At 38.9% G+C, this 72,089-nt stretch overlaps 1 protein-coding gene across 1 annotated transcript; it reads left to right on the forward strand.

Annotated features, from left to right (window-relative positions):
• Nucleotides 1-13,078: 13,078 nt before the first annotated feature.
• NAMPT (nicotinamide phosphoribosyltransferase) lies at nucleotides 13,079-48,549 on the forward strand (the record flags this gene model as incomplete). Its single annotated transcript, XM_080700859.1, has 11 exons — nucleotides 13,079-13,135; nucleotides 23,111-23,267; nucleotides 25,092-25,195; nucleotides 27,396-27,524; nucleotides 33,324-33,482; nucleotides 34,552-34,688; nucleotides 38,009-38,234; nucleotides 40,323-40,442; nucleotides 44,369-44,509; nucleotides 46,279-46,413; nucleotides 48,439-48,549. 11 exons carry the CDS (start codon nucleotides 13,079-13,081, stop codon nucleotides 48,547-48,549), a joined length of 1,476 nt encoding a protein of 491 aa, XP_080556985.1.
• Nucleotides 48,550-72,089: the final 23,540 nt, after the last annotated feature.

Here is a 72,089-nt window from a genome sequence, read left to right on the forward strand (position 1 = left end):
AAGAAGACAGAATATGCATGGATTTCTGAACCCTTATACTAACTATCCTGTGCTGCTTATTCTCAGAGAAAGAAGCAAACTTAAATTTTATTTAAGCCATTGTTTGGAAGGAGGGTTGCATCCTAACCCACGCTTTGTGAGAGGTGATGTGATCTGAGAGAGGTCTGTTTCAGGTTCCGCTGCCTCCTCTGGAGGCTCTTGTGGCTGTGGCACTTCTCAACAGAGCGGAGTAGGGCCTGTGCATTTAGCCTGCTAGGAAAAGCAAAGTGAGGAGCGGCTCAAGGTGGGATTTCAGCAGAGCGGGGCTGAGGTATACAACTCCTGAGGGGACACGAGCTGTCCTTCTAAGGAGGGAAACTGATTCTCAGGAAATATGTGTATGTTTTCCCCGGAAGACTAATTTGCCTCTAGAAGGCGGAGATTCTAACCCATCGATCCTTATAGACCCAGTAGTGTTCTGGAGCAAGATAGGTCAGTCAACTGTCTACTACTGTAACAAACAAACCTGAAATAATCAACGTAAAAAGAGGAAAAGTTAGGCCGGGCGTGGTGGCGCACGCTTGTAATCCCAGCCCTTGGGAAGCTGAGACAGGAGGATCGCACAGCCTCGATCTACTTAGTTCGAAGCCAGCCTCAGCTACTTCGTGAGGCTCTCAGCATCTTAGTGAGACTCTGTTTCCAAATAAATCATAAAACAGAGCTTGGGGGTATAGCCTGGAGGTAGAAAGCCCCTGGGTTCTACTCCCAAGTACCACAAAAAAGAGGAAAAGTTTGTTTGGGCCCATATTTTGGGGGGTTTCAATCCATGGTAGGTTAGTTTGTGGCCTTTCAGCCTGTGGTGAGTCATCATGGTGGGAATGCATAGTAAGAAAGCCCTCATCTCATGGCTGTAGGTGAAACAGACACAGTGCTGGGGTCCTCCTATCCCTTTCAATTGTATGTCCCAAAGGTTCCCACAAGGCCCCACTTCTTAAAGTTCCACTGACTCCCAATAGTGCACAGGCTGGGAACCAGGCCTGTAACATAGGGGCTTTGACAGGCACTTACCCAAACCATAGGACCAGGTTAAGTGTTAATGGAATTGAATTAAGCCATTCTGAGACAGTAGCCATCCCTTTGAGTCCAGCCTGAGCTTGACATCCCTCTTCATCAATGATAATTATGAATATTTTATTTAATCAATTACTGCCCAAACATTTAATATTAAATCTCTAGGCAAAATGCACTGAGCCGTTTTATTTATACATCAGCCAGAACAGTATTACATTAAGTGCCTAGTAAATCAGATGGTAGTGATAACAATTTATTAAACAGAAGCTCACATTAATTTTTAAGGTTGAAGTATAAGTCATTAAAAATATCTAGATTATATCTAAGAATTGTTATTGAAAATATGAGAGCCAATACTGTCCTTGATTCATAGAATGATATCATGGGCACATTGACATAAAGTTATAAAGAAATGAGATTAGCTCGTCAAGTGTATATAAGAATAAGTCATTGTTTTATGATTACTCATCAAAAATACTAACAATCACTGGAGAAAAGTACAAACGCTTTTGTTAACCTATCTGTGCATAAAATATAAACATGGCTCTACTGCTTTAAAGTAGCAAAAGTGAGCCAGGCGTGGTGGCGCACGTTTGTAATCCCAGTGCTTGGGAGACTGAGACAGGAGGATCACACAGGTTCAAAGCCAGCCTCGGGTACTGAGTGAGGCTCTCAGCAACTTAGTGAGACCCTGTTTTCAAATAAAGTATAAAACAGGTATAAAACTGAGAGTATAAAACTGGGAGTATAGCCTGGAGGTAGAAAAGCCCCTGGGTTCCACCACCAGTACCACTAAATAAATAAATAAATAAATAAATAATAAATAAAGTAGCAAAAGTGTATGGGGAATGGAAAGGAATGAGATGTTCACCTCCATCTCCCATTTCGGTTGATTCTGAAGCACCAAGAGGGCCGCTAGGAGTTCTGTTTGCCTTAGGACAGCCTTGGGATGTTGGAAGAAATTCTTAAGAGGTCTTTGGAAATGATGGAGCTATCTGGAATGGTGAGATTATCAGTCCCTAACAAAGGAGAGAGAGTAGGCAAAATCCAGGGGCAGGTTCCTTCATGTAGATAAAGACTTCACTCAGAGACAACTGGGTGTCCCCCAGACTTCGTGTGGTAGACAAGGCAGCCATGTTTTATTTTGAAACAAGGTCTCACTGAGTTGCAAAGGGCCTAAGTGGCAGCTGAGGCTATCTGCGAACCGTGATCCTCTTGTCTCAGCCTCCCAAATGCTGAGATTACAAGCGTGAGCTACCACACCTGGCTGTTAGGGGCTTCTTGGAAAGGTCATTACATCTACTAATGATTTGAAAGAGTTAGAGGTGCACAAAACAAAACCCCACTTTCCTTCTGCTTCTGTGTGGTTTTGTGTGAGGTCGTTGTACTTAGAGCAGTGGCATGTAGCTTATGACAACACATGGCAAATCTTCACAGAACACTGAGGATAACTGGGAGCACAGGTAGGAAACGCCAGGAACCTTGATATTTTGAGTTACTGAACACACCCAAGAAAAGCCTACCTTGGGACTTTCTGTCACAGATGAAATTCAAACCCTGTTCCTTAAGCCACCTTTAATTAGGCTATTGAATTACTTATCACTAAAGGTATCATGAGAAAGGTGAGAAGAGAATTTCAAATAGGATGGTAGCTGGGCATGGTGATGCATGCCTGCAACCCCAGTACTTGGGGCTGTGACTCTTAGCAACCTAGTGAGACCCTGTTTCAAAATAAAAAATAAAAAAGGGCTGGGGGTGTAGCTCAGACGTTGAATTCCCCTGGGTTCAATCCTTAGTACTACAAAAAAAAATTTTAAATTAAAAAAAGCAAAAGCAAGATGATGCAGTCCATTCAGATGTCATTTAGGGAGCCCAGCGTGGTGGCACACGCTTGTAATCCCAGCATTTGGGAGGCTGAGACAGGAGGATAGTGGTTTGAGGACAGCCTCAACTAATACTTAGGCACTTTGCAACTCAGTGAGACCCTATAAAATAAAGAATAAAAGACCCTATAAAATAAAGAATAAAAAAATAGGGCTGGGGGTGTAGTTCAGAGGTTCCATTCCCAGTACTACACTACACTACACTACACACACACACACACACACACACACACACTATATATATATATATATTTTTTAGGCAAACCCTTAGTAAGCTGTCTTAAGTATAAGAGAAAACTATGGAAGCTAGAATTTTTTAGAAGCTCTGTTAAGAGTTAAAACCATGGAGAGAGCCGGGCGTGGTGGCACACGCTTGTAATTCCCGTGCTTGGGAGGCGGAGACAGGAGGATCACGCTGGTTCAAAGCCAGCCTTGCTGGCTTAAGAGACTCTGTTTCCAAATAAAAAATTATATAAAATAGGTCTGGGAGTGTAGCCCGGAGGTAGAAGGGTTTCCAGGAACCCCAGTACCACCAAAAATAAAAATAAAAAATGAAACCACTGAGAGGCCAAGAGCCTTACCCAGCACTATAATTTACCAAGCACAAAGCTACCAAAGTAGTACAGACATAGGATGTGTGGCTGAAGATGCCAGGCAGGCCAGAAAACGCCCCATGTATCACAGCAAAAAGAGGTGGGATTACCCCAAAACCCAAGAGTAGCCCGAAGTGTTGAAATTAGTCTCCTGAAGATAATTTTAGAGGAGTTGGAATAATTTGAAAAAGGGAGAGAGGACTCTAAGGCTTAGACCATTTTGTTTCAGGTTTTTGTTTTCCTTTTCTTTTCTTTCTTTCTTTCTTTCTTTCTTTCTTTTTTTTTTTTTTTTTTTTTTTTTTTTTTTTTTTTTTTTTGCTACTTACAAAGTTGGTATGACCTGGAGAAATAAAAGAAGATCTAGAGTGATGATTCATGATGGGAGTGTCTAAAATATCATAGGAGTGGCTCAGCACAGCAGAACATTTTTTTAAAAACTTGACAGCTGGGCATGGTGGTGCATGCTTATAATCCCAGTACTTGTGAAGCTGAGACAGAAGGATTGAAAGTTCAAGACCAGCCTCAACAATTTTAGCAAGGATCTCAGTAATTTAGTGAGACTCTGTTTCAAATTTTTTTAAAAATAAATAAAATACATCTGAGAGTGTAGCTGAGAAGTAAAAAGCCCCTGGGTTCAATTCCCAATACCACGAACACACACACACACACACACACACACACACACACCCTTGGCAAGAGCCACGGGCTTTAATTATTTTAGAGGATTTGTTTGTTTTAGCGTTGGGGATCAATCCAAGAGCCTTGCACATGTTAGGCAAGCACTCTATAACTAAGCTACACTTGCAGCCCAATTATAGTTATTTTAATTAAATAGTATGTACTGACATTCCACTCAATTTTCAAGGAAGGACCTGTGTTCATTCTTACTGAGTTTGGATCAATTTGAAGAATAGACGAATCTGGTTGTGGTGGCGCACACTTGTAATCCCAGCACTCGGGAGGCTGAGACAGGAGGATCACGGTTCTTAGAGAGCTTCAGCTACTTAGTGAGACCCTGTTTCAATATAAAGAATAAAAAAATAGGGCTGGGGGTATAGCTCAGAGGTAGAATGCCCCTGGGTTCCATCCCCAGTACCACACACATACAAAAAATAATAATAATAGATGAATTTCCTTACATGAAGTTGGTAGCATGAGGGGGAACCTAGTCTAGATATTTAGGCCTGAATTCTGAATTTCGGAGCAGACCACACGGATTCCTTTGCATTAGGGGCCCTCAGGCTCTTCTTTCTCAATGAAAGTTCTTTGAGACTGATGGGCTCTGACATAATATAATTAACACCTCTGGACAAAGATGGCATACACAATATTCTCTAGCCTCCGATTAAAAGGTGCTACAGCTGGATAGGAAACTCACCATCTGCAGAGCTACCTCACCTGGGCTGAGACTCCTCCATCTTGTGGGTGTGAGAAGGTAAATCCTAAGGTAGACAATGAGCAGTTTCTTCCTGTGGAGCCTATAGCTAAGCTCCATAGCAGAAGGGATTGTGAACTAATAAATTCAGCCTTTCTTTGGAGAAAATAATTTTGGTTTCAGAGGAAAAAACAGTTAAAGATAATCTCTACCAGAAACAAAGACAACAATTATTTTTTTGTTTTTACTGATGTTCTTAGCCAATAGCTGGGAAATCTGGGTTCTCCAGCTTGTGTGGCCATAGTGCCACCAACACCACACAGAGCAAAGTAGGTGAGATGAGGAAATAAAGTCGAGCTAGATGGGTGAGGCCCCTTTTTCTGGAAAAGGAGAGAAAAGTTGTGATAACTGGAAAAGGAAGTGGAGTCCAAGAAGTTGTTTGGTTTGCTTTTTAAGACGGGTTTAAATATGTTTATATGTAAGGAGATGTTAACAAAAGACTCAGAGGCCAGAAAGGGATGACTGATGGCGGGGACCCACCCAGAGACTGGTGAGGGGGAGAGACTAAGCCGAGGTCTAAGGAGGAGTGCCACTTTTCCTGAGCCTGGGAGTAAAACATGTGGAGGCCTGTATCTATCAAGATTCACCAGTGCACTGTGATGAGGACCTCTGAAATCTCCATGGCTTCCAGCAAGGCAGATTTCTTTCTCACTCCCACTACTTGTCCAATGCCTGTTGACTCTGACTTGATTCCTCGTTGTTCACGTTTCACGGTTCAGGTGACTGAATCAGACCCTCTCTGAATACTGCAGTCTTGTACGAAGGAAAAAAGAAAAAGGCAAACCAAGCACCAGCTCTTAACACTGTTCCTGGGAAGCGATTCACACCACCTCAGTTCACATCTCATGGTCAAAGCAACTCCCACAACTACGCCTGAGTTCAACAGGACAGGAAAGAAGAGCAGGCTGTGTATGTAAAAGAACAATGTAATGGAGCTCTGAACATGGGCCAACAACACAATCAACCACAAGACTGTCTTGCTTTTGTTAGTGATAAAAAGTAGCTCCACCATTCACTTAATAAATATTTACTAAGCCTCTACCTATGTGGCTGTTACCACATAAGAACAGCCCTCTACATAAGACAGATCTCTGCTTTCTAGATATTATAACTTAGGGACTTCCTACCTGATGGCTTTGGTTTTTCTTCCTTTCTTTTTTTCTTTTTTGGTGTGTGTGTATATATGTGTTACTGGGAATTGAACCCAGGGACATTCTGCCTCTGAGCAGAATATCCCCAGGCATATTTTTTTTTTAAACTTGGAAACAGGGTCTTACAAAGTTGCAGAGAGCTTGGGTAAATTGTTGAGGCTAGCCTAGAACCTATAATCCTCCTGTCTCAGTCTTTCCAGTACAGGATTACAGATGTATGTCATCATACCCAACACTTTGGTTTTTCTTACTGGTATAGGAGACTACATCATCTTTGGAGGTGAGGAATTTGAGAGGAGAGGTAAATATTTCAAATAACTACTGAGCAAAATGGGAAAGAAGTTGAATGGGGGAATAAAAGGATTACTAGATGGCACATGTCTCACTGGGGATGACTAACTCACAGCTATGCGATGTTTGCTAAGTGAGTGCAGTAGCCTACACATTCTAAGAGCAAAAAGGAGAAGGACTAGAAATGTGGGAGACGAGGGAGCCAGAGGTGATCTGGATAATATGAAGAAATCGGGTCCTGCTAGGTTGAGAGGAGAAAAGTCATGTGAACAGTGCTAGGCTAAAGACAGGTCTTGAGAACTAAGGTTATACACACTGGGAAGGGAGTGAGGGAACAAGAAAGCAGTGTGTATGGATCAAGTGACTTTCTGCTGTAGTCTAAGGTTTCACAGGTAAAGCAGTTCTTGGTCTGGAAGAATGGAGGGTGTGGAAACTGAGTGAAGCCTGGTTGGTCTTTACCCAAGCCTTAATTGTCCCTCAGAAGCTGTCCCTGGAGACAGGGTTATTTCCATATGCAATTTTATATGGGTCTCACAAGCGAACACTTAGTTTACTAGGGACAATGAATTACCTGTTTTATTTTGTTTATCCCCACTCTAGATCCCAGTCATTTCATAGTTATGTTAAAAAAAAAAGAACCAAGGACAGTAGAACATTTCTTTTTGAAATCCTCTTGGTATAATACTATATATGTGCTGGGTGTTTATACAGTCATCTTGAACCGTAACATATTGAGATTGGTTCCTTTTGCTTCTTTCTACTCAATAGCAGGAATTTTCAGACTCTTTGGCATCAAGGTTTTATTAACATTCAGCAACTCCAAGAAATCTTTCTCTGAACAGGGAAAACGGTGTTCATCTCCAAACCATGTAAAGTAAGATAGAGACATTAAATATGGAAATGGAAACACAAAACAGGATGAGAGAACAAGAAAAAAAAATTAAATTTAAAAGACAAGTCTTTTTAGTTGTTTTATTGAGAAAGAATATATGTACAATTTGCTAATTTTAAGTGTAAAATTCAATGAATGTTGACAAATGCATAGTTATATAACCACTACTCCATGTCATTTCCATTACCCCAGAAAGTTCTCTAGTGCCCCTTTCCAGTCAATCTTCTTTCCTTAACCTCAGCCTCTGACAACCACTGATCTATGTTCTTTCACTAGTTTTGCCTTTCTTATGTAAATTAAATCATATAGCATGTATTCTTTCATGTTTAGCTTCTTCAGAAAAACCAGTTATATGCAAAGCATATAAAAACAGCTTAAATGCTAGAGAAGAGCAAGGAAACTAGGCTCACGAGCATGAGTTTCCACCCATGTTTTTATTAAAAAGTCACCTTTTTCATTGCTGTGACCAGAATAAGTGACAAGCACAATTTTAAGAAGAAAGGTTTATTCGGGGCTCATGGTTTCAGAGGTTAGTCTATGAGCAGCTGGCTCCAAGGTAGCAGGAACAGTGGAGACAAAGCCTCAGGATATGGCAGAGGAAAAACCCACTTTCACCTCATGTCAGCTAGACAGGAAGAAAGAGAGAGGAAGAAAGAGAGTGAGAGGTGAGAGAGTGAGAGGAGAGGGAGGACACCAGGGACAGATATCCCCTTGAACTGGGGGCATGACCTTTTCTAGGGGACATTTTAAATCCAAACTATAACAACCTACTTTGGCTTCATCCTAATTAAAAATGTCCAAGAAAAATCAAATGTTATGGTCTATTTACATTTTTAAATCCCTCGTTAAAAATACATTATTATTTAAACTATAAATGTATAGCTGAGAACTACCGATGCTTATTTCTTAGACCATCAGTGGTAAGTATATTTCATTTAAGTTGAAGAGACTGGCCTTGAACCTGTGATACTCCTGTCTCAGCCTCACAATTTCAAGCAAGCACCACCAGACCTGGCTAAGCATATCTCATTTAAGATGACACTGGATTAAAAGAATCTTACCATCCTTTTGTTGTTATCGGTCTTATTTTCCTAGTCATTGATTTGGTATAGCTGAGAACTACCGATGCTTATTTCTTAGACCATCAGTGGTAAGTATATTTCATTTAAGTTGAAGAGACTGGCCTTGAACCTGTGATACTCCTGTCTCAGCCTCACAATTTCAAGCAAGCACCACCAGACCTGGCTAAGCATATCTCATTTAAGATGACACTGGATTAAAAGAATCTTACCATCCTTTTGTTGTTATCGGTCTTATTTTCCTAGTCATTGATTTGGTCTATTGAGTCTTAAGTGGCCATCAGCAAAATTCTCAAGTAATGATGACACCTGAATCTTCATAATGTGTGCATGTTTATTTTACTTTTAAAGATAATTTAAAGCTTTTGCTTTCTACCTTTATTTCCCATTTATTTGGTTGGAATTATAGCTAGTATATTTAGATACACTAGAAAACAAAAAACTAACAGAGATGAGAAAATTGAGACAGAGACAGACATGTCAGTATACATAGAATGGGAAGCCATCCTGTAAGCTATAAGATTAGCAGAAAAGTTTCACATCAGATAGATGATCAACTCAGCATTGCCCAACAAATAGTGGACTAGGAGAGCATAGCACAGTCAGATGTACCATAGAATGGGTACAAGAACATTTTGCAATGGAATGTCTGTGGACAATCTACATCTGTGAACTCATTCTCACGTATGTGGGTTGGCATAACTCTACTGTATTTATACTTTTAGGCTAAGATTCGTAGTTTTCTGTGTATATCTGTGTGGTTGTAGATGGCTGAGGAGATTGAATCATTATAGATATCTGCACTGAAAAATAATTGGATCCATTAAGACCTATGTCTTTCTGTAGATGAGACATTTGCCTAAGAAACTGGAATTCCGAGAAGTCCCCAGAGTACCTTGGAAACTTGAATAAGAAGAAGAGTTAAGTTTAATTTTTAAAAGCTCCTATTTTACATTTGTCCTTGTAACAGTTGTTGTGATTTGGTAAATATAGAGAAAATTTAGAAGGCATAGGATTAGCACCATTGTCTGGGGTTGCAGGTGGGTGAGTTTCACACCAATTTCTCCAGTGTTTTGTTTTGTTTTGACTTTACTGAAGTAAAACTCCATCAGACTGAAATATCTGAGGCAACTTTGAAATAAAAAAAGTGTACTAAAGGCTGTACAGAAGGGTGTGTAGAAAGCGGAAGTGGAGTAGTAACACCCACTTGGATCAAATGTCTGAGTCTCAGGTCTTTCACAGCACTGGGAGGATTAGTAACAAGTTGTTGGTTGCCCAATTTGCTGTTTGGTAGAAATGGTTGAATAATCCAAGGTTTTGGGTCATATGAAGGGTCCATTAGAATCTATACATCAGTTATTATAAATGACTCACAGTCATTCCAAAAGGAAATCTCTTGGCTTTGTGTTTAACAATAATTTCATAATTCTCAACCCCTATTAATTCAAAATTGGTCTGGCGAATGTGATTTTCTGTTGATAACTTGCCTTCTATGTTACCAGCTTTCTGTCACCGTGACAAGACATCTGAGATAATCAACTCTGAAGGAGGAAAGGTTTATTTTAGATCACCATTTCAGTCTATGGTTGCTTGGTCCTGTTGCTTTGAGTATGTGGCAACACAGAGCATTACAGCGCAAGCCCCTGGTGGGGGATGCTGCTCACTTGGAACAGGAGACCAGGCAGGGAGGGGCCGTGTCAATATCCCTTTCAAGATCACACCCTCAACCATCTGACTTCTTTCAACTGGGCCACACCTCTTCAAAGCTCCACTACCAGCCAGGCATTATGGCACACCCTTGTAATCCCAGCATGCAGGAGGCAGAGACCAGTGGTGTGGAGGTGTTCGCAACAACCTCAGCTACTTAGTGAGGTCCTTCGCAACTCAGTGGGTCTCTGTTTCCAAAAAATAAATAAATAAAAGTAATAATAATAATAATAATAATAATAATAATAATAAAGATTAAAAGTTCCACTACCAGTATTCAGGAGGCTGAGATGAGAGGATTGCTGTTCGTGGACAGCCTCAGCTATTTAGCTAGGTACTTCGCAACTCAGGAGACTCTGTTTAAAAAAATAAAAGAGTAAAAATAGGACAGGGGTGTAGCTCGGAGGTACAATACCCCTGGGTTCCATCCATACCCTGGTAGTCTCTACTAGTTCAAGTACCGAAAAAAAAAAAAAAGTTCCTCCCAATAATGTCATGAACTAGTCACCATGCATTTAGTATATAGGCATTTGGTATATATGCAAAGTATACTTAAATATACATTTAAGATCCAATCTTGCCGGGCGTGGTGGCGCAGGCTTGTAATTCCCACGCTTGGGAGGCAGAGACAGGAGGATCGCACAGGTTCAAAGCCAGCCGCGCGCGCTGGCTTATGAGACCCTGTTTCCAAATAAAAATGTAAAAATAGGTCTGGGAGTGTAGCCCGGAGGTAAAAGGGCTTCCAGGAACCCCAGTACCACCAAAAAAAAAAAAAAAAAAAAAAAAAATCCAATCTATAGCAACTTCATTGCCATCTTTTCAGCATTTCCTGTGGAAATTGCTGTGGGGATTGAGTGAGTTCAGTAATACTTGTGCAGGCCTTATTCTTGCTTTAACAAACAATGTCAGTACTTGTGCAGTGGTAATATTTTTAACTTGCACTGATACAAATTCAACTCATAGACTGCAAGATAAAATTCTGCTCATTTAAAAAATGCTATCATAAACAAAGCCCACTTTGTAATCAGAATCTTTTTTGTCTGCATAAAACAGCATAGAACAATGGTCAGTTGTAGATAGATGGATTCCAGGAAACTAAACAAATAAGAATTTGTCATATAAGTAAAGTAGGTTATGTTAATTTTAAGTGAAGAAAAAAGCAACAAATTAAAAGAGACCAAGAGCATCTTTTTATTTCTTTGAATTACACTGCTTGGGCTATTATAACAAAATCTCCCCATGTCGAGTATTTTTTAAAAATAACTTGATTACAACTTTTTTAAAAATCCCAGTAAAAACTCAAAATAAGAAACAAATTAAAAAGGTCTTGTTTCAACCCTCATTGCTGAACATGTATTTATTTATTTATTTATTTATTTATTTGCTTATTTATTGGTACTGGGGGGTGGAGCCCAGGGGCTTTTCTACCTCTGGGCTATACTCCCAGACCTATTTTATATTTTATTTGGAAACCGGGTCTCACTAAGTTGCTGAGAGCCTAAGTGGCTGAGGCTGGCTTCAAACCTGTGCGATTCTCCTGCTTCAGCCTCCCATGAACATGTATCTCTTAATTCCATGATCTTTGCCCTGGATTCTGTCTACCTACATAGATAAAGGTGAGACCATGTACTGACTTCATGTAACAGCCTGGATCAAGGTGCTTTTATTTGAAGAGATCCCAGCCGTGCTTCCAGTTTTCTTGAGATAAATCTTTCAATTCCCAAGTGCCCCACTACTCCCCAACCAAGAATAAAATGAGACTTCTACTCACAGTACCAGTTTTTATTAACTGCTTTTGAAACCCCAGCTACTTGTATTCTATAAAATCTAAACCTTACAGCCTGGTGTGGTGGCGCATGCTTGTAATTCCAGCATTTGGGAGGCTGAGACAGGAGGATCTGTTTGAGGACAACCTCAGCTACTACTTAGTGAAGCCCTTTGCAACTCTGTGAGACCCTGTTTCAAAATAAAGAATAAAAAATAGGGCTGGGACTTTAGCTTAGAGGTAGTACCCATCCCCAGTACCGGAAAAAAAAAAATCAAACTCATAGAGAATTAATTTTTAAAAGCTATCGAACTTGCAGAAAATGGGAATCTTAAATTTTAAGTAAAAACGCCGTCGGAGAACCAAATGGATGGTCTCCTAGTGTTCGGCTGAAGTCGGCAGAGGTCACTTCACTTCTTTATTTGGGGACTGCCAACTCCTTCCCCAGGATGGAAAAGGATGCACCGGGTCAAAGCCGTGGCTGGCTGCCTTTCACTCCCCGGCAATTTTAAGATTCAATTAGGTCTTGTCCCCTCATCATCGGCGAAGACTGAATTTACCTCCGCCTTTCGCCATAGGCTTTTTTTCTCCAGGAAAGTAAAAACACCCTCCAAAGGATGAAACCCTTAGCCCTTAGAGGATCCGGAGCGCGGGGGCCGGGGTCCCGTCCCGGGCGCCGGTGCATCCACCCTCAATCCAGGCGGAGACAAAGGTCACTCCGCGCGAGCCGGGCTGGTGGCGTGACTCCGGGAGGACCGGCCGGCGCCGGGCGGGGCGGGGCGGGGCCGGCGGAGGCTGCGCGCGGCGCCGAGTCCAGGCGCCAGGCCCCGCCCCTCCCGCGGGCGCCGGGTCACGCGCTCGGCGGCCTCCCCGGGCCCAGCGCCTCCGAGCGGCGCGCGTGCCTCACGTCCCCCGGCCCCGCCCCCGCGCACTGCGCACGCGCGGCCGCGCCCCGCCCCCGGCCCGCCAGGGTGGGCGGGGCCGGGGCGGGGCGCGAGGTGGCCGCCGGGGCTCCGGGACCGAGCGCGCGAGCCGCCGCCGCCCCGCCGCGTGACGGCCGCCGGCCCGCCCTCCGCTGGCCCCTCCCCGCGCTCGGTGCCCCGCGCTCCCTCCTCCTCCTCCTCAGACCGTGCGGGGACTTAAGCAACGGAGCGCGGCGAAGCCCATTTTTCTCCTTCCTCGCAGCCGCGCCGGGGACTTCGCGGCGCGCGGGCCCTCCGCTCCGGCCCGAGATGAACGCCGCAGCAGAAGCCGAGTTCAACATCCTCCTGGCCACCGACTCCTACAAGGTAGAGCTCGGGCCGGGCCCGGGGCCGGGGCCGCGGGATGGGCAGGTGGAGCCGCGCCGCAGTGGAGGCGGCGGCGGAGGATGGAGGATGGAGGCTGGAGGCGGGGCCGGCGCGGCGGGGGCGCGGCCGCGGCGCGGGGTCTGCGGCGGGCGAGCCGGGCCTCCCGCCGCCGGGCCGGCCTGGCGCGGGCCCCGCGGGATCGCCCGGTTAGGTAGCGGCCCGGGAGGGGCGGACCTGCCCTCCGGCCGGCCCGCGCCCGCAGGTACGCGCTCCCGGGAGGAGGCGGGGGTCCTGCCGCAGCGCCGAGCGGCCGCGTGCGCGCAGCCCGCCGGCCCCGTCCCGCCGCCGGGTGCGCTCCTGACTCCTCCGCACGCAGCGATCGCTCCTAATCCTGATCCCTGTGGCCGAGGCCGATGCGCCTTTACTCCCTTAGGGTCACTATGATTTCCGAGAAAAGGAAAGTGAAACGCGAGGTAGAGGAACCGGAGTTTTAACCCTGGACAACTTGTAGAGGGGGAAATGACACAACATTGCTTATAATATGCCTATTGGATACTTGGATGTGTCGCAGCCCCGTTAATTTTATTTGAAACGCAAACGCACATTAAAAAGGGGAAAAGGAACATCTAGCAAATGTTCTTTCCCATAGTTTCCAGATTTTATCAAGTACACTGGACTATTCTGCTAAGTTTTGTTAGCCAGGACCCTTCAAAGGTGAAATGCCAAGACCAAACATCCCACTTACACAAAGTAAGTTTTAGTTTTAAATTTTAGTATTTACTTTAGCGACATGGTGGTTTGAACTAGTAGTACTCCCATGTTTTTTATTTTTAATCTCCAATATATTGATAAAGCATTTTAAAGAATCCCATTTGCATATATTTTCTCTAACTATTTGTATTAAGCTAAGATTCTATTTGGTATTCAGATGAGTTTTCCTTTGAAGAGTGCCAAAATTCAACAACATGAGGTCTTTTAAATAGAAGTTCAAAGTGGAAATCTTTACACTATTGCAAATCATAGTATTAGGTGGGGTCGGTCCTTCGCTTGACCCTAAGACCTCTGCTGGTGTTATCATTGTTGGTGTTAGTGTTTTCTAGTATCTTTAGTAGTGATTTTAGAAATGTGTCATTCTTCGTTTTGTAGAATTTGTCTGAACTAAATCTTTAAAACAGTGTTCAGATTTTTGTTAGATTGACCTAATGAAGCCATTGAATTGTAAATGCAAATGGAAATGGAAGTTAAATCTAACTTCTAAAAACAAAGGGGAGTGTTGGTGTTGGGCCACACTACCTTTATACTTGAGGAATGTAAAGTTGCTTTAACTTCAGTTTTCGGGAATGCTTTCAGTTGAATATGAATTACTTTATTGTTTTCTAGTCTAGCAAGTCATACTTACCTGCACTATTAAAATTTTCACTTATTTAATATTGTCCCTGTCCATTTTCAGGTGAGGCTGTATATTTTACCCTCTTTCTTATGAAATCTTTTTAGAAGATTTTCATATTAATAATATTTTACCCCCCAATTTTTTTCAAGATGATCAGTTTGATTTGTTTTGTACCAGTGGGTTATAAGAGTACACTAAATTAGGTTGTGTGTTGCACAGTAACATTTAATCTGTAAGTTTTATTTTTTTTTACAACTTTAGTGATCATTGTAGTCTATTTTCTATTCTTTTTACCGAAGGTGAATGAGGAGGCAAAAATGGTAATCTTCGGGTTAAAACTAATGAAATTTAGCCGGGTGTGGTGGTGTATGCTTGTAATCCCAGCATTTGGGAGGCTGAGACAGGAGGATCACGGTTCAAGGACAGCCTCAGCTACTACTTACTGAGGTCCTTTGCAACTCAGTGAGACCCTGTTTTGAAAATAAAGAGTAAAAAATAGGCCTGGGGGTGTAGCTCAGAGGTAGAATGCCCCTGGGTTCCATCCCCAGTACCACAAAAAAAAAAAAAAAAGAAAAGAAAAAGAAAAGAAATTTTTATTTGGAAATCACATGAGAATGTTACATATTCATATCATTTCTTAAAAACTCTTGACCAATGAAAGTAAGTCACTAATAGCTAGCTAGATGTGTTGATGAAGAGAGCATAATACATTGGTTTCCTCTCTAAAACTCAAGGAAGAATAACCGATTGTCTAGGAATTACAAAAAGGTTTCTGCAGATAGATGGGGGGGGGTGGCTGAGCACATAGCACTATTTGGAAATACTGCTTTACTTGTATCTTTAGGAGAATCCAGAAGAATTTAAGCTAAAGTTGGGACATTGGAAATACTCATTTCTGTCATTTCTTCATTATAGGTAATAAAGACACAAACAAATGTGATTCTTCAGTTTTCTGGTCGGGTTTACAAAAAGAATATTAAATCCTTAATCGTAAATGTTAATCATTTATATTTTCAAAATTGCTTTAGGCAGAGTTGTCTACCAGGTTTATAGTTAAACATTTTGGATTAGCTGTTGCAGTGCCTAAATAGTATTTGGAACTTTTCGTATAGTAGACAAAGTCATTTTTTGTTAACTTACCTCCTACATATGCATTAATCAAGCTTCCAAAACTGTAGATCATTAAAATATGCTTTTCTGGGAGGTTTCCTCCCTCGTATGTTTACACTATTTGTAACTATACTAAAGAGTAATTTTAACATTTCTGAACATGTTTTTTATAGCATATTAATGGAAGATATTCCCTGTTGTGCTAGAGTCGGAAATGGCATATAGGGAACAAAAGCAATCCTTAAGCAATGTACAATTTAAGTCATATCACACATTAATTAGGAAATGTGCTATCCAGTGTAGCTTGTTTCTCAAATGTTCACTTATAAGCTCTTTATCTAGAATACAATATATTTTCAACCATTTAAATAGTGGAGAACCTCTGTGTATTGTAAAGGGAAGACATTGATGGGTAGTATTTTACAATCCATGATGGAGGAAAGTTGATTTTAGAGAACTTTTAAAGAGCTGTAGAACTTTTTGGTGATGAAGCATTCAGGGAGATTTAGCTTCCTCTAATGGCTAAGTAACAAATCTTAGAAGTTTGAGAAGGAGGAAAAAATTTTTTTTAAGAAAAGATTTGGAGAGGTGGGCATGGTGGCGCCTGCTTGTAATTCCAGTACATGGGGGGCTGAGACAGAAGTGTTATAAGTTGTTGGCCAGCCTCAACTACTCAGGCCCTCTGCAGCTTAGTGAGACCTTGTTTCAAAATAAAGAAGAAAAAATAGGGCTGGGCTGTAGCTCAGAGGTAGAATGCCCCTGGGTTCAATCCCTAGTACCACACACACACACAAAAAGATTTAGAGAGAGATGAAAATCATCATATTGGCAAGTCAGTTCTGCCTGGAAGTTTCGTGACCCAGTGTCTTCCTTTGAGCCATTCTTGTTTTTTTTTATTATTATTATTTTTATTTATAATTGCCTCTACAGTGCTTCTATTTTTTGTTTTGTTTTCCTTCCAGGCCAAGGAGGATCCGACCCAGGGCTTTGCACATGCCAGGCAAGCTCTCTGCCTCTGAGCTAAGCCCACAATCCCTCCCTGGTTCTTAATTGACACCGAAGTATTGGCATAGTGGTTCCCATGACAGCCTGAGCCTCACAAGGAATGGGTACTGCCAGTCTATATTCTGGGAACTACCTATATATTCATAATCATCCTTAATGATATTTTTGACACTTTGCATATATTTAAATTTTCCCAATAAGTTTAAAATTATAGGGGAAATGAGAATAAAATCATATAAAGCATGAGTATACTTAAGAGGTAGATTGATTTATGTCAGTTATAATTGTGTAATTGGAAAACAAAAGTACTAGCAGTTGATATCTTCCCTGTAAATGGATGAAATTTGGTTTGAAGGGATGTCAAAGAGGTATTAGTTGCTAAGAAATTTTCAACTAGGCGGTTTAAAAGATGTATCATAATGATTACACTTTGATTGTTTTGGAATTTCTCACCTTCCCCCAAATAATATAACCCCAAATTCTTAAACCATATTTATGAAGTGTTCAGTGCTTCAAAGCCAAAGAACAGCTAGTTTTTTCTGAGGAAACAGACAGATTTATAGATCTTAAGAAATCTTAAATAATATTGAAGGGAAGAAAGAATCATTTACAATTTCTTTTGTTTCTAGGACATTAGTTTTGAGCAGGTAGAAAGTCTTGGCCAGTATAGGGCTATTAGCTCCTTTTCTGGTGCCCTTGGATATTAACCTATCTGCTTTTATATACATATCTTATTTTTTAAAACATTGTCTCTTATTATCTCTTAGCAATTGCATATAAAAGTATAACTGAAAAAATAGGTTAATACTACTTGCCTTTGGTCATGTGATCCCAATGTGGGAAGAAAGATCTTGGAATGACATCAGATCAACCTTCTAGGACATCTGGAAAAGCATCTAGAGATTTAGATTTTACTCTGCCAGAAAGATTATATTGCAGCTTAAATATGCTTCATGCTTTTTTCTTTTGTAACTGTTGTACTAACCCTTGAGAATATGGCCATTCCATATAGTTGCTTGGTTGATACTCCATAGTAGGAAAAGCCCTTGTTATAAACATAGGCTAGAACCTTTTTGTTCAAGCATTTAAATAAGACCGGTTACTAATTAGCTTTATAGTACTTTTTAAGCGCCTATATTTTCATTAGGTAAATCACATAACTGAAATTAAGTTATGTTAGAAACTAGCATTTTCCCATGTGCCCTTGTTCTTTACCTTATCCATATTGATGTATAGGTTGTGCGCTGTTAGCTGCAGAAAGACCATGCAGGTTGGGAAATTATTTAGTGATAAGGTTGGCTAGGATATTCTTTAATATTTCTTTTGTCTACATCTGGTGAAGAATTTATATTGTAGAACCATCTTTTCTAGTGATAGAAGTCAAAGCATCGCTAAAAAGCTAACATTTAAGAGCTTCCTTTTTGTAGTCATTTAGATTCTGAGTACCAAGAAACTTCTGTTGGTACTGATTCACATTTAGAACTGAACTTTAAATTACCCTACCCATTCTTTCTACACTCTTCTCAATAAATAAAACCAGTATTGCTGGGCATGGTGGCACACATTTGTAATCCCAGTACTTGGGAGGCTGAGACAGGAGGATTGCAGGTTTGCAGCCCAGCCTCAGGTAGTACTCAGTGAGGCCCTCTGCAACTTAGTGAGACCCTGTTTCAAAATAAAGAATAAAGCCGGGCGTGGTGGCGTAGTCTTGTAATCCCTGCACTTGGTAGGCAGAGACAGGAGGATTGCGCAGGTTCGAAGCCAGCTGCACGTGCTGGCTTAGGAGACCCTGTTTCCAAATAAAAATGTAAAAATAGGTCTGGGAGTATAGCCCGGAGGTAGAAGGGCTTCCAGGAACTCCAGTACCACCAAAAAATGAAAGATAGAAAGAAAGGAAGGAAGGAATAGGGCTGGGAGTGTAGCTCTGAGGTAGAATGCCCCTGGGTTCCAGTGGAAGGAAGGAAGGAAGGAAGGAAGGAAGGAAGGAAGGAAGGAAGGACGGACGGACTATTATTAACCTATTTCCTTGGGCCAAAAATCTAGAAAGCATATTTAATTCTTCCCCATTATTGTTTTCTATATCTAATCTCTCAATCTAATTCTCCTTTTCCTCCCAAAAATACTGGGCCAGTTCTCTCATCTAGTCTAATCTTAGGCAGTATCCTCTAACTCCCTGCTTCTAAGTAATCCATTCTCCACGCACTAACAAGCTGATCCTTTTAAAATGTGAATGGGGGCTGGGATGTAGCTCCATGTTAGAGCACATACTTAACATAGGCAAGGCTCTGTGTTCAACCCTCAGGATCCGTCAATAATGGATGGATCATATGCACCCCAACTTAAGGCATAATGGCTTCCTATTGCACTTGGTCAAAAGTTAAAGCTCCTTGAGGTACCCTGTTTAGCCTTCTGATCTTATCCCTGCCTACCTCTGAGGTTACCATGCTCTAAGCACCAACCACTCTGGCCTGCCTGCCTTCTGTTTTGCCTCTTATGCCAAAACATTTCCTGTCTTGTCATTTGGGTCTTGCTCACATGTCACCTCCTCAAAGAAATGATCCCAAGGGTCATCATTTTCTTTCACATTTTCATTGTTTCCATCTTCATCAGGAGCTCTTCTGTTTGTGTATTAATTTTTTTCCTCATTAGCCCTCTGAGAACTGAAAAGTCTGTTTTACTTATCTGTTCTCATCATGTGAAGCATAGTAATGACTGATACACAAAAGGTACAAGGTGTGTGTGTGTGTGTGTGTGTGTGTGTGTGTGTGTACACACATATGATTGAGTGAACTATTCATAAGACAACAATTTATTGATTTGGCTTATGTCATATCTCATTTTTCTGTGAAGGTTAAAAGTGGCCAGTTTAGCAGGAAATAAAATGAAGAGAATAGTAAACTAGCAAAACTAGAATGGTTATCTATTGACTATATTCATCTATTGACTGTGTTCTTAGAACATTTACTATAAAAAGCTCTGCTTTTACATTTTTTCTCCTTAAAACAATATGTATATATCCATATAAATAAACCTAAACACGCTCTGTATTTCTTAATAAATTTTTTGTGTATTAGTAGGTGGTTAATAGTAAATTATGTTTCACAGATAATTTTACCTATGAATTTGCCTAAATAATTTGAATTCTTTTCTAAAACAATTCTCTTAAGTTTCTCTAAGAAGATTTTAGAATGTACTTTATTTTTAATTAGGCAGCCTATATACTAATTTTGGGTTTGTTTGTTTGTTTGTTTTTTGGTGGTACTGGGCTTCCTGGAAGCCCTTCTACCTCCGGGCTACACTCCCAGACCTATTTTATATTTTTATTTGGAAACAGGGTTTCCTAAGGCAGCACTCGCGGCTGGCTTCAAACCTGTGCGATCCTCCTGTCTCTGCCTCCCAAGCGCGAGGATTACAAGTGTGCGCCACTACACCCGGCTCTAATTTTGTATTTTAAATGACAATTTGTTTTCAGAGGAGGCATTCTGAATACTTATGGGAAACATTTTCAAGTGGTATAAAAATAGCCTGTGTATGGTTTTAAAATTATAAATATGTATAATTATTGTCCAGAACAGAAATTGGTTTGTATAATCGAAAAACTTAGTGTACTTTACTTTTAGACCTTAATGGAATTACATAGTTTAGAGACATTTCCATTCAGCTTTTGATTGCTTCGTCTTCTCAAAAGACAGAAATAACTAATTTGCCTTATAATGCTTTTAAGTCTGATATAAGATGTGCTGTTGAGTATCCAAACCATAAAGAATGTCATATTACTGAGTTTTATAAACTTGCATTATGTAATCCAAACCTTTCTTTCAGATTTTACTCTATCGTGGGTTAACTTTTCTACCTCACTACTCAGTCGCACTAAAGGAGTTATTTATTAGATTCTAAACTAGACATTTTAATTTTTACATATATCTTAGATATGGTTTTAGATCAGTGTTGATTTTTTCTAATCAGTTTTTTAAGTAGTTGAAATAATGATCCTACAGTATTTAATACTGTAAACATTTTTATCTTATTTTCCATTTTAATTAGTTATCTTAAAGCCGGGCGTGGTGGCTCACGCTTGTAATCCCCGTGCTTGGGAGGCAGAGATAGGAGGATCACGCAGGTTCGAAGCCAGCCCCACGTGCTGGCTTAGGAGACCCTGTTTCCAAATAAAAATGTAAAAATAGGTCTGAGAGTGTAGCCTGGAGGTAGAAGGGCTTCCAGGAACCCTAGTACCACCAAAAAAAATTAAAATAATTAGTTAATTTATAGATGTAATTGCTATGGGATCTCTGTTAGCTATCTCTGTTACTTCTGAAGTCTTCTTAAGCTGAAAATGATAGCAGTCACTCTTCTAATCTTAAAAAGCCCTAATAGGTTTTGCTGAGACCTATATATACCTTTTATTATATAGAATTCTGGTGTACCTAAGCCTAAGAAAGGCTCCAAGTCTCCTATAGGACCTAGGCTCTCCAATCACATAGTATTATTAAAGATTTGCCAAGATTATCTATATGCAGCAGAAGAGAAGCTGCAAGTACGCTTCATTAGGGAATGAAAGAAGTGTCATTCAGAAGTGTCAGGTAGACATAATGTACTTCTGCTAAGCTATAAGGATTCTTGAGGAGAAAGCCAAGTTTTACAGAGATTAGGATTGTACAGCCAGATAAAGAAAACTTTGGCTTTTCTAAACTTGAAACCAGAGCTAAACAGGAAAAGTGTTTTATGTTGACAGGGATCACCTTTGAAACTTTGGTCCTCAAAGATTTATTCCACCTTTTCAGGGCATGATAGCACACACCTATAATCCCAGGGACAGGAGGATCACTGGCTTGAGCCCAGCCTGGGTTTAATCTCTAGTACCCCACCAAATCTATTACATAATTGCCACAGTTTCCACTAGCAAATACACATTATTCTTCATATTTTTTAACTCATAAAGATTTGATGTTACATTATCTAGGCACTTGTTTTCTAATTAGGCAATGTAAGAAAAATCTTACAGGATTTTTATTTTTTATTCATTATTTCTGTTGCTGCTTTTGCTTTCGTGTGTGTGTGTGTGTGTGTGTGTGTGTGTGTGTGTGTGTGTGTGTACTTTTCCTGGGATTGAACTCGGGCACACCCAAGACCTATTTTATTTTTTGTTTTGAGACAGGATCTTGTTAAATTGCTGAGGCTGGACAGGAACCTACAATCATCCTGTTTCAGTCTTCCCAGTACTGGGATTACAGGCATAGGCCACCATGGTGGGCTTCATTCAGATTTTATTTTTATTTTTATTTTTTATTTTGTGTGTGTGTGTGTGTGTGTGTGTGTGTGTGTGTGTGTGTGTGTGTGACTGGGAATGGAACCCAGGGGCCTTCTACCTCAGGGCTATACTCCCAGACTTATTTTATATTTTATTTGGAAACAGAGTCTCACTAAGTTGCTGAGCCTCACTAAGAAGCTGAGGCTGGCTTTGAACCTGTGTGATCCTCCTGTCTCAGCCTCCCAAGTGCTGGGATTACAAGCGTGCGCCACCACGCTTAGCTTCATTCAGATTTTCAGAGTCACTATGAAAGCTAGAAGGGATTAGCCTCAGCATCTCACTTTATACTAAGGAAGAAGTCATGAGAATTCCTTGATGATTACCAAACATGCAACATTTAGAGAGTAACAATAAAAATTGAGCATTTCTAATACGAAAATCCAAAATGCTTCAAAATCCAAAACTTTTTTAGTATGGATATATTATAAGAGGAAAAATCTACAACTGATGTTATATAATTGGTCAAAGTCAGAACATGAGTACTGTAAAAATGCTGTATAAAATTACCTTCAGGTTATGTGTATATGAAACATAAATGAATTTTGTGTTTAGAATTGAGTCCTATCTCCAATATATCTCATAAGTATATATAAATATTCTAAAATACTAAATCTGGTCCCAAGATTTTTAGATAAGGATATAAATACATAACATGTCCAAATCTACTTTTAGTTTCTTCTTTTGTTTTATGTGCCCTCAGGGCAATTGTTTCTGTTTTCTGAATGTTCCCCAAGACCAAATTAGATCCTTTTTCACTTTAGAAGATTTGTACCTACTCATCTCTTTGTTTATAAAATTTAATAGCCTCTTGTGGTTTTGATTTTGAGACACTAAACTATTAGTAATATGCTTATTTTTATTATATGATCAGGAAAGGAAGCTGATCAGTAGCAAGTAAGAAATACAGTTTCTCTCTGAACGTGGTAGCACATGTATGTAATCCTACAGGTTTAAGGCCAGCACACAGTAATTTAGGGAGACCCTGTTTGAAAATAAAAAGGGATGGGGTATGGTTCAGAAATATAATGCTCCTGAGTTCAATCTTCAGTACTACACAAGAAATACAGTGTTTTCTGATTTTGAAATAATTTCAGACTCTTGTGTTGTGATTTATATTTTACTCTTTTGGTCTTTTTTAACAAAAGTATTTTTCTTTATATAGGTTACTCATTATAAACAATATCCACCCAACACAAGCAAAGTTTATTCCTACTTCGAATGCCGTGAAAAGAAGACAGAAAACTCCAAAGTAAGGAAGGTGAAATACGAGGAAACAGTATTTTATGGGTTGCAGTACATTCTTAATAAGTACTTAAAAGGTATTACTCTTCCTAGTACATTTAAAACAGTGCTTTTACATAACTTCAATTCTTGTATTGTTTTAATGATTTTACTTTGTTTTTGTTGGTGGTATTAGGGATTGAACCAGGACTTTGCACATGTTAGGCAAGCACTTCATCACTGGCTACATCCTCAGCCCTTACTTCCTTTAAACAACTACTTAGAGGTTATTACAGACATTTAATTTTTAATCTGTTAATTTTAATACATTAAACCTTAGAGTTTGCTGTCTATCCTTGGTATCCTAGTATGAGAAAGGTTTACTATAATTGGTACATTTTGGAATGTTTAGAAAAGTCGGTTAACCCAGTCATGGTGGTGCAACGCTTGTCATTCAGTACTTGGGAGGCTGGAACAGGAGGATCACAAGTTCTCAGCCAGCCTCAGCTACTTAGGCCCTCCGCAACTTAGTGAGACCTTGTTTCATAAAAAATTGGTCTGGGGGTGTAGGTTGGAGGTAGAATGCCCCTGGGTTCAATCCCCAGTATTGAAAAGAAAGAAAAGTCCGTTACATTCAAAGGCTAATCTAGTTTGCTAACTGACTTTAGTCATTAATTCAAAATAAATATTGACCTGGAAACTCATTTTGAATTACGATAGCAATTATAACTAGAATATTTTTTAATCTATTCTGTAATAGTGTTTCTAAGAGAAAAATAGTTCTCAAAGATTTTACATATCTAGGATTGAAATAAAAATTATTTTAGAATTGAATACAGATTTAGTTTAATCTTAAAAATGATAACTGTCATTTTATAAAGGATTACTCTTTTCCATAATCTTGGCTATTTTAAGATCAGACAGTTCATTGCTATTCAAAACCTTGCTAGCAAGACTGCCCAAGATGTAGTAAATGAATTTACTAATTACTGTATAATTTTCAAAGACCAATGGTACACATTAATTCAATCTTATAGCTTAAAAACTGCAATATATATGATTAACTATAGTATATAATACTTATATGTATATATTTATAATGTATTGATTATAGTCATTGGGCCAGCAATTATTATAAATGGTTCTATGCCTTAACTCATTTATTCCTCACACCATCCTGATACTCTGTTGCTCCTGACTTCTATCCCCAGTACTGCAAAAAAGAAAGAAAAATAGGTACTCTGCTATTATTATCCTCATCTTACAGACAGGAAAGGTTAACTAAGGTGTATTCGGGGAGAGATTTAGTGATTATGAAAATTGCCAGCTTAGTCCTAAAGACACTGGTTTTTTTTTTATATATAGATAAGTGAGAAGTTTTACCTGGAAAATATGAGAAACTTGTGAAGCATATCAAAACTTAATATCTAAAATAATGGAGTTTGTGATATTAAAAATAACCATTGAAGTAGTAATTTTTTTATTTTTTATTTTTGTGGGTCTGGGGGTGGATAGGGCCATTTGACCGCCGAGCTACACCCCCTGCCCTTTTTTTTTTTTTTTTTTGAAACAGGGTCTCACTGAGTTATAGAGGGCCTCACTAAGTAGTTAAGGCTGTCCAGGAACCGCGATCCTCCAGTCTTAGCCCCCTGAATGCTGGGATTACAAGCGTGCACTACCACACCTGGCTTGAAGTAGTAATTTTTTTCTACTGCTTATCTGGTTTTAAAGTAACATTTATGCTTAGAGTAATTGGAAATAGAAATTCCTTTTCTGACTCTACTGGTGACTGTAGGAGTCATTTAACCTATTATTCTTTATCCATAGAATAAATGAAATCACTAAACAAATTAATTCTATGAAAATTCAACAGTTTACAGAATGCCTTTAGAAATGTAAATAGGACATATGTATCCTTTTAGGTAAAGTAGTGACCAAAGAGAAAATCCAGGAAGCCAAAGAGGTTTACAAAGAACATTTCCAGGATGATGTCTTTAATGAAAAGGGATGGAACTACATTCTTGAGGTAAAAAGTTTTGTGTTTTGATCTTTGGTTTGTGTTTATTCCAAATTTTCTACGAAAGAATTTGAATAGAAGATTAGACCAATTACATCTCTTTTCTGCTTTTTATTTGAACATAATGGCTGTTTTAAACATTTTGTGAGAAGTTATAGGTAACATTTGACTTTTTTCTCTGTACTGTAAGTCACAAGCATATAAGTCTAAGCAGTTTGTTGTATAAACGAAATATAATCTAAATAACATTTTCAGGAAGGTAATTTAATCTCTTGAAAATACACCTAAGAATTTTCTTGACTGAAAGTAGATGCTGAGAGTATCTCTACACAGTAATTATGGGAAATTGTTCTTGCTAAATAGTTAAAAATAGTTTGGTATAGATCCATGAAGTTGACTTTTATTCTTTATTGAATGATAATATTTATGTCTAATATGTCTGAATCAGTTTAGACTTTTGAGCATTCATAGACATGAGAACTGAATTTTAAGAGCTCAATGTCCTCTTATGGTTTCTGTATTACACAGATAGATAGAATCCTGGCATCTCATAATGTTAATTTATGTCTTGAAAATAAAGATTTTTACATTGTACAAACTGTCAAGCACAGTAATTAGAAATACTTTAACTATTATGCCTATATTAAAATACTGAGTTTTGCTCTTTGGTAATTGTGGATCTTTGAGAAAGTTAGGTAAACACTTTGCTGTGTATCTTTTTTTTTTTTTTTTTTTTTTTTTTTTTGTGGTGCTCAGGATTGAACACAGGGCCGTTCTACCTCCAAGCCACACCCCAGGCCGATTTTTTATTCTTTATTTTGAAACAAGGCTCACTAAGTTGTGGAGGGCCGCACTAAGTAGTTGAGGCTGGCCACAAACCCATGATCCTCCTGTCAGTCTGCCAAGTAGTGGGATTACAAGCGTGAGCCATCATGCCCAGCCTGCTGTGTATCTTAAATAAAGTCTGTGGGCTCACCCCTGTACTTGTCCCATTACTCTTTGTGAGACTTGAGAAGATAAAATACATCAATGAGTTAGGTGCTATACTATAATTTCCAGTGGCTAGGCTGATAAATCTTTTGATGTATGTTCAAGAAATCTTAGAGAATCAATCATAGGTGCTCTAGAGATAATCTTGTTTAGGCCCATTTTACAGAGTCTGAGACCTAGACTTGCCCAGAGTCTCTCCGTTGCTTTTGAGTCCAAGCCAGGATTTGTACGGCATTGTTCTTTCTGCTATATTATAATGCCTTCAGTACTTCTCAGTTACGCATATTTTCTCTTTCACTTAATTACCTTATTTCAAGTCATATAAATTATTAGGATTTCTGCTGGGCTTGGTGGCGCATGCTTGTAATCCCTGTGCCTGGGAGGCGGAGACAGGAGGATCGCGCAGGTTCAAAGCCAGCCACACTGGCTTAAGAGACCCTGTTTCCAAATAAAAATATAAAAAATAGGTCTGGGAGCATAGCCTGGAGGTAGAAGAGCCCCAGTACCAACCCCAAAAAAAATTTATTAAGATTTCTGAAATGGCTTGCCTTCCTAGCCAAAAGTTGGCCACAGCTTTTAGCTTTAAAGCTGAAGAAGTATACAGTTAAATATATAGTTAACGTACCATGTAGCAAAATGATCCTTAGCCTAGTTTTGGAGTGAATCATTCCATTGATAAGTCACTGAAGTCAGACTTGAGTGTTGATTGTCAGGGTTCTATGATTGACCTGTTTCATGATTTCAGATCGACTACCAGAATAAAGACAACTTAAAATTCTTTGGGAATTTCTCTTTATCGTTCTTTAATAGCAGTCTCATAGTTTTCTTTGTTTTTAGCCTTATATGAAATAAATTTAGTATTCTTTGAATATTTTAAAAATATGTTGGAATAAACTTCTTTTCTTCTGAAATAGCAGGGGGGAAAACTTTCGGATCAGTTTGAAGTTTCCTACTTCTTATGATAGATGTTATTAGCAGAAACGCTTGATAGCATTAAATTTAAAATGTAGTATCTGCCTAAGTTGTTAATACTTGCAACTAATTTTACTTTAGGAGGCTAAGAATAATTATATTAGATTATGGCTAGAATTATTATATAACAGCATCTATAATTTCTATGACAATAGATTTAGCTGCTATAAAATGTAACAGACCTTAATAAAACAGGCAGTTGAGTGTTGTCTGTTGAGTGAATTAATTCACTGTTGTCTCCTACTAGAAATACGAAGGGCATCTTCCAATAGAAGTAAAGGCTGTTCCTGAGGGGTCTGTCATTCCCAGAGGAAATGTTCTCTTCACAGTGGAAAACACAGACCCAGAGTGCTACTGGCTTACAAATTGGATTGAGGTGAATGGTTTTTGTTTTTTAAAAGTTCTTTTAATAGTGATTGAAGATAAAGACCACTGAAGTTAAATTCTAGTTGAGAATTTACTACTATTAAAGCTATTTACTCTCATATACTTTAACTTTTCCAGACCTCAGTTTCTCCATCTATAAAATGACAGTTGTACTAAATAATCTTTAAGGTTCCTTCTAGTGAAATCTAATGTTCTGAGTTTTTTTGTTTTGTTTTGTTTTGTTTTTGGTGGTACTAGGGGTGGAACCCAGAGGCTTTCTACCTCTGGGCTATACTCCCAGACCTTTATTTATTTATTTTTTTTAATTTCATTTGGAAACAGGGTCTCACTAAGTAGCTGAGCTGGCTTCGAACCTATGTGATCCTTCTGTCTCAGCCTCCCAAGTGCGGGGATTACAAGCGTGCGCCACCAAGCCCAGCTATGTTCTGAGATTTTAAATAAATTAAATTATTGAAAATTATTACTTTTAGCATTCGGGAGGCTGAGACAGGAGAATCGCAGTTCACAGACAGCTCAGCTACTTAGTGAGGCCCTTTGTAACTCAGTTGAGACCCTGTTTCAAAATAAAAAATAGGACTGGGGCTGTATCTCGGAGGTAGAATGCCCCTGAGTTCCATCCCCAGTACTACCAAAAAAAAAATATATATATATATATATATATATATATATATATATATATATATATAACTTTTAACTCTCAAATAAGACTTCCATCTTATTTGTTTTAATTCTAAATATGTATTATCTTGGAGCAAAATCAGAAAAGTACCACAAGTACACTTTTAGACATTTAACACATTTTACAAATATTCTGTTCCAGTTAGACTACAGGATCTTTGCTCCAATTTTAATAACTATGTTCTTTACTTTTCTATAATCAGTGTAAGTTCTAGACTGTACTATCTGATATTTCAGCTTCTTATCTGAATACAAACACTATTCATATTGTTTAATTTCTAAAACTAAGAGGCTGCATCATGGACTGCTGAGTTATATTGCAAGGCTCTTTGTTTTCCTTGCACGTATATACCTAAGTAGTTATGCTTCTGCGTGAGCACAGTTATAATGATGATAATTTACTTAGTTTCTCAGCAGTTTAATATCGGATTTTGTCTGTAAAAGGAAATAACTATAGAAGAAATACTTTTTCCTACACAGTAACATTATAGTTAACACTTTTGAAAGAAAGTTCATAGGTTCCTTTACCTTAGTCTGAGTTTTCAGCTAAGAAATTTATCTTGATTTGTGTGGGCAAATTGCTGTTGTGGAAGTTTCCAACAAGGCCTTCTTCATTAGACCTTGGATTTACCCAAACTAACTTGCCTTTTTTCCCTTGCTTACACTTACAGTGATCTTTTTAAAGGGGGAGTGATTTTATTAAGAGTATAATTTAAGCTGATTTTGTTGGACTATGGAAAGGAAATGGTGATGTGAAGGATCACTGTGTCTGATAGTTATTTCTCTCCTTCCCTGGCATTTTTCGAGGGGTAAGGTCAATCTTCTACCTTTATAACTCAACTAGAGGTTTTTTCACATTGTTTTATGTCTTTCTCATACTTCTAGGTAGTATTGATGTCTGAATTGAATTAAAATGTAAGCGATTGAGTTTTATCCAATAAATGAGGATCAGTAAAATACCAGCTAAGCCTGGCATGGTGACACATGCTTGTAATTCCAGCAGTTTGGAGGCTGAGACAGGAGGATCGCAGTTAGAGGCCAGCCTCAACTACTTAGTGAGGCCCTTTGCAACTCAGTAAGACCCTGTTTCAATATAAAGAATAAAAAATAAGGCTGGGGTATAGCTCAGAGGTAGAATGCACTCAGGTTCCATCCCCAATACTGGGGGGGTGGGGGGTGGGGTAACCGGCTATGTGCAAAGAAAAAAGTTAGGCACAGAAAATAAAAATAGGTAATTCTACTTAAGAATCATGAAGTAGAAAAAAAGTTAGCTTTTACTAAGGAGTAGGCAGAGCTGAGGAAACGGTACAGTGTTTGTAGAATGATATATAATCCAATAGAGTGCAGTGAAAACATGAAAAGTACAGTAAGAGAAAGTTTCAGAGAGTTTATATAAAAGTAAACAGGATTATGGAAGATCTCACCTTTATCTGAACTGGCTTTTCTCCCTCATGGACAGTAGATGGCCATTAAAGGTTTTTAAGGAATTGAACAACCTGAATAGAAGTTGCTTTAGAGTGAAAACCAGTGACAATGTAAATAATAAGTCACAGAGGCCAAAGATTAGAATTAGGAGGATCATGGGCACTTGTTTGTGGTGACCAGAAGAGAAACGTTAGTAACAGAATGGTCGGGTTGGAGATGATTTTTTTTTAATTTATGTATTTTTATTTTTTTTTCTTTTAACAATTTTTTTATTGAACATAAATAGTATACATTTAAACTATATTTGGTGCCCTCTCCCCCCACCCCCGTTTTCCCTTCCCCCCTCCCACCAATGGTTGTCCAGCTTAACCATGTCTTATTCATAATTTTACACATGTTCAGGTGTAGACCCTCATTAATCAAGATCGGCCTTCCTCCTCTCCTATCTTTCCATTCAAACTTAGCTAGTATTTACCCTCTAATATCGAGTCCCACTGGTATCCTTTGTGTTTCCTAGTTTGGGCATATTAGAGGAAACATATGTATCTTCTCCTTCTGTGCTTAGCTGATCTCACTTAACATAATGTTCTCCAGCGCTTTCCATCTTCTTGCAAATGATATAATTTTGTTCTTTATGGCTGAATAGAATTCCATTGTGTGTATTTCCCACAGTTTTGCTATCCATTCATCTGTTGATGGTGATCTGGGTTGGTTTCATATTTTGGCTATTACAAATTGTGCTGCTATGAACATAGGTATGCATATGTTGCTGTATTTCTCTGAATTCAACCCCTTTGGAAAGATATACTGACCAGTGGATTAGAATAGAAGATACAGAAACAAACCCACACATCTTTAGTCAATTAATCTTTGACAAAGTGGCCAAACTCATACACTGGAGAAAAGACAGCCTTTTCAACAAGTGATGCTGGGAGAACTGGCTAACCATTTGTAAAAAGATGAATCTAAACCCCTATATCTCACCAAACACAGGAATCAACTCAAGATGGATCAAAGACTTAGAAATTAGACCTGAGACTGTGAAGTTAGTAGAGGAGAGCATAGGTTCAACACTACAACATATTGGCACAGGCAGTAACTTTCTCAACAGAACCTCCAAAGCTCAGGAAATTAAAGCAAGAATAAACAAGTGGGATAACAACAAACTAAAAAGTTTCTTCTCATCAAAGGAAACTATAGATAACCTAAAGAGGAAGCCTACAGAATGGGAAAGGATCTTTACCAGCCACCATTCTGATAGGGGGCTAATATCCAGAATATACAAAGAGCTCAAAAGACTCTACACTAGCAAAACAAACAACCCAATCAAGAAATGGGCAAAGGAACTAAATAGACACTTCACAAAAGAAGAGATACAAAGGGCTAATAGATACATGAAAAGATGTTCTTCATCACTGGCCATCAGGGAGATGCAAATCAAAACTACACTGAGATTCCATCTAACCCCAGTCAGTGGCAAGCATAAAGAAATCAAACAACAAATGCTGGTGAGGATGTGGGGAAAGAGGAACTCTTTACACTATTGGTGGGAATATAAACTAGTTCAACCACTATGGAGATCTGTGTGGAGATTCCTAAGAAAGGTGGGAATAGATCCACCATATGATCCAGCTATACCACTCCTGGGTATCTTTCCAAAGGGGTTGGAGATGATTTTTTATAGAATATAGTCTGAAAGTTGTGTCAGCTTTTTGTTGTATATCAGACTGCCCCAAAACTTAGTGGCTCACTACAACTATTGTTTCTCATGAGTCTGTGGTTCACTGGATGGTCCGTTTTGGGGTTGCTGTATTTAGTTGAGGGTTCGGCTAAGGCTGGGCAGTCTAAAGTTGCCTCACTCCCAGCGTCTGGGTCCTTAGCTCAGACATCTAGGACTCCCGGGCCTCACTCCATAGCCGATGCTTCTTCACAGTTTGAGCTTGGTCGCTCTAAGAGAACAAGAGTAGAAACCTTCAAACCTATTGGAACCAGACATTGGAAGTCATACAACATTACTCTTGCCACATTCTTTTGTTCAAAAGCAAATAATAAGGATAACCCAGAATCTAAAAATGAGGAAACAGACCCATTGCTTGAGGAGAAGAGCTTTAAAATCATATTTAATCAAGCCTAATGCTGTAGTATTTTTTAAATGATCATATTGGTAGTCTAAGGTTAAGTGATATTTTCCTGATTACTTGTTTTATTTACTGGTCCCTTAGGTGTTATTTGGTAAAGCTTATTTTGTGAAAATTAAGAAATTAATATCTTTTTGAATCAGCTCAGGCAGTATCATTTTAGCAGCTCTTTCTAAAGTAGATTTGAAGCTGCTTCAAACAAAGACTATTATGGTTATAAGATTAAAAATAGAAAATTATTATCCTAGAATGGAAGAGTAGTGGATTCCCAAGCCAAAATAATTAATATGATCTTTGTGATTAAGTATTCTTTGGCATTTCATGACAGCCCTGAAATAAATGGAAACCAAGGGACAGTTTTTATCAAAATGCAGGAACCTTGCCGGGCGTGGTGGCACACACTTGTAATCCCCACGCTTGGGAGGTGGAGACAGGAGGATAGCACTGGTTCGAAGCCAGCCCCGCTGGCTTAAGAGACCCTGTTTTCAAATGAAATATAAAATAGGTCTGGGAGTGTAGCCCAGAGGTAGAAGGGTTTCCAGGAACCCCAGTACCACCACAAAAAAAAAAAAAAAAAAAAATTTGCAGGAACCTAGCAATTCTACTAATTTGAGAACATATAGTCAACTATATTACAAAGTAAGACAGTGACCTTGCAGTTGTACAGCAAATACAGAAATACTTCTCTCTTACAGTAAACTTTGATAAAAAGCTAAGAATATAAAGCATAACTTACTAGTGGTGAGCTACAGTATTTCAAGTACATAAACTACTGCTGGTAGTTTGTGTACTTAGATCCAACATGACCTAGAGGAGTAATGAGTAATTTCTTAAAATCAGTAGTCTTCAATATGTAGCTCATTAAGCCATGCTGGTTCATGAACTATTTGATGCAAGTACACCACATTAAGTGCAGAAGTCAAGAATAAACATTTAGACACTGGTGACAGTTTGACATCTCAACATGCAGATATAAGTGTATTTTATGAAACCATCAAAGCTGGGTGTGCTGGCACACACTTATAATCCCAGTACTTGGGAGGCTGAGACAGGAGGATCGCACAGGTTCGAAGCCAGCCTCTGCTACTTAGTGAGGCCCTCTGCAATTTATTGAGACCCTGTTTCCAAATAAATATAAAAATAGGTCTGGGAATATAGCCTGGAGGGAGAAAGCCCCTGAGTTCCATTCCCAGTACCACAGAAAAAAAGGTACAACTATCAACCCATGATGGGTTAAATTTTTTTAAAAAAATATTTTTCCTTCACCATAGTCTTTCAAAATATTATTTCCCTCTTTGAAGCTTGTAACTTGAAGTTCTCTGCTCTTAAGGGTGTGGTATGCTTATCTTTGCTGCTAATTTGAGAGCTGAGCTATGAACTACATCTGAAATACACATGGTAGGCATCCTACTGTTCAGTTGAAATGTCTAATTTATAGTTCTTAAAATGTGGAAATCCAGACCACCCTCCAGAGAAAGCTACGATTTTCCTCAGAAAGAACCCAGTGCTTTATGTATTAATATTTCTAATTCATTTTGTTGCTACAGACCATTCTTGTTCAGTCATGGTATCCAATCACAGTGGCCACAAATTCTAGAGAACAGAAGAAAATATTGGCTAAATATTTGTTAGAAACTTCTGGTAACCTAGATGGTTTAGAATACAAGTTACATGATTTTGGCTACAGAGGAGTCTCTTCTCAAGAGGTAAGAAACTAAATCAAACCTCATCTAATAAAATGTAGATTGTCCATTAGAGGGCCACTGAAAATTTTGCAGAATGTTACTGGGATTGATGTAGGCCACTTTTTAAAATTCCAGAGATTGAGTTAACAGATAAGTCTCTTGTTTTACTTCTGTTCAAGGTACACAGGATATCACCTTCAACCATTGTCTCCATCCTTTATTTCCATTGTCTCCATCCTTTATGTATTGGATGAATGGAGAGATGTAGTAAATATATCAGATGTCAAATGATGTACAGAGAGGCACAGGCAGGATAAAGGAAGAGGATCATAGGAATTAGAATTAGAATACGATTAAATAGATCTCTCTGGCTGGACATGGTGGTACACTTGTAATCCCAGCATTTGGGAGGCTGAGACAGGAGAATCGCAGTTTGCAGACAGCCTCAGCTACTTAGTGAGGCCCTTTGCAACTTAGTGAGACCCTGTTTCAAAATCAAGAATAAGCCAGGCTTGATGGCGCATGCTTGTAATCCCTGCGCTTGGGAGGCAGAGACAGGAGGATCCTTGGGAATTATCGTAAATACTTGCTCAATATCAATTCACCATAGCCGAATTATGGAACCAGCCTGGTTGTATATCAGCAGATGAATGGATTGCAAAATTATGGGATATACACATAGTGGAATTCTACTCAGCAATAAAGAACAAAATTATGTCATTTGTAGGAAAATGGATAAACCTGGAGAACATTATGTTAAGCGACATTAGCCAATCATAGGAAGTGAAGGGTCATATGTTTTTTCTGATATGTGGAAGCTAGGAAGTAATCAGAATATCAGAGGGGCTTTACATACTGGAGGAGAAACTCTAGTGGAGCCAGGGAGGTGTTCTAGGGGAAAGTGGGGGAGAGGGAGGATCAATGGAGGAATGACTTTCATCAACATCATGTACATACATGAGAATGCCAGTGTCAGTCTCAATATCCTGTATGTGTGTGTAGGGGGTATGTGCTAAATATGATAAGTACAGGCTTTTTGTTTCTTTTTTGAATTAATGGCTTATGGTTGATTTTTTTTCTTCCCCCCCAGACTGCGGGCATAGGGGCATCTGCTCATTTAGTTAACTTCAAAGGAACAGATACAGTAGCAGGAATTGCTCTAATTAAAAAATACTATGGAACAAAAGATCCTGTTCCAGGCTATTCTATTCCAGCAGCAGAACACAGGTAAAAGTCTGTTTGTTTGTTTGTTTTTGTTTTTTATCCTTCTTTTAAAATACTTATTTTCTAAAACTATTTGTTTTTTAGTTTGGTATTTGTAACTCAGTTATGTTTCATTTAATTACAAAGCCAGGTACTATAATAAGCCTTCATTAAGCAATACAAATTTAGTATTTACACTCTGAATAAAGATCAGTATCAGGGAGGTCCAGAACTTTTAATCACCCTAATAAAGCAATATAACATCTTTTCTCCAATACTTCTATTGCCATAAATGTTTTATTTTAAGGGATTTTTTTATTTTTAGATTTTTCTTTAATTCAGATATAGTTTTCTTTTAATTTAATCAAGCCTGGAAGAACTCTAAGACTGGTCACTTTTTTCCCTTTCCCTGGCTTTCTACTTTACCTCATCCCGTGTGTGTGTGTGTGTGTGTGTGTGTGTGTGTGTGTGTGTGTGTGTGTGTTGCTGGGAGATTGAATCCAGGGACATTCTATCTTGGAGCTAAGCCTTCAGCCCTATTTTATATTTTCATTTTGAAACAGGGTCTCACTAGGTTGGTAAGAGTTTCCCTACTTGTTGAGGCTGTTTTTGAACCTGTGATCCTCCTGTCTCAGCCTTCTGAGAACTGGTATTACAAGTGTGGGCCACTATGCCCAGGAACCTCACATGTCTTTATCTGGAAAATGCCATCTGGTCCGAGTTGAATCAATTGGAGGTAAAGTAAATAAGCAAGCCCCTTTAATGAAGGAGGACTATTCACACTCTTTTTATGCTTCCTTATTTGCACACCAGCGTGTGTGTGTGTGTGTGTGTGTGTGTGTGTGTGTGTGTGTTGTGTTGTTTTACTGGGGATTGAACCCAGGGGGGTTCTGTCTTCAAACTACCTCCCACCCCTATTTTATTCTTTATTTTCAAACAATCTCACTAAATTGCTGAGGCTGTCCTCAAGCCTGAAATCCTTCTGTGTCAGCCTCCCAAGTACTGGGATTACAAGCATGCACCACCATGCCCAGCTTCTTAGTTGCTCTTAATACACTATCTCAAGTTAAACTAGAAGGAAATTATAATCTGGGCTGCAGCTGCTCTAGTTCTAAGAGTTTTTTAACTGTCAAATTTTATTTCTGTTTCTTAGAACTTTTTACTTTGTTTTGGAATGTTATATTAAGTTCACTTCATACATGAAATGTAGGGTGCCAAAACTAGCAGTGAGTTTAGAATAAAGCTGACCTTTATCAATCATCATTCTTAGATGCATATTAACAGGCCAACTTTCATGTGTAAGGCTATCTGCTGGGTACTACAAGTGATAGAAAGATAAATTAAGAAAAAAACTATCTGCAGGATAAAGATAGTACACTGGTAACAGTCTGCTCTGTTTGGTTAAGTACTTTTAAAGAAGTATAATAAAGTTGCTATGGCAGTGCAAGGCCAGGAGAGGAGGAAGGATTGTACTCCATTGACTGGATCAGAAAGCTGTCGTAGCACCCAGGCTTGTAATCTAAGTGCTTGGGAAGCTAAGACAGGAGGATTGCCATGAAATAATTTTTATATAAATAGGTCTCAGCTTCAGGCAAGAGCAGTCTCTGGGTAGCTAACTCTTTATAGTCCTCAAGTGTACTACTTCTAGCATACCACTGACAATCTGAGAAAAGGTATTTATTCTAGCCCCATAGGGGGAAAAAAGAATTCTAGAACATGGAATTCCAGGCTTAAATTAGGTAAACAGTTTTAAGGTAAACTTATACTCACATGGCCTTTGTAGTTAATTGGCTATCTTTAAATTATTTCACTGATTGCCAGGCGTGGTGGCGCACGCTTGTAATCCCCACACTTGGGAGGCAGAGACAGGAGGATCGCGCAGGTTCGAAGCCAGCCACGCGCGCTGGTTTAGGAGACCCTGTTTCCAAATAAAAATGTAAAAAAATAGGTCTGGGAGTGTAGCCCGGAGGTAGAAGGGCTTCCAGGAACCCCAGTACCACCAGAAAATAAGTAAATTAAATAAATAAATAAATAAATAAATACATAAATACATAAATAAATACATAAATAAATACATAAATAAATACATAAATAAATACATAATAAAATAATAAACTATTTCACTGAGGCAAACAGGGTCTCCGCCAAGACTAGAATTTAGGGAGAAAGAAAAATTAATTACTATAAGAAACTGGTAATAATTTTTATACTCATTATTAAATTCTATTTAAGATTCTTAGAATTACACATTAGATAATAATTTATTCAATAAGAAAAACCAAGCTGAGCATGGTGGCACACACTTGTAATCCTAGTACTTGGGAGATTGCAGGTTCGCGGCCAGCCTCAGCTACTTAATGAGACTCTCTTTCAAAATAAAGGATAAAAAAATAGGGCTGGAGGTATAGCTCGGGGGTAGAATGGCCCTGGATTCAGTCCCCAGTAATTTAAAATAAAAATAAAAAGGAAGAAATAAATAAAGAAAATTAGATTGCAGAAATCATGATAGTCATTCTCGCCCAATAGAAACTTTCATAGTTTATTTTCTTTCTTAATTATGTTTTTCTCAAACATTAAAGTTCTTATTTCTAGTTGTTATGGTGAAAGGCAGATCACAGGTTCAAGGACCGCCCCAGGAACTTGGCAAGACTGTCAACAACCTAGTGAGACCCTGTTTCCAAATAAAAAAGTAAAATAGGGCTAAAGGTGTAGCTCAGACGTAAAATTCTTCTGGGATCAATCCCTAGTACTGCCAAAAAAATCTTATTTCTTGGGCGTGTATTAATTAGTAGCAGATAACCTGTAAGTGAAATAAATGACATTTGATTAATGAATGATTTAGTGTAAATAATTGCCTAAGTAATTACCTCCAAGTATAAGTTTCTGAGAAATGACCAAAACAAAAAAAACTCTTTCTGCTATTGTTGGTATTTGGTTCCCAAAAGGGATATGCTTCTAAAAATTCAGTTCTTACATTGCCTGGCAAAATAATGGGATAATAATAATCATTCTTTCTAACATCCTATCATAAAATCTGAAAGGTTTACCTGAAGTTTTTAAATGGGTAGGAATACCAAACAAAAGTTTATAATGGGTTGAATATTACTGAAGAGCTAAGTAACTTAATAACACAGAATAAGGTTACTTGTATTGCTAAAAACACATTGGCCAAGGGATGGTTTGGCCCAAATATTCCATTTTGCTCATGGTGTGCATCCATTGAACTAAGTCACTCACCTTTCATGTGACATTGATAAAGTACAGAAAGTATAAGATATGATTAACATGTTTTAGGAATGATGTGTTTGCCTAAGTAAATGTGCTTTTTTCATTTTGTTTTCTAGTACCATTACAGCTTGGGGGAAAGACCATGAAAAAGATGCTTTTGAACATATAGTAACACAGTTTTCATCAGTGCCTGTATCAGTGGTCAGCGATAGCTATGACATTTATAATGCATGTGAGAAAATATGGGGTGAAGATCTAAGGCATTTAATAGTATCAAGAAGTTCAGAGGCACCACTGATAATCAGACCTGATTCTGGAAATCCTCTTGACACTGTATTAAAGGTAATTTTAATATTAACTCGATTATTAAAATGCTTAAAGAGCGACTACATCAACATTACTTTTTATTTTGTTTGTATACATACCATTTCAGACCATTGTTTTTTTTGTAGTTGTTTTTTAAGGTTGTAGCCCAGAGAATATAATAAATTTGCCCAAGGTCACACATTAATAGTAGAGAACGATTACCAGGAGTTATAGGGTATTTATATACTCTCAAATAATCAATTAGGTACTGCTGAATATTTTCTTTCTTGTATACTTTCATAATTAATAGCATTACCATTGCAGTCAATTCTGTGATTTGGTCACCAAGTATACACACACACACACACACACACACACATATATGTTTGGTTTTTGTTTTGTTTTTTTTTTTTTTTTTGCTGGTACTGGGGTTCCTGGAAGCCCTTCTTCCTCCGGGCTGCACTCCCAGACCTATTTTTACATTTTTATTTGGAAACAGGGTCTCCTAAGCCAGCACGCGCAGCTGGCTTCGAACCTTCGCGATCCTCCTGTCTCTGCCTCCCAAGTGCGGGTATTACAAGCGTGCGCCACCACGCCCAGCTATATATTTTTTTTAATCACAAGTCACTGTTGAATTTTTGAAGTTGCTTAGTACAAGAAGAAATATGCCCAGGGTTGTGTGGAGTAAAAATAATTCAAATATACTTTTCTATCAGTGTTTCCTTCATGATACTACTAATAGTTAATGTAGAAATGTTTTTTTTTAGTGTTCAAGCCTTGATTTGCCTTCTTGTAAAAGAGCAGGATTAATTGATGACTCCTACTAGAAAAATATGATGAGGTATTTTACATTAAGATATATTATTTAATCTCACACAAAAATCTCTGTGATGGGCCACGTGTGGTGGTTCACACCTGTAATCCCAGCTGCTTGGAAGGCTAAGGCAAGAGGATTCCAAGTTTGAGGTCAGCCTAGGCAACTTAGCAGGATGACTTCTCAAAGAAAAAAAACTGGGGAGATAGCTCAGTGGTGAAGCATCCCTGGGTTTAATCCCTATTACTGCAAAACACACACACACGCACACTGCTCATTATTGTCTCTCTTATAAAATAGAAACAGAAGCTTAGAATGGTTAAAGGGATTTGGTCAAGATCACACAACATGTAAGATAAGAAACCCAAGTACTCAGTGTAGTTCTTTGGCTGCAGCTTTTCTTTTTCACCACTGTTTCTCAGCTAATGAACAGATGATAAATTATCTCTTAGAAAGAGGGGACACAGATACAAGAGGGTCTTTTCTGATTGTATTAAATGATAGGCCAATGTGAAAGTCTTGTCTTAGGTTGAATTATTTGGTTTGAGCCTACTAAATGGGTTTTGTTCTCTAATAAAATGTGTACAGGTAGTTGTAAGAACAAACCAAGTTATCTTTGTGGAATCTTATTGTAAGGATCTTTAGTCAATTTAGAAAGTGGAAGTGAAAGTGGGGACATATCTTATGGGTCTTTTGTATCTTTGACCAAGTTTTCAAAAAATATTTAATTAAGTACTTCATCTGCCTCAAAACTTTCAATAGTTAATGATTGAGTAGGATGGTTTGCATACAGTGCTATTTGGCTATAATAAAGGGAATAAAGGAAAGGAGAACTATGCACTATTTCATTATCGTCTTTGTCACAATTTTTTTGAACTTTGATTAAAATGGAATTATATTTGACTTATGTCAGACAAAATTAAACCAAACAACAAATTGGGCACAAGCAGGATGAATCCAAGTCAAAGTAAATCATGAGTTAATGTTAAGTCCTGCTTTACATTACCTCTTAATATTAAGGACTTTTTCTTGAATCTATATAATTTGAAAGATGTAAAAGAAAAAATTTATCTTGAAAAACCTTATGGTATAATTTGACTTGGTAGAAAGTAGCATGCTTGTTTTTGATGTGATTAAAAGGAATTGGGATCAATTTATATAAAGCTTTATACATGGTTTTATAACTTTTAAGTAATAGAATTTTTATATTTCTAAGATTGCCTAACAAGGTAAAGTAATGTTAACTTGAGAACACGTTGATACTTTTTCCAGTTCAATTGTTTGTGTTGCATGTGTGCTTTTTCATACAGGTTTTGGAGATTTTAGGTAAGAAGTTTCCTGTTACTGAGAACGCAAAGGGCTATAAGTTGCTGCCACCTTATCTTAGAGTTATTCAAGGGGATGGAGTGGATATTAATACATTACAAGAGGTATGTTTTTATATTAAAAGTTTTAATAAGGAAATCTTTATTTGGACTATTATTATAAATCACTGGCATTTTAATATGTCCCCATCTCAAGTGATATATTACACAAGTAATTAGTGGATTTCTGTTTGAATGAGTGCAGTGTGGTTAGATTAAGGTTAGAACCCAAATTATAGTTTTCCAAAGATTGATTTGAAAATGAGAGCCATGATGAATAGCAAGCAGTATTTCTGTAGTGATGTGTATTTAGAGTTTTAGAATGAGGTGTCAGGAACAGATTTCTGTTGAAGTAGCAGAAAGGAATTTTCTTCATCAACTATCACAAACTGCCTTGCTTAAGAAAAGTTAACTCTCAGCTTTTCTAAGACTGGGTATTGGGGACATTAGAAACTTTCATCTGAAAAGGAAAGAAAAGATAGAAAAAAAGTCTTACAGCATAAAAGTGGAGGCCCTTGAGTACAGAAGTTTCAGCTGACATACTTCATTGCTGTTGACCTTCACTCAACTGAACCGACAGTTTCTATTACATGCTCTTGCCCATGCTGCCTTCAGGACACCCCAGCAGTCCCCTCACACACGCTCCTCCCTCCTGAAGGAAGGAACATGGGCAGTGTTCTGCACCCATTTCAGAAACCCCATTCGTTGGGTGCTCTTCCCGTTGCTTATGCCTTGCCTTCCTCCTTCCAGTGGTCAGTGTTTAAGTTGGGTTGTTCAGTCAGACATTTGAACCTCCCCCTAAAATAACAAAGCTCTTTGGCATTCCCTTTTCCCTCTCCCCTTGTTTGTTTTTTAAATTAGCTGAGAATCAGCTTAAAACTTTGACTTATTTTTTTTAAATACTACATGAATTAGAGATTGAATACTGAGAAAAATACTGTTGGGCCTCGTTAAACAGGTCAGATAATTGAATTGAATTGTTTTTAAGTTAATGCAAAAGTATTTATGGAATATGGTGAAAATATCTTAAACTGGGCCTGTTGGTGTAACCTAAAAGATGTGCTTGATTCTTTCATGTTGAAAGTGGATCAAAAATACATTATTAGAACAGAAAAAAAATTCATTTGGCAGTTTTGCTTTGTACACATGCCAAACTAGATGCTTTTTTTTTTTTTTTTGACAAAATGAAAAATCTACTTCATTTGAAACAACTACCTTTCCTGTCAACTTCGATCAGGCTTTGCCATTTACTCTTGTGATATTCATTCCATGAGGTTTACAGTAACCCATTTTAGGTTTTTCTATTTCATCCTGTAACCAAATAAATCTATGTAGAAAAAGAGGCAGAAATTCCTTTTGTATGAGAGACAAAATGCAAATTGTCCATCTTTTGCTGTTTGTCTTTCACTTAGGAACTCGATCTCTGTGTATCATTGGAGAGATTCATCACCAACATTAAAACAGGATTGAATTCTCAAGAGTAGGCAAAAAGGAGTTTTTTCTGAAATCTAACATAATTGAAACATTTTTATCTCCTCACACTCAATTATGTCTTGTTATTTTATATATAAATCAATTTTTTTCTTCACCTTTAGCTATTTTACTATTCTTTTCCTGAAACCCTTTTTTCTATATTTTTTGGAAATTTCCAAGCCTCACAACTTTGGTCTAGAGACTTAATAGAAGGTGTTGGTTTTATGTAAATCTTTAATAAGAACTAATTATGTTGTTGACATATGTATACACAAACAATATTGAAAAGCACTTACAGATTTTAACACTTAATTCAAGTGAATGGTCTTAAGGAAAGTAATTAAATCCTAATGACATAATATGACTCCTCAGTTAAGTTGGATACGTTGGGTATGAAATACAAAAATATATTATCCAGCAAAAAAATATTATCTGAGAGTGATATTTTGTCAGTTTGTGTCTAATCAGGTTTCCTTCTGATTTGTGTCCCTTTTTTTTTTTTTTTTTGTGGCGGAGGTAGTTGTGATGGTACTGGGATTGAACCCAGGGGCATTCTACCTCTGAAGCTACACTCCAGCCTTATTTTATAACTTTTGGTGAAGAAACATGCCCTGAAGTACAGTGATAGGATATTAGCTAATAATGTTCTTTTTCTTTTCCTCATTATTGTGCTTCTGGGGCTATCAAAACCAGGTTGCAAGTCTGATTGTATTTTCTCTGTATTTTACTCCAATCATTTTACCATCTGTCTGCCTGTTTCCTTTTCTTTTCCTCCCTTTTTCTGTTACTCTTTGCATTTTTTGCATATTGAATTCACATTGTTCACAGTCATCTCTGAAAAATAAATATGAATTTAGGGGTCGTGGGTACTTTTTGGATTCAAGTATTATAATAAAGGCATGTGACTGAATCTGTGCACAACCTAAAGGAAACATCTTTAAAATAAATTTTATGTGTATCCATCTTAATTCTTCTAATTAAAAAGTTTTTGATTCTTCTGTTTAGAAAAGGTTCATTTGTCAGATATAAAAATCAAAAGAATTAGATGATTGGAATTTTAAAATGAAGTTGCATTTCTCAGTGTAGGTTTTTTAAAGTTGAAGGTGCTTGGGAGTTTTGTTTTCCCTTGCAATGTTGAAAACAGAGAAAAGGTCAGTTTGGCCTAGTATTCAGGGAGGTTGTAAATTTGTATTAATGATTCACACAAAGCTACTATTAAACTTGTTTGTGATTTTTCTAGTCACCTTTGAATGCTTTTTTTTTGCAGTACTGGGGATGGAACCCAGGGGCATGTGGACTCTGAGCTACATCCCCAGCCCTATTTTTTATTCTTTATTTTGAAACAGGGTCTCACTGAGTTGCAAAGGGCCTCATTTAAGTAACTAAGGCTGTCCGAGAACCCGGATCCTCCTGTCTCAGCCTCCTAAATGCTGGGATTACACATGTGCACCACCACACCCAGCTGCTCTTTTTTAATAATATACAACTAAGCCCCCTTCCATTTACTTCTTAGTTATAAAAACTATTTCAACCACCAGAACTATATATCATTACAAGTTTCTCTAAAAGACTTGGTTATACAACTTAGAAGAAGGAAGACTTATTTGCATTTGGAGGTTCAGTTCATAGGAGGCCTGGGACCACAGATTTCAAGGCATGGCGGTAGGAATCATAGAGAAGGAGAGCACAGGCTCTGTGCTCACTGCTCACCTCAGAGAGGCTAGAAGCAAGAGAGCAAGCAGGGGAGGAGGAACCGCACGTTATTCCCAGTGCTGCAGCCCCAGGACCTGCCTTCCCCAGCCACACCCTATCAGCCCAGGCACCACCCAGATACATCCATCACAGTGAATTTACTGCTGAGATTACAACCCAGCCCCACTTCCAGTATTGTCACCCCGTGTCCTAGAAGGCTAGGAGAGCACCCCAAACATTACAGCACTGAAGCACTAAGTAAAATGATTCCACCACTATCACATCTGTTTATGTAGAAAAGAGTATTGTATACTTTTGCCATCATTAGCCGCTGACTTGCATGTTCATTACCTATGGCATGCAGTGTGACATTAAATAATACAATCCATTGTGACTTATTAATGATGATTAGACTCATTCCTAGAGTAGTAACTTAAGGCAGATGTTTTAGTCCTATTGCTTTATCTGCTGGCATATAGGCAATAACTTGAGGTGAGAGAGAGAAATTGACAGGAGTCATTTTAGCTATGTATAGCCAGTTTTCTCTCCCCCTCTTTTTCCCCTTTATTCATCCAACCCAACCACAGTGACACCACCACCACAAATTGAGGAACTGTGAATGAAATCCCCACCTTCTATATATATCCATCTCAAGCTATCTTTTGTGGGGTGGGCGGGTCTTTAAAGAGTGTGGAATATAACAGTCTAAGCCTTATTCTTATCTTAATTGACTTTTACAAACAGCTTTAAGATGCTTCATTTGTTAGTATTGCCCTTTGAAAATAACCTCTTTCAAATTACTTAGGTTTTTGTTTTTCATCATCTAGATTGTAGAAGGCATGAAACAGAAAAAGTGGAGCATTGAAAATGTTTCCTTCGGTTCTGGTGGAGCTCTGCTACAGAAGTTAACAAGAGATCTCTTGAATTGTTCCTTCAAGTGTAGCTATGTTGTAACCAATGGCCTTGGGGTATGTCCTTCAACTTTCACTTCATTTGTGTTAGCACCTTTATGTATCTAGGCAAAGTACAGTTATTGGGTGTAATAATCAAAGGTTAATATGGTCCTGGGCTCTTAAAATGTTGTGAGTTAGAAAGAAAGGAAAGACATTAAGAAAAAAGGAAGAATAATAAAGCGAAAGGTTATATAAGAGAGAGAATGCAGATCAGTCATTTCCTACTACTTCAGTACCTTTGGATCAAAAGTTGATCATATTTGAATAGGAATACCAGCTAACCTCATCATCTATTAAAGGTAATCACTGTCAGCACCCTTTTAGGAATGTAGAATATTACTAGTACCAAAATCATGTTCAGTAGCCACAGGGTAGGGTGAGGCAGCTGAACGGCAGTCCCCCTAGTCTTCCATAGCCTCTTGAAGACTAGGAAGTCTGTGGAGCAGTGGGTGGGGCAAGCTGAAGAAGACCCGAGTTGTTTGTTCTGTATACTTTTCCACCATTCTTTCAAGAGTTCTTGGAATGACTCATTTGTTGGTTCTCATTCAACTGCCATTGCTGTTTGTATCTATTATATTCTGTCTCCTACCTTTTTGATCCTAAAACATTCTGGCCTCCCACGTCTTTTGTTTCTGACAAAAACACAAGGTAATGGTAAAAAGTTATGAAAGGGAAAGTTTATGAAATAGAAAAGCTTTTACCTTAGTAATATTCTAGATTCTTCTCCAAAGATCTTATAAATATAATATATAAATACATTTGCATATATATGTGGTTTTGGCATAACTGGTTTTTTTCAGTAGCATGTATATGTTATACCTATAACATAGTTTAAAGGTAATTTGTAATAGAAGGGTCACATGTTAAAATTCTCAAAGATGTCCTACAAATGGGGTATTAGGTGTTTTGGTTTTGGGGGTTATTTGTGGTACTACAAATTTAACACAGGGACATTTTACCTCCAAGCTACATCTCCAGCACTTACTTACTTACTTACTTACTTACTTACTTACTTACCTTACTTAACTTACTTACTTACCTACCTACCTACCTACCTACCTACTTACTTACTTACTTACTAGGGGTGGAACCCAGGGGCTTTTCTACCTCAGGGCTATATTCCAAGACCTATTTTATACTTTATTTGGAAACAGGGTCTCACTAAGTTGCTGAGAGCCTCACTAAGTAACTGAGGCTGGCTTTGAACCTTTGCAATCCTCCTGTCTTAGCCTCCCAAGCACTGGGATTACAAGTGTGCGCCACCACACCCGGCAGCTTTGCTAAGTTTCTAAGGCTGGTCTCAAACCTGTGATCCTCTGATCTCAGCCTCCCAGGTACTGGGATTACAAGCATGCACCAACTGTTCAGCAGGTATTCTTTTTAATTGTAAGAAAGGCTGTGTAAAAGCCAGGTGCAGTGGCACATGTCTGTAATCCCAGTACTTGGAAGGCTGAGACAAGAAGATCACAAATTCTACGCCAGTCTCAGCAATTTAGCAAGCCTTGTATCAAAATAAAAAGGGTTGATAGTGTAGAATGCCCCTGAATCAACCCCCAGTACCACATAAAAAGATATCTAAGGTTTGAGCTCCTTTGGTAACCTTTATCATAACAGATGACTGTCCTCCAAAACAAGCTAATGAGTTAAGTTTCTAAAAGCCAGCAATGATTGTCAGTTACACAAAGTGCCTCAAGATTTACATATAAGTTATATATTTACTTTTAAATGAGAGTTTTGTGGACATTTCTAATTAGTTGTCTTTATTTTCTTAATTTGGATTTTAGGTTAATGTCTTCAAAGACCCAGTTGCTGATCCCAACAAAAGGTCAAAAAAGGGTCGATTATCTTTACATAGGACACCAGCAGGGCATTTTGTTACACTTGAGGAAGGAAAAGGAGATCTTGAGGAATATGGTCACGTATGTATCTGTGCTGATAGGATTTTTAGTGATAATAGATTGTCTTTTCAAGTTATTTAGGAGGCTTTTATGTTATATAAAATGTTAAATTGCTTTCAGAACAGTTTTATGACATTCAGGGAGTAAGGTTTTTTTTCAGATAGTGGCCAGCATGGTAGTTACTGATGATCTTCAACAAGCTTGTATATATGTGGTCTTAATCTCCCTGTCAGCGGTGAATCATTTTCTAAAGGGACATGGTTAAGAATACTTGAGAAAAGATGCTGTTTTTAGACTTTCTTATCTATATGTATTATAGTAAAATGTGGGTAATCTTAATAGGTAATAGAGGGCTGATCTAAATTCTAGAATGTTTTTGAAGGTAATTATTTTTAAAAACTTAATAGTATTTACCTTAAATGGTTTTCTGTAGTCTCATTCAATTCTCATAGCAACTCTATGAGCTGAAGGGAAAATATCTTAGTAATATATGATGTGACAATAGGTATATTTTTAAGATTTTGGGCCAGAATTAATGAGATAACTTTTATCTTTAATAAACAATAGAAATATGTAAGTCAGACTTTAAAAATTAAATCACACAAGGCGTGGTGGCACACAGTTGTAATCCCAGTACTTGGGAGACTGACTGAGATGGAAGAATCACAGGTTCACAGCCAGCCTCTACTTTTTTTTTTTTTTTTTTTTCAGGTCTGGGAATGGAACCCAGGGGCATTCAACATCCGAGCTACACTACACTCTCTGCCCTGTTTTTTATTCTTTATTTTGAAACTGAGTCTCACTGAGTTGTAGAGGGCCTCACCTTAAGTAGCTGAGGCTGTCCACGAACTGCGATCCTCTGGTCTCAGCGTCCTGAATGCTGGGATTACAAGCATGCACCATGCCCAGCTAGCATCTGCAATTTAGACCCTGTTTCAAATTTTAAAAATAGGGCTGAGGGTGTTGCTCAGAGGTAGAATATCCCTGGGTTTCATCCCTAGTAGTGCACACATGCACGTGCACGCACACACACATGCACGTGCACATTAGATCCCCTCATATAGCTTATTAGACAGTTCTTTGAGTGGCTTTCACTAAACTCTTGCAGCCACCCAGATTGTGCATAATTAGGTTGTCCCAATGAAGTCACTTGAGACTAAGTAAAACCATGACTGTGAGTGGAATGTCAGAATCCATAATCATCAGGTACTGGCATTTTATGATGGGTTATATTTAAATTTGAAAGAAAATGCTACTGCTAGATCCATGTGATTTGAAACAACACAGTAACAAGTATACTAGGTAATGTCATATGTACCTTCAGAATAGATGGAAAATTACTTAGATTAGTTCTGCATTTTTTTTTTTTCAAAAAGAAACTAGGTAACTCCTTAAAGAAAGACAAGTGGTTTACCAGACCCAATAGGAATTTAGTCCTCATTTTCTCTGTTGCCCTTGGCTGGATCTGTTGGGTTGCATTTATCAGTTACTTTAGAATACCCAAGTCCTTAACTCGGTCACTATGCAGGGGACAAAAAATTAATACTTATTTCTGTTTGCTTTGTTTTGGTTTTTTTGTTTTGTTTTGTTTTGTTTTGTTTTGTTTGCAGTCTGGTTATTGAACCCAAGGGCATTCTACCTCCAAGCTCACACCCCCAGCCCTAATTTTTATTTTTTGTTTCAAAATAGACTCTTAAGTTGCAGAGGATCTCACTAAGTTGCTGCAGCTGGCTGCAAACCTGCAGTCCTCCTATCTCAGCCTCCCAAGTACTGGTATTACAACAAGTGCCACTATGCCCAGATGGTGTTTGGTTATTTTTTTTAAGCCAAAAAATCATTGGCCAGAAAATCTATTAAAGTTCTAGATTGCCAAGTTCAATCAGTTTTAAGGATAGGGGCTTAAGGATATAATAGTGTAATAATCTTAATTATAAATTGAACACCATCAACATCTTTGTGTATTTGTCTAGTTAGGTAAATTCATCAGTCACAATTCAAATATTTTGCAGGATGGTTTCTTTAATCATTAAATTTACACCTCTGCAGGATCTTCTCCATACTGTCTTCAAGAATGGAAAAGTGACAAAAAGTTATTCATTTGACGAAGTAAGAAAAAATGCACAGCTGAATATTGAACTGGAAGCAGCACCTCATTAGGCTTTGTTTTACAACTGGATGTATGGGTGTGTATGTATGTGTGTGTGTGCGCATGCACGCGTGTGTGCTCACGTGTGTATACGTGCTTGTATGTGTGTGTATGTATGTATGTAAAACATAATGTTTATTGTACAGGTGTGTGGGGTTTCTTTGTGTTTTATGATACATGACAGCCAAATTATTTGTTGGTTTATGGACATACTGCCCCCCTCCTTTTTTTTTCCTTCTTTTTTTAATCCAGTGATTAGGTGATCTCAAATTAGGAAACACACATAACCATGTAAAAGATTAATGCTAAAGCAAGCTTTTTAGGGCCCTTTGCCAGTAGATAGTAACTCAATCTGGTATTGATCTTTTCAAACAACAGAAGCAAGAACTTTTATATATAACTACAGATCACATGAAACAGATTTGCATAAAATTATCATGATTGCTTTATGTTTATATTTAACTTGTATTTTTGTACAAACAAGATTGTGTAAGATATATTTAAAGTTTCAGTGATTTAACAGTCTTTCCAACTTTTCATGATTTTTATGAGCACAGACTTTCAAGAAAATACTTGAAAATAAAATAATTACATTGCCTTTTGTCCATTAATCAGCAAATAAAACATGGCCTTAACAAAGTTGTTTGTGTTATTGTACAATTTGAAAATTATGTCAGGATATACCCTACAGAATTATTAACTTCACTGCCCCTTGTAGAATATGTATTAATCATTCTACATTAAATAATGGTTCTTACTGGAATGTCTAGGCACTGTACAGTTATATACTTTGGTCATTGTATTGTACCAGTGAAATGCCAAATTTGAAAGGCCTGTACTGCAATTTTTTATGTCAGATATTGCCTGTGGCTCTAATATGCACCTCAAGATTTTAAGGAGATAATGTTTTTAGAGAGAATTTCTGCTTCCACTATAGAATATATACATAAATGTAAAATATTGACAAAGGTGGAAGTAGTGTATTTTAAAGTGATTACACTTCTGAATTTATTTTTCATATTCTATAGTTGGTATGACTTAAATGAATTACTGGAGTGGGTAGTGAGTGTACTTATTTTAAATATTTTGATTCTGTTATATTTTTCATTAAGTTTTTAAAAAATTAAATTGGATATTAAATTGTATGGACATCATTTATTAATTTTAAACAAAATCCCTCAACAGCTGATACTAGGCAGGTTGTGAAGAAAGAATAAATTATCCCCAATGAAAAACATACGAGTTTTAAGAGAAGAATCTTAAATAAATGCAGAGACTTGCATGACAATGTTAAGTGATTAACTGCTGGTTCAGAGTTAGTCATCACATCTGACTAGAGGCTGGTTTCTACCAAATGCTCCCAGATACTTGGTCTGTTTTCTAAGGCAGGGTTAGCCGACTGCCCACAGGTCAGACTTGGTGGACTGCTCTTATTCTATTCTTGTCGGTGGCTGCTTTCTCACTGCAATGGCAGGGGCCGAGATCAAAAGGCCCACGAAGTGTTTATCATGTGGCCCTTTACACAATACTACACAAAATGTTTGCTGGCCTGTGTTCTAACAAAAGAGGGTATTTTAACGAAAATGCTGATTTTCAAGGAAAGAAGGAGGCTAAATAATTGATACGGAGTTTGTCTTTGTCACTTTTCATTTAAGAATCAGATACTAGAAGACTGATTTAGAAAAGATTTAGCAACATAACTAAGTGAAATTTATAAAAGTTTAAAAGCTATAAATCATCTGTCTTAGATGAGAAAATGTTTTATTGTTAGGATAACCTAATGAAGGGGGAGTTAACCTTATTCAATGTCTTATCAGCGACATCAGAAAGAATATGGGCTTTTGCAGATGATTCTGAACACTTAGGTAAAACAACAAGCACTGTTTGCTTTTAGTAAGAGTCTTCATTCTATAACCTATGGTACAAAATAAATTTAAGCTGACTTTATAAATGTATTAAATAAAGATTAGTAGTATTAAAGACATTTTCTTCAAGAGATGTGCTAAAGCTTATAGAGAAATGAAAGAAACTATATATATTACCAGTAATAATTTGATAACCACCATAATTTTGTCCAGCCATAAACATTGAAATTTTACTATAGGCAGTGTTTCTTTGTGTTCTGTGAATTTCAGCAGCTCAGAATATCTAGAGGAATTTTGTCTTGAAACTTTGAGTGAATGCCAAAAAGCTATACCTTTATACTCCATAAGCCAGGAGGTAGAATGATTTAATTCTCAGCTCTGAGCCATTTGGAACTGATTAATTCTGAATTTTACTAATAAGCACTTAGTATTTGGCCATCATCATTCTGAGCACCAAGTGGCCAACATGAATGTCAAGTAGAATTATGCTTTGTGTTACGCTGAAGTCAGTCTAACTCTTCCTGACAAAAGCTAATAGCATATATGGGTTAAAGACATTAGATTTGCAGCTGACATTAATCCCCCTCAATTCATAATTTTAAATAGAAGGTAGGAGTTCTATGTTAACACTCACTTAAAGTAAAAATGTTTTTTAAGATTATTCCTTATATCCTTCCTTGAAATAAATTGTTATGAAAAAAATTTTTATAATTAAATCCATCTTAATTAGAGAAAACTAGCAAAGTATTTTATTGTTCTGTTTACCATTATTTAGAACTCACACTTAAACAAGTGTTTTGTAGTTTTACATTCCTTTTTAACCCATTCAGTGGAGAATGTCAAATTTTCTCCCAAGTTGTATGTTAATTCTAGTATGTATTCAACATCAAGATAAACATGTAATAAACATGGAAATAAAGTTTAGCTCTGTTAGTGAAATGTTAAATTTGACTGTGTGCTTCAAATAATACCATTTCCAAATCTGTCTTTTTTAGGCATTCCTCCAGTTCAAAAAATTAGAGCAAGTGTCAAGGGTGACTCCTCTTTTCTGCCTTATGCAGCTGTGTGGATGGCAGTGCCTCTGACTGAGAGAACACTGAGATTGACAGATCTAGGGGACAAGAGCACAGGTTCCTATGCTAAGGTTTGAGGTGTCTTAGGGTAGTTCATGTATACAATAAATAGGTGATTGGAGGTATAGGTTTGGTCACAGAAGGGTCTTTCTATAGGTGCTCACTAGGAGCACAGTAGATGTTCCTAGAGAAAATAGTAATCAGGAGTTGGCAAACCCCAGGTCAAGTCCAGACCACTATCTTGTTTTTATTATTATTATTTTTTTTTTTTTTTTTTTTTTGGTATGGGGATTAAACTCATTCTACCTCTAAGATATACCCTTCCCAGCCCTTTTTTGTTTTTTGTTTGGAAACAGGATCTCATAGGTTGCTAAGAGTCTCGGCTTCCTAATACTGAGCTACAGGTGTACACTACCACTCCTGGCTCTGCTGTCTGATTTAAAATAATTTTATTGGAACATAGCCATACCCCTTTGTTTTGTTAGGATCAAGCTACAGTGGCAGAGTTGAATAGTTGCAATATTAAGGGTGTGGCCCACAAAGCCTAAAATAATTTACTCTTTTCTGGTCCTACAGAAAAGGCATGCCAATCTACAATAAGAGTGGAGTGGTGAGCAAGAGCTGTCAATGGAGACTGATAGGCAGTAGTAATGGGGTGAGAGAAAAACCCAGAGTGAAGCCGCAGAAAAGGTTTCTCAGCTCAGGCGTTGAGCACTACTGAGAGATCAAATGGAGGAATTGAAAACGTTACTGGATTTAGCCACTGGAATAAGGATTGAAATATGTTTCTGTTTCTTGAAACCTAAGGATTGTCCTTAGGTTTCAAATATGTTTCTGTTTCTTGAAACCTAAGGATTGTCCCTTAGGTGATACCTGTTAGAAAAAAACTACCTTACACTACTCTTCTGGGCCTGGGGTGTCAAGGAAGAAAGAATGGGTTATAGTATATTTCTCTCCCCATGTAGCTGCTGCTTTATCTCTGAAAAGTGTCCAGGAAAGGGGAGAGAGGAAAATAAAAGCAAAGGGGATATGTGATAGTTTGGGTTCCAGAGGAGGTAGAGAAAACTAGGATCCAAAGCCTTGGTGAGGGACTGGCCTTAAGTGGGAGGAGGTGCTTCTGTGCCTCAAGAAAGGAGCATGCTTTGGTTTTCTTTGTGAACTCAAGAAGCCAGATCCCACTTGGAGGTGCTTCATTTTGATTTGTTTTCATTTTGGAGAAAAGCAACATTCTTTAGCAATGATTATAAACCATTTTCCTGGCCTGCTTTATTTTTAATTCTGCAATTTGCTATTGAGCACTTGTTTCTTTGACATAAAGTAGCAAATATGTTTTGTAGTTTTTATTTAAATGGATTAGCTCTTGTGCTTTTAGGCACTCAATGAACCAACTGAAAGTTTAATTCTGAATAGACGGAAGGGTTCCATCAGATCTCTGAGTGTGGAAGAAAACTCTTTCAATCTCTTTCTTTCTAGTTCTTAGCCAGTAAATATGTTTCTGTTTCTTGAATTCTTAAAAACAATAGTAACTCCCTTGATGGCACCAGCTCTGATCTCTTCAAGTTCATACCAGGCTTCTTTCTATTTACTGCCTCACCTCCCACTCACTCATCTCCCATCTGGTTCTCACCCCTATTTGACAAAGCACCAGCCTTCTGATTGCCAAATGCATGAACTTAGTTCTGAAGCCTCTCCTGTATTTGCCACTGCTAATAATTTATTCCTTGAAATTATTTGTCTCCTACAGTGTTCCTTGGTCTTCTAACCTCTGTCTCTTCTCTCCCTTGTATTCCTTTTCACACACTTACCTCTCAGGTGACACATCCCACCTATCTCTGTTCACATTCAGCTATGTTCTGTCCACTCAAGCATTTGTGCATTCCAATCTCCAGATGTCTGACTCTAATACATTTTCATTCAGCTACCTACTCAACAGTGGTAAGTACAAACTTACCAAATCAACTACCCCCCAATTTATATTTCTCCTGATTTTCTACTTTATTTAGAAATTCAGCTACTCAAGTAAAACTGTTTTCCTTAACTCCACACACTTAATAAGCTATGTAGTCCTTTTTATTAACCTACCGAATAGTGTTAAATCACTAGTGTATAGTGTTTAATCACTGTCTTCTCTCCAACTGTTATTTCAGACTGTCAATTCTGAAACACACAAATTACGTAGTTTTCCTGTCTTCAGCCCACCTTTACTCTGCTACCAGAGCAGTCTTAAGAAGATCTAATGATGTTAGTTCCTGCTTACTGCATCTCTCTGCCCTTTAGTTCACAAGATCATGTTGAATCCAGCCTAAGCCACAGAGCCAGCTTTCTGTGCCATAGCTCCTGCTGCATGCTTGGCTCCAGGCCTTGTCCTAGGCTTTCTTGACCAGCATCGCCTGCTCTCGTGCACACACACTCTCCCATTTCCTTCACTCCTGCCTTTGCATAGGCTAAGCCCTCAGGCAGAATCCCTTTCCTTTAGGAGCTCATTCTGCGTTACGACACTTCCTAGAAACCTTCAACAACTCAGCTCATTTCTACCTCATAAACTTATTAATTGAGTTAGATTCTGTAACACAGGTCTGTGTTCTGTATGAGATGTCTCCTACATCAGCATTGAAATGTCTGTCGAATAAATGAGTGTCATTAGGATAGTACTTTTAAAGTGTTGAGATGTTTCAGCAAATACAGATTAGGAAGCTCAAATATAAAGCCTAAGGATACTTCGTACATAGTTCAGTGGTCTGTAACTTTACTTGAATTGGATGTGAGAGCTCTTCTTCCCAGAAAAATTCTTGTGAATAAACACAATTTGTGTATAATCAAAGGGGGCTGTTCCACAGACTACATTGGAAAGACCTGCTCAAGCTAATTGCAGCTAATTATGTTTTACTCTTTCTAGCAAATGTTCTTCCTGCTCTATTTGACTTTTTTGTACTCTGAACAATTTTAAGATTTTAGTCCATTGTTTTTGGACTAAAGCAAAGTACATTTATATAAATTATTTCTACTGTCAAAGGTTCTGTAGACTTCACTGATGCAGATTCCAATGTTAGTGATTGTTTTAGATGTCTTTTTATAGATAGAAGTTTAGGGAATGAAATTAAGAGATTTTATCACATGATATGGTTAAGCAGAAAATCGAGGAGGTTGTCTCTAAACCAGCAACACAAAGCTTTTGACAGAACTTTTTCTCTACATATGTATAGCCAGAAGACTATTTCTAGATTAATAAGTAGGCTGGGTAGTTCTGACCATCTTATCACTGAAAACAAAATATAATGGATTATTTTTTTTTAAGTATGGAACTAACAAGGGCAGGAAGAATTACCAGGTCAAAATCCAAGTGAAAATGGAATCCTAAAAGGTATCCAAGCACTGAAGGTGTTTTTGCCTTGGAGTGTTTATCAAACCTGGGAACTGAGTTTTAAAGCCTGACTGGACATAATGAAAAGATAAACCATCCTGCCTCCAGAGGACAACCCTTAAACCAGTAAGTCGTCTTCAGTTCCCTAGAAAACTATAAGAAAGGTTCTTGCTTTAGCTCCAGGCAGATCAAGTTAAGAAAAATCTAAGAAGTTGTGATAGCATAATCAGAAACAAAAAGTTATGATTGCAAGTTAGTTGCATAATCAGAAACAAAAAGTTATGATTGCAAGTTAGTTGGCCCTTGCAGTTCAAATTCACACTCCATATATATTACAAAAATTAATGTAAGCTGACAGGCAGAGTTACCTAACTTCCTGATAAAAGTATAAATAGAAACCTTATTGTGAAAGGATAGTTTCATAAGCCCCAAAGAATTCCAAAGATAAATTTTTTTATTGGTACATTGTAGTTATAGATCCAAATGGGATACAAGATGGTGGAGACATGGAGACATTCATGCACACGTCACCCAATTCGCCCTTAGCCAATTCCCACCCCCTCCCTTCTCATGTTTGGCTTAGTGATTGATATTGATTATGTTTTTTAAGTACATCACATACATTAGAAAACTTTCCTCTTCCCCCTCCCATCCCCTCAGGTCACCTTATTTGCTCATCTATAGTATCTCCTTTGTCTATAGAGTTCCTCCTCTGACCCATTTTCTCCCTAGCTTCTACATATTAGGGAGAGCATTTGATTTCTTATTTTTTGTGACTGACTAATATCACTTAACATAATGTTCTCCAGTTCCACCCATTTTCCTGTAAATGATATATTTTTCTTTATGGCTTAGTAAAATTCCATTGTGTACATATCCCATGGGGGTTTTGTTTGTTTGTTTTTTGGAGGTGTGGTTGGTGGTACTGGGGATGGAACCCTTCTACCTCCCGGCTATACTCCCAGACCTATTTTTATTTTTATTTTTAATATGGAAACAGGGTCTCTTAAGCCAGAGAGGCTGGCTTCAAACATGCACAATCCTACTGTCTCCACCTCCCAGGCGTGGGGATTACAAGTGTCTGCCACCATGCCTGGCTATCCCATGGTTTTATAATCATTTTTCTGTTGATGGGCATCTTGGCTCCAAAAGTAATTTTCTAAGGAATATAAACAGCCCACAAAGTAAACACACAAGAAAACAAGACATTGAATGAAAACAAAATCAAAAAGTGTTGATACTGAAATTATAAGACAGAATATAAGGTAACTGTTCTTAATATATTCTTTAATTTAAAATGAAAACATCTGCAGGGAATAGGAAATGTTTTAAATGATGTAATGTTTGAAAGGATATTAACAGAACTTGGGAAAATAAAACTAGCTAAAGTTAACCAAAAACCATAGAGGGAACTGGCTTGGAAAATAGGTCAGAACAAATTATTCAAAATGTGGCATGGAAAGCCAGGCGTGGTGGCGCATGCCTGTAATCCCCACGCTTGGGAGGCTGAGACAGGAGGATTGCACAGGTTCGAAGCCAGCCTTAGCTACTTAGTGAGGCTCTTAGCAACTTAGTGAGACCCTGTTTCCAAATAAAAATATATATATATTTTTTTTTTTTTTTTTTTAAGGGTCTGGGAGTATAGCTTAGAGGTAGAAAGCCTCTGGGTTCCACCCCCGAGTACCACACACACAAAAAAAAAAGTGTCATGGAACAAATGAAAAAAATAAAGTTAAACAATATAAAAGAAAAGAGCCCTAACAATCTGAGAGTTTTCAAAAGAGAAGAAAGAAAATGGAGTAGAGACTATTTAAAAAGAGGTAAGATCATGAGTTATAGGAACTGGTAAGAAGCAACAATCTAAAATTCCAAACTCAGTCCCCATCAGGATAAACAAATCCATACCTTACAGTAAAACTAAATCAGGAATAGCAGAGCATTTTAAAAGCAGCCAGAGGAAAAGAGTTTCATCCTAAAGAAGAGAGCTGAATTCTCAAGAGCAACAATGGAAGGCAGGAGGCATCACAGTGTTCCCAAAGGAAGCAATGCCAACACAATATTACTCCCTCTAAAATTGATCTTCGAGTGAGGATAGGCCAGGGGTGGTGGTGCACGCTTGTAATTACAGCACTTGGGAGGCCAAGACAGAAGGATCACGCAAGTTCTAAGCCAGCCTGGGCTAATTAGACTCTCAGCAACTTAGTGTGACCCTGTTGCCAAATAAAGTATAAAATAGGTCTGGGAGTATAGCCCAGAGGTAGAAAAGCCCTGGGTTCCACTCTCAGTCACACACACGCACACACACACAAAGTGAAAATAAAGCTGGGCTTGATGGCACATGCTTGTAATCCCAGCATTCAGGAGGCAGAGACCAGAGGATCGCGATTCAGGGACAGCCTTAGCTACTTAGGCCTGCAACTCAGTGAGACCCTGCTTCAAAAATAAAAGACTAAAAAATAGGCCTGGGTGTATAGATTGGAGGTAGAATGCCCCTGGGTTCCATCCCCAGTACTGAAAAAAAAAAAAAAAAAGGCTTTCAGACCATCAAAAACTGAACATTGCCACTAGTGTGATGTTGCTAAAGGAAATCCTAAGAGATGATGAAGAACAATAAAAGCAGTGGATATATGAGTAAATTAAGCATTGACTGAACCAGCAGTTAGAATTTCTTAAGGATTTAAACAATGTTTTCATAAGCATAGCATCAAATGAGAACACAGTAAATGAAATTAAGTGTTCTAATGCACTCAAATTGGCGAGAAGAGGTTGAAGCTACTAATCAATTTTAGACTATGATAAATGTATACCTTGAATGAATAGGTATGAACATAAATATATCACTTCCAAACCAGAAAAGGTTTTACTATTACTTAGGTTTTTTCAAAAGAAAGTAATTAGCTGGATGCCATGGTGCACACTTGTAATCCCAGTACTTGGCAGGCTGAGACAGGAGGACTGCAGGTTCATAGCTAGCCTCATCAAGAGTCTCTCAGCAATTTAGTAAGACCCTATTTCAAAATAAATAAATAGGGTCGGGGTATAGCCTCTGAGGTACAATATCTCTGGGTTTAACCTCCAATACCAAAAGAAAGAAACTGAGAAAAACAGGTAGAACAAATAATAAAACAACAAAGAAAGATTAATCATTAAGTTCTATATACAATATAAATGACCTACTTATATATCCTATACACACAATTGGCGGATAGATTTTTAAAAATCTGTGACTTATGAATTATGTCTAAAACATAAGATGCAAAAGATTGAACATCTTTTGAAGGGAGCAGTTTACTGAAAATAATTGCGATGGTGTTTTTTCAATCAGATGACTTACCTGCTCAAGGTTGCTGACATCACTGGTCTCCAGACAATGTGTCAGAGAAGCGTGGTGCTCAATAGGAACACAGCATTCCAGCACAGGGCTCTAGCTTTATTTACCAAGATTTGGGGATAATAATGGCCTCAATCAAAGAACTCGTTCTCCATCTCCCCTCAGAGAGTCATGATACACAGAAAACCACATTCAAGAAATGTAAGAGGACAGTTTAGTGCAGGAAAATATGCTTTCTGAGAAATAATGCCTGCTCTTCATAATTTTCATGGATGCTCTTTATATTTCTCACATCCATTCTTTGTATATTTATCAGGGTTTAGGGCCATAGTCTTTGTATCACTGGGTGGAGGAGGGAGGGAGAATATCAGAATTACCTTTGGGCTTTTCAAGACCATATTAATTTACTCCCAGAAATCTGATGTATGCCAAGATATGGCGGTTGGGAAGGGCATATGCCCTTTAGATACGCCACCAGAGTATCTTTGCATACCTCTCATCCCATGGGCTTCAAAACCTATGTTAACTCCACACTAACTAACCTGCACTGTAGTGTTGTCTCTTCTGCTTAAAAATTGGGCACAAAGAAAGATGACCAAGAATGGTTCTGTGAGGTTTATATGGCTTGTTATCACCTAGCCTTCCTGAAGAAGCAAGGTCACTGTATGTTTCCATAAGGAGTAAGAGAAGAATCTGTTAATCTATCCAAATAGTCCTTCCTTTTTTCTTCAAATATAACTCAAAATAGTAAGCCAGTAAAGAAGTTTGGATCAACAATTTCCATGCACAAAAATACTAGACATATACTTTTCTATCTTGTATATTAACTAGAGTGTTTGAGTATGGCTTTTTATTTTCAATTTTATATAATTTATATATGTATATATACACACACTTTTGGTGCATTGTAGTCTGACATATTAGAGTTTAGAGTTGTAGGACATACATGCACACAGCTCTTGATGTGCTCACCCTCACCACTCCCTTTCCCCATACATGATATTGAGGATGGCATTGGTAATTTCACATATGTATATAACATCAGCGGAAGTATTTCCTTCATTATTTCTCCCTCCCCCCAACTACCACTCACCCCTAGGCTACCTCTCCATTGGTCCGCAGGGGTTTCTCCTCTATTACCTAAAGTTCCTCTTGATTCCAGGTTACTCCCTAGCTCTTCACATGAGAAAACATAGGACTCTTCCATTTCTGCGACTGGATAATCTCATGTAGCATAATGTTCTCCGGATCCATTCATTTTCCTATCAATGACATAATTTTGTTCTTTATCTCTGAGTAGAATTCCATAGTGTGTGTATCTCATAATCTTGCAATCTTTCCTGGCTTTTATGATTTGGATTGAGAAGACTGGAATAATTCTTATTCTTTTGCCTCTAAAAGTCAGCCATCATTTTGTAATCAGTGTTTTTTTTTTTTTTTTTTTTTTTTCAGGTCTGGGGATAGAACCCAGGGGCATTCAACCTCTGAGCTACACCCCCTGCCCCATTTTTATTTTTTTTTTGGAAACAGGGTCTCACTAAGTTACAGAGGGCCTCACTAAGTAGTTGAGGCTGTCTGCTGACCATGATCCTCCGGTCTCAGCCTCCCAAATGCTTGGATTACAAGCATGTATCACCATGCCTGGCTTCTCAATGCATTTTAAATTCTCTCCTTGAACTCTATGTAAGTCATTTTGATTACTATGTGATGTGGAGTTCTTCTTTGAGCTTGTCTTAGTATTAAGAGCTTGTCTTGGGGGTCTGAATTATCTCTTGTATGTGGATGTCCATCTCATTTTTATTTTTTGGGAAATTCTCAGTTATTTTTCTGAAGAGATTTCTAATGTCCTTGGTTTGTGCTTCTAGACCTTCTTCAATGCCTATCATAAAATAGATATTTCATATTACCCAAGATTTCTTGAATATCCTGGTCATTTTGTCATATTCTCTTTTCTATATTGTTGACTGTGTGTTAAGTTTCAAATGTAATGTAGTCTGCCAGTGATTCTTTTTTTTTTTTTTTTTTTTTTTGCGGGTCTTGGGATGGAACAATGCAGAGACATTTGACCTCCGACCTACACCCCCTGCCCTATTTTTTATTCTTTATTTTGAAACAGGGTCTCAGTAAGTTGCAGAGGGCCTCACTAAGTAGCTGAGGCTGTCCACAAACCACATCCTCCAGTCTTAGCCTCCCAAATGCTGGGATTACAAGCGTGTGCCACCACACCTGGTTTCAGTGATTATTGCTATTGAGGAGTTTATTTCATTTGTTGTCTCTATTTTGATTCTTATATAATGCCTTGATTTCTTTATTGGTATATTCTTTCATATCCTGCACATTTTTTCTGATTTCATTTTAAGGTCCTTGACCATAATGAAAATCGAAATTCTGAATTTTCTGGCATTTTCTGCAGCCCTGTATTGGTAATCTCTGTTATTTTAGAGTTCTTGGAGTTTATTGTTTCCTCATTGATCTTCATTTCTATGTTTTTATGATTCTTAGATTTTTTTTTCTCTGTTGTGTTGGCATCCTCTTCCTCGTTGTATGGGAGTCCAATATCTATTTGTTGTCTCTTTAAAATAAGTCCTGTACTGGTGGTATATATTTGTCTCAATGAATCTCTTATACGTTCAGAATTTTGAGTTAGCCTCCAAGATGTCTTTGATAGAAAATAAAACTTAGCCAGTACGGGCAAGCAATGGTCTCTGGTTGGCCACAGGCTTCTATGGTCTCTGAGCCCGAACTCAGCAGGGACAGAGATTATGACCTTCTCCAATGCCTATCATAAAATAGATTCCAACCCTGCAGCTTGGCTGGCTGAACTTTAAATGTTTGGGGGATACCACCTCTGCTGGTTGTGATCACATGAAATCCTGTCAGCTGTTGACATAAAAGACCACCAGGCAAAATTATGCTGGCAGAGAGATTATAGTGCTCCCAGCATATGGTCTGACTATCTAAGTTATGTTGCCTCAGAGACACCACTTCTGCTCTGCCAGCTATGACTACATGATACCCTGATAGACATTTATGGGGGCCCTTTTATCTTATCATGAGAGAGATTGTACCATTCCAAGCCTGGAGCATGGGTGGCTGAATTATTCAGCCCTAGGATCAGCTTTATTACTCATGGCACCCAAACTCTGTTGGGCAAAATATTATAACCTTCCAAGCCTCTGACATGGTTGGCTGAGTCATTTTGCCCCAAAGACACCATTGCTGATGATCTTGCAGTGATCTCTGGTGATCTCACAAAGACAGGACAGACTGACTCTAGGTCCCACCTGAGTATTTGTAGGAACTATCTGCTAAATCACGTTTATGCTATGTCCAACCTTAGCCCCTGCCTGCATCTCCACAGGGATGGCTTACAAACTAGACCCCATGAGTTTGTTCATTACCAAGCAAGTCCCTGCAGCTATACAGGTTCCTGCCAGGATGCTTATAAACTCATGGTCTTCTTGAACCCAGTTGTACCTGCTTGGGTCCCTGAAGGAAGAGTCTAATTCTCAGTCCCCACAAGTTCAGATGCAGCTGCAGTAGTTTGCTGGGCATTTTGATTGTCTCGGCTCACCAGGTGAGTTGCATGGAGCTTTTTTTAGTTTTCTGCTCTTTATGCCGGCTCCAACTCAGCTACATTGCTGCTGTTTTTCTTCTACTGTTCTGACTGCTTTTCTTATTACTGGTTGAGTTCTCAGTCTCAGAGCAACAAAAACACACTGCCTTTTCCTATTCCTCCATCTATAAGCCCTCCAGTATTACTCTTTAAACAAGAAAGAAGAGCAATTGCCAGGCATGGTGGCATATGCCTGTAATCCCAGGCTGAGACAAAAGGACTGCAGGTTTGATACCATCCTCAGCAAGTTAGCAGGACTCTCGGCAACCTTCCAGACCTCATTTCAAAATTAAAAGGGCTGAGGTTGTAGCTCAGAGGTAGAATGCTCCTGAGTTCAATCTCCAGTTAAAAAAGAGGAAAGGAAAGAAGGTTGGGAGAGAGGGAGGGAAAGAAGGGTAAAAAACAGCATTTTAGGCAGACAAAATTGCAAGTTCTCCTTCACATCAAACATTAGGATGTCAAGGACTCCTCTGGGAATGGGAATTTTTCCACTTGATAGAGTTGCATGACAAGAGATTCCAGCTATCAAGGGCCACCAGCCCACTGAAAAAAAACTAAGGACCATGGAACTAGAAGGCAACTTAATTTATCACTGCATATAAGTACTTGTGTGTGTGTGTGTGTGTGTGTGTGTGTGTGTGTGTGTGTATGTGTGTGTGCATGTAAATATATAAAGAGAAGTGCATCATTTCTTCTCAACTGGTTTTTGAAGTAGAAAAGAAAACAAAACAATGAACAGAGGATAAATAGTTAAAAAATATTATTTCAAGCTGGGCATGGTAGTGCATGCTTGTAATCCCAGTACTTTAGAGGCTGAGACAGGATGATCCAGATTCACAGACAGCCTCGGCTACTTAGTGAGGCCCTCCACAACTTAGTGAGACCCTGCTTCAAAGTAAAGAATAAAAAATGAGGCTGGAGATGTAGCTTGGAGGTAGAATGCCCCTGGGTTCAATCCCCTTCACCTCAAAAAAAGGTATTATTTTACATTGCGCCCAGAAACCCTTTAAATCTTGAGGAGCAATAATTTTAATTTATTGAGTAAAACTATTTATGGGGGGTATTGGGGATTAAATCCAGGGCATTCTACTGAGCTACAACCCCATACTTTATCTTTCTTTCTTTCTTTCTTTGTCTCTTTATTTATTTTGGTGGTACTGGAGATGGAACCCTTCTGCCTTCGGGCTACACTCCCAGACCCATTTTGTATTTTTTAATTTGGAAACGGTCTCTTAAGCCAGCAAGGTTGGCTTCGAACCTACGCAATCCTCCTGTCTCCGCCTTTCAAAGGCGGGGATTACAAGCATGCGCTACCACACCCAGCTTCATTTTTTATTTTGAAACAAGGTCTCACCAATTTGCTAAAGCTGGTGAACCTGTGACCCTCCTGTCTCAGCCTCCCAAGTACTGGGATTACAAGCATGTGCCACTGAGCTCAGTTTGGATAAAACTATTTCCTTAACAAATCCTTATCTGTTTCTACCATTAGGTAACATGCTTTGTGTGGCAAATAAACCCTGAACTTTTTAAACGTGGGTTCTAGGGTCTTAGTCAAGGCCTTGCCCACAGTTGACATTCAGCTATCAGGGGCTTGGCAAAAGAAATTTCATAGTCCAAAACTCTCACTACTACTTCACCTACTCCACTGTCAAGCCATGATTCATTCTCCACCACTTCTTCTCAAGACCCACCCCCACATCCTCATTTCACCCAGCCAAAGGCTATTGCTTTTTAAGGCAAAAGTGATCAGTAGCAGCTGGTCAGCCACTGCAGCGGTCCTCGGTCTTCTGCATTTTGTAGGGAATCACAGGCTAGCATTTCCATCTATGTTATTCAGAAAGGGCCAGATTACATCATGTCCAACAAGACCTCCAAGACCACAACCAGAAGGATGCAGCTTCTTCAGGGATTTGCCATCCAGACTTACCTTCCAGTGTGGCTAGACCCCTAACCAGAATTTCAGGCACTCCGGCTCATAATATATTTGTATTTGTTGGTTTCTTTACTTTTTTGACCACACTTTCAGTAAGAAACACATTTCACATTGCAAGGCAACACACACACACACACACACACACACACACACACACAGAGTTGTGTTACTGAAACCCTTACTGTGTGCAATTCACTCTGAAGTTTAATCCATCTGTTCTGTGTGGTTGTATTCTACTTTATTCTATTCTGGTCTTTTGTATATTTTTGGTACTGAAGATTGAACCTGGGGCATTCTACCTTCGAGCTCGCCTCTCTCCCCTTTTTTATTTTGAAACAGGGTCTGGCTAAATTGCTGAGGTTGGCCATGATTCTCCTGTCTCAGCCTCCCAAGTTACTGGTTACAGGAATGTGCCACCCAGCACCCCCCCCCTTTTTTAAATGCTAATTTTAGCCCCCCCCAAAAAAAATGCCCTTCTGAACCACTAATGTTATGACCTGAAATTGGAAAGCCCTGACCTGAGCCTCACCCACCTTGGTCTCATAGTCACATGACCATAACTCTCCTGGAAGCCCCAACTCAAGTGGCTTCGTAAGCCAAATTCAGAGGCTCCATCTTTAACCAGATGAGCTAAAGGAACATTGTGAAAACACTGAGTTGCTCCATGTTTTATGTCCTGTGTAAGGAAAGATAGATCAGAAGGGAAAGAAATGAACACTTCTGCTTGCATCTCTGTGCCACAGCATCTCACATGAATGGTCTCCCTTAATCCTTTCAACAACTCCATGGAAGGCACCATTTCAACTTTACAGATGGAAGAAAGCCAGATGCACATGGCCATAAAGTAACATCCTGCTCATACAGCGAATAAGGGTTAAGGGGAGATTTCCAGCCAGGCTTCCTGACTCACAGCTAAGGATCTTGTCCTCCTGAGTATATTCCACCAACCATGTGGCAAGGAGTACTTTCCCCCTCTTCCCTGTGTCTGTCCATAGACCACATCTCACCCCAGAGCTGGTTTCCTAGTTACTTTCTTAGAAGGCATCTTCAAGAAATATGTTTGTCAGCCTCTGGACAGGCAGTTAGCACATCATTTTTCCATGAGGGTCTGCAGTGCTTGGCTACTGTGTGTGCACAGCATCAAGTGGGTATGAGTGTGTGAATAGATATGTGTCCGTTGATCTTTTACTGCCAGAATAACACACAGGCTTTCAGTAAATGGGCACTCGCAGTTCTTGGAGCTGCTCGTCACTCTTCAATTCCCTTTTCCAGAACCTCAGCTGACCCAGCCCCTGGGGACTGATTAGCTAGAGCATTTCCAGCTATTTTTAGTTCCTTCAGCCTGTATCCGCCTCACCCAACCCACTTCTCAGGCAGCTGATGGGCTACAGCTTGAAGCAAGGGCTGAGAATAAGAACTCGTTAGGCAGGAATGGTGGCACACACCTGTAATCCCAGTACTTAGGAGGCTGACAGGAGGATTGCAAGTTCAAGGCCAGCCTTAGCATTTAGGCACATCGTCAGCAACTCAGCAAGACCTCATTTCAAAATAAATAATAAAAAGGGCTAAGGTGCAGCTCAGAGGTAGAATGACCATGGATTCAATCCCCAGTATCAAGAAAGAAAGAAAGAAAGAAAGAAAGAAAGAAAGAAAGAAAGAAAGAAATTATGTGTGCAGAGCTTTACAGATGGGGAAACAAAAAGCAGGGTGCCGACCAGACTACCACCCAAGCCATCTGAGTCTGCGAGAGAAGAGAGCAAAGACCAGCCAGGAAGTAAAGACACCCAAGCCTGTCTGCAGCAGACTCCTGAGAGCAAAACCACCCACAGGTCATGAAAAGAACCAGAGATTTCCTTTCCCTCTGATCCTTCTCCAGAGCCCTTTCTAGTGTGCATGTACCACAAGGAACCAGAAGGGATGTGGTTAGTGCACGCACCTATGAAAATATTCCACAGTCACACTCTGGTAAAGGGGGCTGCCCAACAGACACAGGCATACTCTTTCAGTGGAATGTGTCCTTCAGACCAAAATACTCCAAGTCATAGAACTGCCCAGTTATCAATTCAGAACCTCTCTCTCTCTCTCTCTCTCTCTCTCTCTCTCTCTCTCTCTCTCCTTGGTACTGGGGTTTTAGCTAGGGGCATTCTGCCTCTGAGCTACATCCCCTGCCCTTTTTGTTTTTGTTGTTTTGCTTTGGTTTTTTTTTTGGTTTGTTTGCAGTACTAGGGATGAAACTCAGGGAAATTCTGCCTCTGAGCTACACCCCCAGCCCTATTTTTTATTCTTGATTTTGAAACAGGGTCTCACTGAGTTGCAAAGGACCTTGCTAAGTAGCTGAGGCTGTCCTCAAATCATGATCCTCTTGTCTCAGCCTCCCAAATGCTGGGAATTCAAGTGTGGGCCACCACACCTGGCTTGTTTTTGTTTTTGAAACAGGGCCTCACTAAGTTGATGAGGCTGGCCTTGCACCTGTGATCCTCCTCTCTCAGCCTCCCAAGTTCTAGGATTATAGGCATGTACCGCCATGCCATGCTTATCATATATCTTGAACCAATCTGACCTTTAAAGAGTTTTCTAAAGCTGAGCATGGTGGTACACGCTTGTAATCCCAGTGTTTGGGAGGCTGAGATAGGAGGATCAGGGTTTGCTGACAGCTTAGCTACTTAGTGAGGCCCTTTGTAACTCAGTGAGATCCTGTTTCAAAATAAAGTATAAAAGATATAGCTGGAGGTGTAGCTCAGAGGTAGAATGCCCCTGGGTTCCATTCCCAGTACCGCAAAAAAAAAAAAAAGAGTTTTCTATATGGATCAGTTTAAGGATATGTAGAAAAATTGTAGGTACTTAAAGCTAAATGGACATGTGTGGATATGTCAGCTATCTAGAGATATAGAGGGGTTAAGCTTGACAGTTTCATTCTGAGGAACTGGCATTAAGCCTAATAATTAGAACTTCAGAGAAAAAATGGCCCTTCATTTTTATTTGTATGAATTCATAACTGTCCAAGGAACACTAGCCCAACAGAACAAATCATGACTTTTATTTCTATGAGTGTGTGTGTGTGTGTGTGTGTGTGTGTGTGTGTGTGTGGCATTCTACCTTCAAGTACACCCCTCAGCCCGATTTTAATTTTTTTATTTGGAAACAAGGTGATAGTAAGTTGATGAGAGTCTCACAACTTTCTGGGACTGTCCTTGAACCTGTGATTCTCCTGTCTCAATCTCTCGTACTGGGCATGTGCCACCATGCCCAGAAAATCATGACTTTTCAAATCATCTGAACCAGTATCTTGTCTCAGTTGAAGGAGCTTAAAAGGAACTAGTAACATGAGGGAAGACATTAACTTGTTTTGTGTGGTGTCTCCTGAGTATAGTCCCTGATTTCTGTTTCTTCAGCTTTTCACAGATCTGAATATTGACTTGTGTTCAGAGCTAACTCCTTTTCAAAAGTTTTTAACATTCAAATCACTTACCTGTAAGCACATTGCTTCATGTGGATTAGTAATGTCTGTTCCAAGCAATTTTTAACATTAGCTGACTGCTGTGATAAAATACCAGGAGTGGGAAAGCATTCATTTCCACCCTATTCTAAGTGAAGTCCTAATTTTGCTGTGTGCAAATTTCCTTGATTATCCTAAAACTTTTGAGAGACTACTGGAATCCACATTCAAGTAAGAGCATAAATTGCAGTGGTTTGGTGTCTCTTACATCTGTGAGGTTTTACACACCCATCTCATCTTCTCCTTCCATTGAGTTTACAATGTGGGATGAGCTGTCTCCTTTGTCTTAGATATTCTCATTGTTTAGTATGTTCATGCATCCTCTAGATTCTCTGAAATGGTAGTTAAAATCTGCAGGCTTGATCATATTCAGGTTTAATGTTTTGGGTAATACTCCTTTGCTGAAGGATTTGCATATTTCCATAAAGAGGTATATAGTGTCTGCCTATCCTTATGATTATAGTAGATACTTAGGATCTTTGCCTAGGTAATTAAATTCAGCTGGGTTTAAAAATGGTGATATTCTTTTTTTTTTTTTTTTTTTAGGTACTGGGCATAGAACCCAGGGGTATTCTACCTCTGTGAACTATACCCCCAGCCCTATTTTTTATTCTTTATTTTGAAACAAGATCTCACTGAGTTGCAAAAGGCCCCACTAAATAGCTGAGGCTGGCCGCGGACCTGTGATTCTCCTGTCTCAAACTCCTAAATGCTGGGATTATAAAGTATGCACCACCATGCCCAGCACGATATTCTTTTTGGGGAGAGGCTCTGGAAATGGAATCCAGAGCATTCTACCTCCAACCTACACCTACAGCCTGATTTTATTTCTTATTTGGGAATAGGGTCTCACTAAATTGCTGAGAGCCTTGCTAAGTTACTGAGGCTGGCTTTGAACCTGCAATCCTCCTGTCTCAGCCTCCCAATTACTGGGATTACAAATATGGCCCAGCATGCCCAGCTCAAGATGGTGATACTCTAATTCTATTATTCTATATTATCTAGGAGATACCCATAAAAGAATCATTCTTTCATGAACTATATAAATTCTCTGAGGTACACATCATGTATGAGCCATTATGTTTACCAGTCATTATGGTTTGTGAATGAATGAAAAGAGAGCTAGGGAGTTTAGGAGGGAGGTAAAAATACCAACCGGGTTATCAGAGACCGCTGCTTTATTTGGACCCGACCCGGCACCCTCCAGGAAATCAGCCGGCCATGGGAGAAGGGACCGACAGGCCACACATCTGGAGAGTTGCGCATAGTCCTCATCAGCCTGATTGCTGGCTGAGTCACGTGGCAGATGGGAAGCACTGATGTTTATTAGGCATGCAGATTCTCTCGCGACATCTGTAGTCTCGCGACCTCTGCAGTCTGTCTCGCGATGTTTGGAGTCTCATGACACCTATAGTCTCACAATATCTCTGCTTCTGGCTTCCAGGGTTTCACCTCCTGTCCCTGCCAAGGAGTCATGTGGGGGGAGAGGGACCCGACCTATCATCTTGAATCTGAATTGTCCCCAAATGACTCATGTCGAAAGCAAGGTTTGAAGGCGGAGCCTTCAGGCAAGGATCATAAGGGCTTGGGATGTGGGACCTAGTTGAAGAAGCTGACTCCCTGTGGGCATGCCCTTGGGGAGTATATCTTATCCCCTGTGCCCACTGGCTGCCAGGAGCTGAGCAGGTCTCCTCCACACCTTCTCAGGATGCTCACATTCACCTCAGGCCCAAAGAAAAGGAGCCAACTGACCACAGACTGAACCACTGAAACCGTGAGCCAAAATAAATTTCTCCTCCTTTTTTTTTTTTTTTTTTTTTTTTGGTGGTTCTGGGGATTGAACTCAGGAGCATTCTACCTCTGAGCTACACTCTTAGTCCATTTTTTTATTTTTTTGAAACAGGGTCTCACTAAGTTGTGAAGGGCCTCACTAAGTAGCTGAGGCTGGCTGTGAACCCAGATTCTCCTGCCTCAGCTTCCCAAGTACTGGGATTACAAGTGTGTGCCGCCATGCCCGGCTCTAAGTTGTTCTTGTTAGGTATTTTGGTCATAGCCACAAAAAGCTAACACAAGTTTTTAAAACTGGTTCTCTAAATCCTCCAAAGGTAACCAATAAGTTATGTTTTACTTACTGTTCTGTCACTATGAGTTCAAGGATCTGTGGCAGATACCTTTGATGCCAGCCCTGTATCCTCTGAGGCCCCCTCAGACTTCAGCTGCATTAGTGTGGGACAGTGATGACGATGCTGACGGTTGTTCACGTTCCTGCTTTTACGTCTTTGAGAGCTTTCTTCAGCCCCACAGGAGACTGCTCAGCCCACACACAGGGCAGTCCAGAAATGACAGATTTAGTGTCTCGAAAGACAACCTTTAGCCTCTGAGGGACAGCTTATCCTTCCCTTCTTAAAGGCATTCTGTATAACTCACGAGGGGCCTTCAACTCGCCCAAGCACAGCTCAGCCACTCTCTTCCTCCATCTTCCTCACTTTGCTCACTCTCTGACTTCTGTTTCCTAGGATCCCCTCTCAAACAAACCCCCTCTGTTCAGTCATCTCCTGGTCTGCTTTGGGGAAGCAGCCAGTTAGGATAGACTTAGGTGTTGTGGATGCAGCTCGCTTACCTGGCACGTGTGAGGCCCCAGCTTCAGTCCCCAGCACCAAAAAAAAAAGAAAAGCAAAGAAAAAGAAAGAAGAGAAAAAGAAAAAGATTTATGTGTGTTATATTAGTTTTTAATTTGTTGTAATTATTATCTTCTGTGTACTCACAGCATCCTATCTTTGTCGGTTGGAGCCTATTCAAGTGATTTCAGAATTCGTTCAGCTGATACTACTTGGCTCTAATCACTTCCTTTATTTCTGATATGAAAAGATGTTTCAGTCTCATCTTGTTTATACCCTTCCCTGAACCTGGGAGCAACTGTTTCTGAAAAAAAAAGAAGAAGTTTTTATTTCTTTACAAAGGAAATAGCAGTTAAGAGGCCACAGTCTTGGCCCGAGGGGTCCTTATTGCTGCTGGATTGATTATTGTTTCTAGGTCTTTTCAGGAGACAGATTAAGAAACTTTCCTATTTCTTTGCATGTCTTCTGTTTTTTGTTGTTGAAAAATAGACATTTATAGACATTTCATTTATTTTTCCTGAGGCAGTAGGGATTGAACTCAGGGGGCAACAATTCTACCTCTGAGCTAAACCTCCAGCTCCCACCATGAAATAGGTGGGTCCTTTTTTTGAAATAGGGTCCCCCCATGTTGCACAGGGCCTACTAAGTTGCTGAGTCTGGCTGAAAACCTGAAAATCATCTGTCTCAGCCTCCCAAGTACTAGGATTACAGGTGTGCACTACCACTCTTGGTTGACATTTTAAAGAATATAAAGTAAGCCAGGCACAGTGGCACATGCCTTTAATACCACTATTTGGAGCCGGGCGTGGCGGCGCACGCTTGTAATCCCAGCATTTGGGAGGCTGAGACTGGAGGATCACGGTTCGCAGACAGCTTCAGCTACTCAGTGAGGCCCTCCACAACTCAGTAACACGCTGTTTCAAAATAAAGAATAAAAAATTGGGCTGCCAGGCGTGGTGGCGCACGCTTGTAATCCCCGCGCTTGGGAGGCAGAGACAGGAGGATCGCGCAGGTTCGAAGCCAGCCCCACGCGCTGGCTTAGGAGACCCTGTTTCCAAATAAAAATGTAAAAATTGGTCTGGGAGTGTAGCCCAGAGGTAGAAGGGCTTCCAGGAACCCCAGTACCACCGAAAAAATAAAATAAAAAAAAATAAATTGGGCAGGGGGTGTAGCTCGGAGGTCAAAGCCTCTAGGTTCCATCCCCAGACCCACAAATAATAATAATAATAATACCACCACTATTTGGAAGGTTGAGACAGAAGAATAACAGGTTAAAACCAGCCTGAGAAATTTAGTGAGACCCTGTTAAAAAATAAAAAGGACTGGGGGTGTGGCTCATAGGTAGAACACCCCTGGGGGGGTCAGTCCCCAGTACCACAATAAGAAGAGCAGTAATATATAATGTGGCAAATCTGGGCATCAGATTCCCCACCCAAGGGATTTGTTGTTTTATTTGGTTTGTTTGTTGTGCTGGGGATTGAATTTAGGGCAAGTATGCTAAGCAAGCACTCCTAACTATTTAAGATAAAAATGATTAATTTACTAAGATTTTAATTAAAAACTTTTTGTACTGGAGCTTGAACCCAAGAACACTCTACTTCTCAACGACACCCCCACACTTCTTATTTTTTATTTCGAAACAGGGTCTTGCTAAGTTGTTAAGTGTCTAAGCTGTTGAGGCTAGCCTTGAATCTGTGATCCTCCTACCTCAGCTTCCTAAATACTGGAATTCATGGACTGTCTCTTTAGTTCTAACTGTGTCTCCTGCTTTCTCTTTCCCAGCTGGCATCCTGGCTTCCTCCTTAATTTTCAACTTTTCTTCATCGCTTTAAGTCTGTTTTCTGCATATAGTATTTAGCTGGATTTGTTAAAATGGGGCACACCTGCAGGGCCTGGCAGACCTGCTACAACCCTGCTTTTGTCTTCCCACCTGCCTGTGCAAAGCCTCAAGGTCACACAGAGGTGAGGGATCAGGACCTTCTCTGTTCCTTCCTAAGCATGTATACCCCCGCAGGCCTTTTAGATCCCATGGAATATGCTGGAGCTTTTCAGAGCCCCTTATGTAGATCTCATTCCCCAATGATTCCTAAGTCAGCTACTTGTTAGCCCCGCTGGGAGTGCTGCCTTGGGAGGCTGCGCTGTTAGACAATTGTTGATCCTGCTCTTTCCACAGACAGGGCTGTTGACACAGTGAGCTCTGAGTCAGATCAAAGATACGTTGTTCTGAGAATGTGGAAGAGAGAGCTCCTGAATATCTT

The sequence above is a fragment of the Muscardinus avellanarius genome (assembly GCF_963383645.1).
Source record: "Muscardinus avellanarius genome assembly, chromosome: 9".
Lineage (NCBI taxonomy): Eukaryota > Metazoa > Chordata > Mammalia > Rodentia > Gliridae > Muscardinus > Muscardinus avellanarius.